Source organism: Mchenga conophoros, linkage group LG3 (genome assembly GCF_057382185.1).
Source record: "Mchenga conophoros isolate Kocher_MC1m ecotype Shallow Benthic linkage group LG3, M_conophoros_male_GT1.1, whole genome shotgun sequence".
NCBI classification, from domain to species: Eukaryota; Metazoa; Chordata; class Actinopteri; order Cichliformes; family Cichlidae; genus Mchenga; species Mchenga conophoros.
Genome location: NC_140528.1, coordinates 34623540 through 34694925, shown reverse-complemented (window position 1 = coordinate 34694925; position 71386 = coordinate 34623540). Strand labels below are relative to the sequence as shown.

The window sequence follows — 71386 nt, the reverse complement described above, 5'->3', positions numbered from 1 at the left end:
TAGGGGGTCATATGATTGTTGGGTTTTTTTCTTTTTTCTCTGAATTTGTTATTGTAGAGTCTACTTTACAATATAAAGCACCTTGATGTGACTTATTTTGGTGCTATATATGTAAAATTGAATTGAGATGAATTGAACTGAATTCATGGCTGTTACAGTTATTAAACAGTAGAAGTAGAAACAGGACATAAACCGTACAATGTTTTGTTGTCCCCCCTGACCTCCTCACTTTCTTCTCTATCATTTGTGTAAGTCAGCAGAGGTTGCTGTCAGATGAAACAGAACTATGGATCCTAATAAACTGCACACAGACAAAGCCTGTGCAGTGACGTCCACAGAAGGACAGTGTCTAAAGTGTTGAAAGAGACGCTACAAATCAAAACAAGAGACTAGAGCCTATCAGGAAAACTAGTGAGTGGACCTCTGATTAAAGAATTTCTACCAAACTACAACTGCAGCTGAACAAATGAGCTGTTGGTGGAACTTTACACTCTGAAATATTGAAAGATTCAAAGGATGAGACAGCTCAGCACAGCATGTTATTAACTTCACACATGAAGTGGTTCAGTCCAGTCAGTCTTCAGTTTTGCAGTCACCGTCCACATCCTGCTTCTTTGACTGGTCGTCACGGTAACTCTGGACTTTCCTCCAACGAATCCTGAAGTCTGTCAGTCCTTCTGACAGCATGAGGCCTGACAGCTGGACAAAATGTGCAGATGATGAAAAACATGAAGCATAGTTTGAACTTGTGTCAAGTTTGTGTTGGTGACTGAACTGCTGACCTGCTGTGAAACCTGCTGCTGGATCTCTGTGCTGTGCATGTCTGCCTCTGACTGAAGCTTCATTTTCACCACTGTTTGCTTTGTCACTGCTAAAAATGAACCACATATAACAACACAAACATTAGTGTTTTACATGATGACAGGATCTTACAGTGTTTGCATTCTGGACCTCACCTCTGAAACAGAAAAGATAGTGTCTGACACCACAGTTGGCATCATTCAATTGCCCCAACATTAAATCCATTGCTCCACAGTATTGAACTGAACCGGAGTTTTCAGGCTGACCAGACCTCCAGTTAGTGAATGTGGAGGTGGTGTTGTCAGACCAGAAGGCCCAGGGATCCCTGTAGAGGCCAATCCACACATACTGAGCCCCTGATCCATTCAAAGTGAGCGTGATGTTGGATTTCTCCTCTTTGCTTCTTATACTGGTCAGGTCTGTGTGGTATGTCCTGCAGTACGACTGAGCCGCTGACCAGGAGCGGCTCTCCATCACTAAGATGTAACTTGTATTTTTGGCTGTGAAATTTAAAAAAAAAGGATTAATTTTGAAACACACAGACTATGAATCTCATAAATTAGTAGGACAACTATGCCAACAAATCTTTTTCCTACCATTGTAACACAGGAAAGGGTAAGAAGCTCCACAGGGTCTATCATTCATCTGTGTTTGTCCCTGAAGAGCCACACAGTATTCCTTTGCATTTACACAGTCTGGTTGGCCGTTAGCCCAGATCAAAAACTCATGTGTGCTGCCAACATAAAAAAGTTTTCCCTCCATGGACCACTTCCAGCTGTAACGATCATCATAGAGCCCTATCCAAGCCCAAGCATTGATCCTTGGTGAAATTGAGAAAAGCAGTTGGTTGATGTTGCTGTTGTAGATGGTGACCAAGTCAGTGAAGTGTTCTCTGCAGTAACTCTGAGCTTCAGTCCAGGTCTTCAGCTGGTTCACAAAGTGGTATTCTCTGGAGTGGGGAGGAAGAGTGGAAAGTCCTCCTGAGAAAAATAAAAAGTTTTTATTGTGGAAACTGGGCTGTTAGACGAATCACTGAAAAAGACTGAAAAATTTAAACCCTTTAAATAGTTATACTGTTCTTTGAGTTTAAATGGAGAAAACTATAACACACAAAAGAAAGTCCTGCTGGTGAATGAGCAATATTTTTTAATTCTGTTTATTTTTCTTTTCTTTTTATTCAAACTGCAATAACTATGTGTAGCGCAATCATGTACAATTAATATTATTAATAGTATTAATAATGTTACAAAATTTTTATAACATAACCTAAATAGAATGAGTATAACAGAGTAACTTTTTCTGTTTAGCAAAACTCAATAGTTTTTTCTTTACTTTTGTAATCTTTTTAATTACACAAAAGTCAAATAACTGGATATTAAAATCTCAAAAAACATGTCAGACTGTCAGGGTCCTGGGCCTGAGCGACCAAGGATCCATGGGCAGTCATGGACTTGTGTTATTTTATGTATTTTTGGTGTTGCTGCCCCTCTTCTCCCTCTTTGCGCACGTGTGTGTGTGTATATGTGTTTCTGCGGGCACCTTCAGGCCTGGTGGGTGTGGCCCTGCTGGCGAACTGGCCACACCCGAAGCCACACACCTGCTGCTGATCAGGCCTCGTCGGGGGAGCTACCTAAGAGAGTCTTGGAGCTCCCACCGACGCGGGATCATTGCGTGAGACTTCCCGTCAGTTCTCCAGCTGGTCTGTTTGTGAGTGTGAACTTACCAAGTGTAATTAAGGGTGCTAACTACTGCCTCTATTTTCCCAGGAGGATTGCTGGATGAGAGGGCAGCAGGCACAGTCTACACGGGCACAAGGGAGCAGACACATGGAGCACAAACACTGGGAGAAGACACGGAGTGGAAGTCGGGGAAAGCACGGGGATTTATTGTTCTTATTTCCACACACTTTAAATAAACGCACTGTTTATACACAGAGCACTGCGCCTGGGTCCTCCTTCCCCACATCCCCACGGTCTGCCACGCCAAACCGTGACACAGACAAAATGTAAAAATCTTAACGTAGCTGATTACCCAGTTGCACAGATTGCTGCTTAATTTAAAACCTTAAGTAGATTTCATCAGTTCAACAGTATCGTCACGGTCCTGGGTCACTAAGCCAGTCTTTTGGATTTGTTGCATTATTATTATTATTATTATTCTGTGACTTCATGGTTTTTGATTACTTTTGTTTTGGTTTCTGTGTTAGCGCTCTAGTCCTTTTTTGCTTTGTTAATTCCTAGTTCCTAGATTTTGTTCTGGTGCCCCCATGTTTAGTGTCGGTTTAGTTCTGTCCTCGTGTTTGTGTTGTTCCCCAGTCAGTAATGTCTCATGTTGCTCCTGTCTCTGTACTCTGTTCAGTGTCTAGTGTGGGTCTCTGTCAGTCGTGTACTTCCTGTTTTATTTTGACAGTTCTGCTCTACGTTCAGCCTCTGTTCCCCATCTCCTCTGTGTAATTAGTACCAGCTGTGTTTCCCTTCTGTCTCCCATTTCCTGATTACTAAGTCATGTATTTTAGTCCTCTTTCATACCCTGCTTGTTGCTGTGTCATCCCTTTTGCTGTGTGCTTCCCTGTGTGTCTCTCCATGAGTTTAGTTCATATTATCTCAGTATCATTTTTTTATTGTTTTTCTTTTGAGTCAGCAATAAAGCTGCTTTTGAGTACTTGTTTTCCTGTTTTTTCCTCGTTTTAAATCGGTATCGGTCCGATGCTGAACCAAATTACTGGATCGGATATCGGAGAGTAATAAAAAATGCAATCCTAAACAGGGATGCAACGAAACCAATTTTTTCAAACCGATACGATACCGATACTTGGATCTGAGTACTTGCCGATACAGAGTACATAAACCGATACTTCTACCACACACACACACACACACACACACACACACACACACACACACACACACACACACACACAAATACAATTAATTGGAAGAGAGGTTTTATTATATTCCATGCCGATAAAAAATTAAATCTTAATAAAAATGACCACAAAAAATTTTCAAGTGGAAAATAAGCACTTCTGTTAAATTATTGCAGAGTCTCCACATTGTAATTTTACAAAATATCACTGAACTATTGGCACTGTCTCGAGCTTTCAGAATAATAAATAAACACTTCTGTTTGGAATAAAATAAATACAAATAAGGTTTGAGAATAAAATAAACTTTTAAATTATTGCAGAGTGTCCATATTGTAAACAAACAAACAAAATAACGAAAGTATTTGGCATTGACGAACAAACTCCTCATCAGTCCACTGTGCCGTTAAACTGAGGACTGACATCGCGCACACACTGCTTGTCTTTACCTCTTCAGAAAGTTTTGGCACCACTATCTCCCTGATGTATGGGCGGTTGGGAATTTCATATGGCATCTCGAGTATGCTGAGAAGATGGTGCAATCCTATGTTTTCCACGACCGGCATTGGCTGGTCATCCAGAGCGATAAAATGAGTCAGAGCCTCTGCTATTTAAACTGCCCGTGGATTTTCTCTTGACATTTTTCATCACTTTTCCAAAACCTGAGTTAAAGTTGGCTGTTCCAGTCCACACTGCTGACATTTTGTTTAGTCTAGCTACAGCAGCCTCCAGTTTCTCTTTTTTATCTGGAGTCGTCAGTCTCACTCCCCTAACCCTGTGCCTGTTTAGCGCGGGATGTCCCCCTAGTGGCCAATCTAAAAAACTACAACAGAAATGACAAGCCACCCTCTGATTAATGAAATAAGTTGGTATCGGTTAACTTTTACGAGTATGAGTACACACACATTTTACAGTATCGGCCCAGATACCCGATACCAGTATCGGTGCTTCCCTAATCCTAAATACAAACTTAACAATGTGGTATATGTAGTGTATAGTGTATGCTGTACAGTGCAGCGAGGAATGCTCAGACCTCTACATTGGAGAGACCAAACAGCCACTTCACAAGCGCATGGCACAACACAGAAGAGCCACCTCCACCGGACAAGACTCAGCAGTCCATCTGCATCTTTCGAGGATGCCAATGTTCACATTTTGGACAGAAAGAACAGATGGTTTGAAAGAGGAGTAAAAGAAGCCATTTATGTCCACTGTGAGCGACCATCTTTGAACAGAGGCGGTGGCTTACGACACCAACTCTCTGCCATCTATAATCCAGTTTTGAGATCCCTTCCCAGACGCCTTAACGCCCACTCACATCCTGGGCCATCTGACCTCAGGACATCACATCATAGGGTGGGGCCAGGTTTCACAATGAGCTCACCTGAAACCCTGGTTGATTGTGACCCACACCCAGTTTCACACCTTGACTCATGTGATTAGGTAGATGATCATCAGGGGGTCCTTTTGTCCCTCTGTGGGGGGAAACTCCCACTAGGTTTATATCTGGGACTCTCCACCATTTGACCTTAGAACTGAAGAAGCTTCTCGGGTGACAGGTGAAACGTCTTCAAGCAACTTAAAGAAGTCCAGACGCTTTTCTTTACAAGCTCTTTAGACAGATTGTTGATTGAGCATTTTTATACACCGAGTGTTGTTCTTCCTTCAGCCCAAAGATCAAAGAATTGGGATATTTAACAGAACATTTCAAGTTTCTACACATCAATACAACCGTTATAGCCCATTTTTAAAAAATATGTATGCATTAAGTGCATAGTAACTACATAAATTGCAAAAAAAAGAATAATAAACTACAAAAAAACTGAAAATAATTTTTGTTTTGTTTTTTACATATATTTCTACTTAGAGAAATTTAAGAGGTTTATCCCTCAAAACTGTAAATACCAAAAAGTTGCACAAAATAGTTTCCCACCACAGGAAATTTATTTTGAGTGCCTTCATAGACTTATTTTTGAAATACACCAATTTATGATATTGGTACCGGACATAAAAAAGTGGTATCATGCCATCTCTAGTTGTAACCAATGACAAGCCTCTTGTTTACAGTCACTCATGGATCAATCCCATGAACTCTCCACTGGCAAGCATATATGAACTGAGTAGGACCTAGTGTGTACCATTTCTACAGTTCTGTGACACAGAAATGGAAGGTCAGCATCATGGAAGAGGGGTGAGGATGCGGGGGGAACAAAACAGGGGAAGACGCCACATACATAGGCAGATTCCTAATGAAATTGGGGCAACACTTGTTGTCCATGTTGTCAATCGCGGCCTCAAAGTGGATGAGGCTTGTCGGAGGGCGCAACCAAATGTTGGAAGAACCACTGTGAATTCAATCATTCAAACATTTCATAGGCAGAACAGGTATGTATAGTATGGGACAGTAATCCAACATCTCATAATATCTCATGTTTAGTGTGCATTACTGTAGTTTTACTGTAATTTGCACCACAAAGGATTGAAAGACAGGCTCACAGAGGTGGAAGACAGCCCCCTTTTACCCCGCAGTAAGAGGAAACTATTTGTGCAATGGTGATTGCAAACAATGCAATAAAGTTGAAAGAAATTCAAAGCGCTGTCATAGAGGATAACGGTGTATTTGGTAATATTGGATCTGTGTCAATTGCAATAATGGACAGAGTGCTCAAGAGAAAAGTAATGTGCATGAAACAATTGTACAAAGTGCCATTTGAACGGAAAAGTTAAAGAGTGAAGGAGATCGGTCACCAGTATGTACAGGTAAAACATGTCTCGTATACTCTAATGTTTAGCACTGTAAACTCTTTTACTTTGTGTAGTTTCATGTAGTAGACTAGCAATTCTGTTTCCATATTCACAGAACATGCAAAATGCATTATGTTACACTGGATAGGGAACCACTGCACACATTCATATATGTTGATGAGGCGGGTTTCAATCTGGCCAAAGGCAGAAGGCGTGGAAGAAATCGCTTTGGACAGACAGCAACCACTGATGTCCCAGGTTGGCACGGAGGGAATGTTACAATATGTGCAGCCAACTCAGACAATGGCATCCTCACCCATATTCCCCTTTTGTTCCATATAAACACAACATCTCCTGACTTTTCAGACACTCTTTACAGGGACATAGTCCCTGAGAATGAGAGTGGTGGAGGCCAACTCAACATGAATGTTGTTGTGTAGGATAATGTCCGTTTTCACCACTCACATCTGGTCATAAAGTGGTTTGCAGCACATGACACAATGCTGGTTTAACTTCTCCCTCCCTGCTCCCCATTCCTTAATCCAAAAGAGGAGATTTTCTCTGCCTGGAGGTGGAAGGCCCTGCTAGCAGCCATGGATGCAGCATGAGACGACATTACAGAGTCATGCAGAGGGTGGATTCGCCACTCCAGGAGATACTTTCCTCGTTGCATCACAAGGGATGATATCCGTTGTGATGTAGATGAAATTATGTGGCCAGACAGACAGGAATGTCTGGATGTGCCACAAAACCCTGGAACTGAGGAAGCTTCTTAGATGAGAGGTGAAGTGCCTTCAAGCAACTTAAAGAAGTGCAGACGCTTTTCTTTCCAAGCTCCTTTAATAAGTTAAGTATCATTTCCTGTAACTGGAGCTATATCAGCACATGAACTGTGTAAAGATGAATGATGAATTAATAAGAACCCCTGTTTCGTTCACTGGTAAGTCATTTGAGGAACTTTTTCCACTATAGTTTTGAAGTGCAACATCACTCTCAACCCAACTGTATATATATAAAACCCTATTTATTGGACATTACTTTTTAAAACTGGTTTGTATATTTGTACATTTCTCTTTTCTTTGCTTTAACCATCTTGTGACTCTTATCTAACAATTGCATTTTTTTAAATCTTTACTGTGACCGAAAATTTCCTCACTAGCTTTTTATTAGAGAAATGCATTTAAAGCATTGAAAAGCTAAATAAAGAAAAGTCAGTTGAGTCTTTTTAAAGATTGCAGTTGATACATGCTTCATTTTAATGCTCCAGTAAATTCATTATTTTTTTTTTCATGAATTGTTTTTAAAATCATTATGCCATGTTTCAAAACAGAAGTAAAAACAACGACATCAAAAACTATTTGTTAAACTTTGTGCATAATGTTAATGCAAGAACCTGAGAGCAATTGATAAAAGACAAGGACATTTTACTTTTACTCGAGTTCCTTTGCTCAGAAAAGTCTTTTATGTTTGTGGTCAAATTGACCCCAGGAATCGAAACCTTTCAAAGATGACCTCCATATAATAGAAATAAATAAGTCAAACTTAATTATATTTTTAAGTAGCAGATTACTACTAAGTTGATCAGAAATAATACATTAAACTAAGTCAAATAAAAGAAAATGTTAGATGAACTTAATTTAATTTAGCAGCACTATTTTCTTTTAATTACACTTACAATTCCTAATTTATTTAATATCAATACCAATGTATGTACATTCATTATCTGCAGCCAGTTCTTTCCCTTTACAGTCATAGTCCCTATATTTAAAATCCTTACTCTTACACACCACACTGCCTTTACCTCTCTCTATTTACACATATTTCCCTGTCCTCCTCCTTTGTCTAAGCCCAGCAGTTTGTAATGGCGCTGCTATTAGCAAGTGTTAACTCAGGGCACATCCAGTATGGAAATTCAATTCTTATCCACATTTGATTTGGCAGTGATTTGACGTCAGGTGTCGATAATGATGCAACTCTCAGCATTTTATCTGGGCTTGGGACAAACTATAGGTTTACGCTGGCTTGTTGTTAATAACAGTAATAATAAGAATGAGGAGGAAAAGAAGTGAAGAGAAAAAATATTTATTCCCAAAGCTGTAGAATTGCCACGAATCAACAGCCAAAGCTTAAAAATCTATTTGGTTCAATAGATATCATTATAAACAACAACAAAACAACAAAATATTAACAAAGGAAGATAATTTTACATTAATGCAGGTGTTGTGGTAGGAGGAGATAAAGATTTTCTGACTGTTCTTGTGGTTGATGTGTTAATAAAAAAAAAACTGTACATGTAATCTGATTACCCAAATGTCATCAGTCTGTCTCTGTGTGTTTATAGGCTACATTTCAAATGTTTAAGATATTAATATTACTGACCTGAGAGCAGCAGGATGAGCAGTAAACAGGTTTCTTCCATTTTTCTGTATAATAGATACTCATCATGATTATTATTGTACTGTAATTATTATCAAGTGTTTATCATTTAAGGTTTCTCTTCTCCAGTCTAATAAGTATATAGTTTATATGCATATCCAAAATAATTCTATTCAATGATTTTTAAATATTTCAAAACTATCATGTCTTAAAAACGGTTTAAATCATCATTTCTAAGTTTTAGAATAATGGATATAATATAAACATATCCAAGAATATAACTTTAGGATTAATGATGCATAACTTACCTGACAGCTTATCTTCTCCTCTGTTGACTGAAGCTGACTTTTAAGAAAGTCTTTGTTTGTTCTTTTCATATATTTTACTGTCAAATGAGGAAAGCAGAAGGGAGTGACCTCTCTGTAGAAACACACTTTTATCTAAACTATTATTGTATGTTCTGAGCTCTGACCACTTTATTGATTATCCCCTTAGCTTCTCTAATTGGAGATCTTACGAAAAATTGTTAAACATGAAAATGTTTCAATTTAATGCTTCAAACTGAATACTGTATATGTAAATGTTTGATATCTTCAAGTGGGCCTATCTGTAATTTTCAGAAAGGTAACACGTGGACATGCAGGTATGTTCTATAAAACCTTTGAGGCAACAAGTTTTCTGAGTCTATGCAGTCATGAAACGTTTTTGCAGTGGCACCAAAGTGTTACACTTTTATTTAACATGTTTCAAGGCATTTTATAATGCTCATGTTTCAAAGACGTTTATTGACAATAAAACAACTACATGCAGCTGGAAGTGGTGTCACTCCCAAAACTAAATATTATGGTATTTTTGGCCATGTGACCATACCTGTGCTTTTTAAAACCAGGAATTCTGTAAATGACGTACCTCAGTGATTAAAGAAACATACGCAAGGTTACGCTAAAATGATTCTGCTTCACCAACATGCAAACCATTAGGAAAATCAAGCTGTTAAATATGAAAAAAAGCAAATATGCTCAGACGTCATTCTCGGAACAGACATAGTTGTTAGGAGGAACAAGTGGGGAAGGATTATGGAGTCTGTGTCTCCATGATTCAGTTTGTTAGTGAACCTAAGGGATGGGAATGCTTAGGCCTCTAAATCCTAACCAGTCGCTGGCTTTAGACAGGAAACAACATCTGTAAAACCTGAAAAACTGAAAGCAGCGACTCTGTGCTTTTCAGTAAGATTTGGGTGAACCATATACTTATTTTGATTTTGAATTTTTCATCTTTAAACTATGAAAGGGGAAATGTACTGACATCATTGATAGTCACCTGCTAGTCTCGTTCTGTCCCATCATTAATTTTATGGAAACATGCAAGTAAGAAAAGTCGCAGAACATTTGAAGCTGTTGCTTTGTTTCCTGTTTTGGTGCATTAATGGCCTGATCATGTTGAGTACTCAGGTAAGGGCAACAGAGAATGGAGTTGATAATCCACAGGAGGACAGGAATCTAGGGAAGAATTTCCAGTCATTTTTCCAGGAGATTCACCTGGAGACCGACGAGAAGGCCGAGAAACTAACAGAGCAGGATGCAAGAAAATGGAGTAAGAAACAGGGAGCTTGATCATGATCACGAAGGTGAAAAGAATCAGAGGCACGAGCTGGTGACTGGAAAAAGAAATGGTTGTTAGGATTGAACCAGGAAAATTTGCCCCAAAGGGGGAGCAGCAAGGGAAAGATGGTCCACCTTATTACTTATTAGTACTACATGGGTAAGATTAAAGCTTTAATAATCGAAGCAACTCAACATGACTGCTCTTGTAAACTGGCACCATATAAATGTATTTAATTCATTTACTGGTTTGATAGTTTCTAGAGCCTCAGTTATAGACATGTGGGGGTCATACCATTACTTCCTGTACTTCTTGTTCTTCTTTACACTGAAGATAGTTCTTAATGACTTTGGCTTTGGGTTTTGGGTTGTTGTCCTGCTGCTGAATACATTTGGTGCCAATAAACAATCATTTATATATTTATATTCTTTCTTTACAACAATTTTTTTAAACCTGCCTAAAATGTTTAATAATAATAATGGATTGGATTCATATAGCGCGAGGATCTCTATGGGGAACTGGTCGTTCACGCTGAAGTCCGTTCCTTTTAATTCCCTGCCGCGGCTTTTCACTTGTTCCTTTTGTTTGAAGTGGCTGAATTTGGCCACAATAGGTCTCCTGGTCGCAGCCTGCATGGGGCCGAGGCGATGTACCCTATCGAAGATATATGTATTTTTTTTGTCTGCTTATTTAGTTGGTTTTTGGTTTTTTGCCCTTTATCCTCATCCCTCGTCTCCGCTGTTTTTTCCCCCTCTTCCTTTCTCCCTTTTCTTTTCCTCATTCATGTCCCGTATCTAGCAAGTGAAGATGAAAAAAATAAATAAAATAAACAATAAAAGGTCAATCAAATAGACCACTACGGCAAGGCTGGGATGGTCAATTTGGTAAAGTAAATCCGTTGGGCATCTTTCCTCACCTTTGGACAATAATTCTGATGGCAAAAGAAACAAACGAGACAGGCAAAAAAAGAAAGGATTTATATAGTTCTTTTCAAGGCACCCAAAGCGCTTTACAATGCCACTATTCATTCACTCTCGCATTCACACACTGGTGGAGGCAGCTACAGTTGTAGCCACAGCTGCCCTGGGGCAGACTGACAGAAGTGCAATAATGTAGGTTTAAATATAAATATAAATATTAATACAAAAGGACAAGTATGTGTGCAAACATGTGTTGTGGTGTACAAAAGTGACAGGATGCACTGAGGTGATTAATTCTCTTCCACATGTGTGGACTTGACCCAAAAGGATAAATTAAAGAGTCTAATAGCAGCTGGAAGGAACGACCTCCTGTAACATTCCCTCAGACAGCGAGGTGGAAGGAATCTGCAGTTGAAACTGCTCTTCAGATTGTCCAGTGTGTTATGGAGTGGGTGGGAGGCATTGTCCATGATTACCAGCATTCTGTCACTGATCACCTCCTCCAGGGTGCTGAGCTTTATGCAGACAACAGACTCAGCCTTCCTGATGAGCTTGTTCTTTCTGTTTGCGTCCTTTGCTTTGATGCTTGCACCCCAGCACGCCACAGCGAAGAAGACGGTGCTCACAACAGCAGATAAAACATATAGAGCAGCCTGAAATCAGTTTTCATTACCCACTGAAGGAGTCTCAACTCACTAAGTGTCTGACTACAAAACTGTGGCATTTATCACAGTGCATGTTTTACACCTGAAATACTGAGCTCTTTGCTGGTTGCACATCATGAGTCTAACTCATTATTCATCAACTTCAAAAATACAAAAGATGATGTTTAACCTGAGATTCTTGCGTTTCTGGCAAAATAAATTTATATTTAAATGTTGATTCAGGATTTAATGAACCAACATCACATTATTTAAACTAAAATTTAATAGGTGAAATTGATTTTTTAAACTCACCCCTACCTACAAGGCTTTAAATGGTCTGACACCTTCATATCTCCCTTACCTTTTCCACCTCTATGTTTCACTCCATGCTCTGTGATCTCAGGATACTGGCCTTCTGAAAGTTCCTAAAACCAGAACAAAACTATTGAAGCGTCCCTTTTCTTTTAATGCCCCGTCTTTGTGGAACAACCTCCCTCAAAATATTAGGCAGACATGCTCCGTGGAGGTTTTCAAAGCTAAATTAAAACCCCACTTGTTCATCCTATCCGACGTGTCTTTATTCCATGCCTAAAGTTTTTACTGGTTCTGTTTGTTGTTGTTTTTTTTTGTTTTTTTTATCTGTTTTTAAACTGTATTGTTTTTATTTATTTATCCTCTTTACCTTCAAATAGCTGTTCAGCACTCTGAAAGCATTTGATAATACAATTATTATTTGTATTGCAAATGTGGAAGACATGAAGAAGTATCCCATGCTATAATGTTTAACTCCCACCACTGGATTTTTGCATAATGAAGGATTTGTTTAACCTGAGAAATCAGTGGCTGAAAGTCTAAGCCTCTGAATCTACAAACACATGAAGTTTTGGTAGAGTTTTCCACATCTTAACATCCCACTGTTGGTCTCTCATTAATCCCCTGTAGCACTATAATGATTTCATGAGTAATTGACTGATAATCCAAATGAACATCTACATAGTCTCCAACCTGTGACATTGTTGAAGGACTGTGGCTGTGATGCATTACAGCTCAGTGAATAATACATATATCATCTCTAAGGCAGTTATATGTGTATTGTTTATGACTTCTCATGTCCATATGGAATATGTTTTCTACTCTTTGATATCGCTGCTCTCCATCAGTGGCCTGTTCTTTCTCTGTTACTCTCCTATAGCCACCATCAGCATTGTGTGTCCATCACTGGTAACTCACTGGTGTCATAATCCAACCAATGTAGGATTATGCATTTGTATTGGGAGAGGTAAGTAGTCAGTTACTGCAATCTACTAAAACCTAGGTGATGTCATTTAAGTCAACTAGCTAACATATTTGCCATTTTCACCTTGTGTGTTAGTTTTCAATAAACAATAGCTTTTCTATTACTTGTAGCACACAAAAACATGTGTAACGCGGTTAAAGGACCAGGGCACCTGACTGCAGCCTCATAGACAATGAGCTATCAGAATAAGATTCGCCTATGGAGCCTGAGGGTGTGAATAAAACACAGGAAACAAAAGTAGAGCTCAAAATATATATATTATGTTTGTTATGAAAAGTGTATAGACGGATGTACAAAAGCAATAAAAACATATGCATATATATCACAAACAAAAATAATGTTGACAATACAAAACAGCTTATTAGGTTCCAAAAGGAGGTGGGATGAGGTGTAGTCCAGTATGTGATTTAGTTTAGTTCCATGGACCTGTGATAGGTCATGTGTCAACAGTTTGATTCAGTCCATAGGTTCACAATTCCTACCGCAACGTAGCGGTGGTCGGGTGGCTCGCCATCTCGCGCCGATCAGGGCGTTGATCGCGGGAGAGAAAAAAAAAAACACACACAACCAAAAAAAAAAAAAACAAAAAACCCTGACCTAAACAAGGTCAAAAACATAAATTATCATTCACAAAAGAAAATGAAACAGCATTCTACTGCTGTGACAAAATAAATACATAAATAACAAAGACAAGTAATTAATGCCATGTTTCATACAATAATCAACAAACCATCATTTCTTATAATGAATTTCATTCAACATACTATTATAGAAAAACATTCTCATGGGTCCCATCAAAGTACAGTATATCAGCCATAAAGCTAATAACCATTATCCAAAGTTAATCAAATATATTTACAAAACTCCTTTAATCACAGGTGTTTGCGCAACAGATTCAATAATCTAAATGAAATTTTACTCAATACAAAATCTCATAGGCCGTTTTGGCATTTCATCAGAAAAGTAACAAAAAACATCCAAAACGGACAAAACTACAAAAATCAAATCACTCGTTCAACTCTAGATACGTTAAGCCAACATTCGGCCATAATGGAATAAAAATAAAAACAACAATATTCAATAAATAAAACTAGTAATTGCACTTACTGTCGCTAGCCTAGCATTAGCTTACCGGCGTTTTAGGATGTGCAATCGCGGCTCCGCATTTACATTAATTGTGACAAAACAAAACAAACAAATAACTCACCGTTGAGTCGATTGTGAGGTAGTGTAAAGATGAATGAATCGGCTGGGTTATTGCACGCTGTCAACTGGTCTGTAGTGTAAAATTTGTCGATATCTGACAAATACGCCAACCACAGGGACAACAGCAGCCAGAGGAGCAGGGACATGCAACTGATTGACCCGGAACTTATATAGGATTCATTCCCGCCACAATAAAGGGACTGGCGGAAGTGGGGTCAGAAGTTACCGTGGTTACACATGACTTAAACCACAGAAAACATGAAAACCCTTTAATATATAACATTGAAGAAAGCTGAAAGCTACAAAAACAAAAATAGAAAAAAATGACAACAAAGGAGAAAATACAAGTTAAAAACTAAGATCACAACAGTAACTATGGCAACACCAGCACAAACGTTACCCACCAACTGCTCTGCTTACTACAGTTAGGTCTCTGTGACTTTGTCTGCTCCTCCAAAGTACCAGACAAGTTAAAGTGTCAGATACGAGGACATCCAGCATGCTTTGCAGCTGCACTCCATTGAAAACGATGATCCACATTTATATCAGGTAAGGTTTGGGACTGTTATGGTCTCATTGATAGCTGTTAATTGTTCAATCAGTTGTTTAATTCTTTCTCTCTTCCACAGCATGTCTTTATCCCATTTTCATTCTCTCACCCCAACCGGTCGCAGCATGAGGCTCCGCCCCTCCCTGAGCCTGGTTCTACCGGAGGTTTCTTATTGTTAAAAGGGAGTTTTTCCTTCCCACTGTCGCCAAAGTGCTTGCTCATAGGGGGTCATATGTTTGTTGGGTTTTTTTTCTCTGAATTTATTATTGTAGGGTCTACCTTACAATATAAAGCACCTTGAGGTGACTGCTGTTGTGTTTTGGTGCTATATAAGTAAAATTTAATTGACTTGAATTGAATTGAACTGAATTCATGGCTGTTACAGTTATTAAACAGTAGAAGTAGAAACAGGACATAAACAGTACAATGTTTTGTTCTCCCCCCTGACCTCCTCAAGCAGATCTCTGGCTCTCCTCACTTTCTTCTCCATCATTTGTGTAAGTCAGCAGAGGCTGCTGTCAGATGAAACAGAACTATGGATCCTAATAAACTACACACAGACAAAGCCTGTGCAGTGACGTCCACAGAAGGACAGTGCTGAAAGTGTTGAAAGACACAGTGAAAAACAAAACAAGGGACTAGAGCCTATCAGGAAAACTAGTGAGTGGACCTCTGATTAAAGAATTTCTACCAAACTACAACTGCAGCTGAACAAATGAGCTGTTGGTGGAACTTTACACTCTGAAATATTGAAAGATTTAAAGGATGAGACAGCTCAGCACAGCATGTTATTAACTTCACACATGAAGTGGTTCAGTCCAGTCAGACTTCAGTTTTGCAGCTACCGTCCACATCCTGCTTCTTTGACTACGCAAGATTCGAGACAGCGAACACCATGAGACCGGACAGTGTGCGCAGGAGTGTCTGAGGAGGATGTGTGGAAGTGCTTCAGGAAGGTGAACACACGCAAAGCTACTGGTCCGGACGGGATTCCCGGCCGCGTCCTCAAGTCATGCGCGGCTCAGCTGGCTGGAGTGTTCACGCACATCTTCAACCTTTCCCTCTCTCTGTCTGTAGTCCCAGCCTGCTTCAAAATGGCCACCATCGTCCCTGTACCCAAATCCTCCACCATCTCCTCATTGAACGACTGGCGACCTGTAGCCCTGAACCCCATCCACAGCAAATGCTTCGAAAAGCTGATCAGGGACTACATCTGTTCTGCACTACCCGACTCACTGGACCCTCTACAGTTCGCATACCGCCACAACAGGTCCACTGATGACGCCATAGCCCTGACACTACATACTGCCCTGTCACACCTGGAGAAGAGAGACACGTATGTGAGAATGCTGTTTGTAGATTACAGCTCAGCATTCAATACCATCGTTCCCTCGAAGCTGGACAGGAAACTGCAGGATCTAGGACTGAGCAGCTCCCTCTGCAGCTGGATCCTTAGCTTCCTGTCTGACAGACGCCAAGTGGTCAGACTGGGCAGCATCATCTCATCCCCCGTCACACTGAACACTGGTGCTCCACAGGGGTGTGTACTGAGCCCTCTCCTATACTCACTCTACACCTACGACTGCACGGTGTTACCTCTGAACAGTTTCTCCCGGTTCGTAGATTCCTCAGGCCTCCAGAAAGAACACCGGGGACTCAGTAGTCAATTCACAACACTTTTATTAATCTACACTCATTGATCACACTTATCGATTACACCTTCTAGAAGGGAGATGTACAGGACCCCGGAATTCCTCTGCAGATCTCAACTCCTTTGTCTGTTACATGCAGTTTTGTATCAGTGACCCCCTTCTAAACCCTCTACAAGGTGCCATAAAACTAAGTACTATGTTTACCTACTTTCACTTGTGTGTGTGCGAGCCTGTGAATGCCTACATGTGCGCGTTCCTGCGTGTCTATGCGAGTGCTCGTGTGTGACTGTGTACACATAGCTGTGTGTATGTGTGAGTGCACATGAGTGAGTGTACGTGTGGATGTGTGTGCGTGACAGTTAAAACACTGTGGGGGTAGGTGACTCCCTAGAGGTCATAAAAGTCCATCTCCCTTCCAGATCACAGTTATCCAATTACAATGTTGAGACCCCCACCCAAAACATCCGCTGGGGAATTTCCACTTAGCATTAACTCCTCTCTGTTTTACTTTCACAGTACAAGTGGGGGAGGGGTCTCCTACAATCTACTCCAAAGTTCGTGACACTATCAGGCCTTTACTTTTGAGGGCAGTGTCAGTGTCTCCACAATAATTCTAGATTCTATGTTAACACATTTCTAAACTCTAAAATAAGCTAAACATTTCTACAACGGCCACTAACAACTCCAACATCATCGTGAGCTGGAAGCATGTAAATATAATAATAGCCACTGCAGCCAAGAAGAGAGCCTGACGAGCCCAGTTGTAAGTAAGCTATTAAGACTCAACTGTGCACTGTGTTATTTTTTTCCTCCGGAAAAAATTTGTTCCGTTGGAGCAGCCTTTCAACGCCTGTCTCTGTCTCTGACAAGCAAAATTGACCCAGACAACAAAGTAAAGCTATTTTTTGACTACCAGCCCGACACAAACCCGACGTATTAGCCAGAGGTCGCTTTACTACGGTTCGGAGCCGCAGACCTTTAGTAATTGTAATAACTTAAACAGCAATAGTACATTCATGTAGTTGTAAAAAGCATGATAATATATTAAGTAATCCAATGTATTCAGAACATGTTACTCTCATTGAGTAACGTAATGGAATACGTTGCAAAATACATTTTGGGGCATGTATTCTGTAATCTGTAGTGGAATACGTTTTAAAAGTAACCTTCCCAACACCACCAACAGCATCACTGAAGTGACACTTTAATGTACTGCTGATGTACATTAAATCTTTACGATAGAAAAACAGGTTCTCTCGTTAACAGATGTTTGTGCTGTCACTTGTCATTAAAATGGACGGAGCCTGGGTTCAAGCTTCCTCTCCTTCCTTCCTCTTTATTAATTACCAAATATGATAATCTCTTGCTCTAACCATCTTCTTCTATCTATCTAAAGGTTTTATTGCCTCCAGCGCTGTGGAAGGTCAAACACAGTCAGTGCTGTATGAGTCATCTGAAGTGAATTTCACTCTAAAGTGATTTCCATGCATTTTGTTCATAATCTCTCTGTGGTTTTTCTTTTCTTTTACTTTTTTTGGGGGGGAGGGGGTTGCTTTCACTCAATCAAAGATACATGATTACACATTCATACAATAAGCAAGGCTTCTATAAAAATTACACCCAGTGTAAGAAAAACATTAACATGTTCCTGTTCTTTGATGATCATATTACATTTGTCATATTTGAAAACACATAAGATACTTGGAAAAGTGTTCACAAAACACTTTAAGAGAACTTACACACCTTTACTTTTTCCACAGTGCCTGTATGAGCCACGGTATCCAGTGCTGTACACAATGAAGATGAAACTGGCATGGTTCAGGGTCAACTGACTCAGTATTTTGAGTATAGTATAGTGTTGGGTCTTCAGTGTGTCAGCCTGTCATTCCCCCTGTGTTAAAGTCTCCCTCTCCTTTGTTTATCCCAGTTGCGTCTTTGTGTCTTGTCTCCATTTTCTGTCCTCCTTGCGTTTCATTCCATGTTTTCCCAGCCCGTCACGTGTGATGGGAAATTCGACTTAGCCCTCACATTTAGATTTATGTGGTTAGAATTTCACTGTATGTTTTTTGTGTAACCTTTTCATGCTTAGATAAGGTATGTGTATGTGTCAGTATGACCTCGTGAAATAAAAAACAGCTTAGCTAGGCCTAACAATGTTTCACTTTGTTATCTGCTAGCCGCTTTGCTCAGAAGGATGAAGCTCAGAGCCAGCGCCAGGTGCTGCCCTGGGAAAAGATAGTGGGAGTCTGTTCAGCAACAGCGGGGGTTGGACAAAAGACTGTTGTAACTGAAAGATACACAGAGTTTGTGCGATGTTATAAAAGGTGTACTGCGATGCCCCAGGTCAGAGTGCTAATAACTTAGACCTGTGATGTTTTGATGTGTGTATCCCTTTTCCTGCGCACAGTAATAAATAGCTTGACCACAGCCAACAATCATATGACCCCCTATGAGCAAGCACTTTGGCGACAGTGGGAAGGAAAAACTCCCTTTTAACAGGAAGAAACCTTCGGCAGAACCAGACTCAGGGAGGGGCGGGGCCATCTGCTGCGACCGGTTGGGGTGAGAGAAGGAAGACAGGATAAAGACATGCTGTGGAAGAGAGACAGAGGTTAATAACAGATATGATTCAATGCAGAGAGGTCTGTTAATACATAGTGAGTGAGAAAGGTGACTGGAAAGGAAAAACTCAATGCATCATGGGAATCCCCCGGCAGCCTATGTCTATTGCAGCATAACTAAGGGAGGATCCAGGGTCACCTGGTCCAGCCCTAACTATATGCTTTAGCAAAAAGGAAAGTTTGAAGCCTAATCTTAAAAGTAGAGATAGTGTCTGTCTCCTGAATCCAAACTGGAAGCTGGTTCCACAGAAGAGGGGCCTGGAAACTGAAGGCTCTCCCTCCCATTCTACTTTTAAATACTCTAGGAACAACAAGTAGGCCTGCAGAGCGAGAGTGAAGTGCTCTAATAGGCTGATATGGTACTACAAGGTCATTAAGATAAGACTGATTATTTAAGACCTTGTATGTGAGGAGCAGGATTTTGAATTCAATTCTGGATTTAACAGGAAGCCAATGAAGGGAAGCCAAAACAGGAGAAATATGCTCTCTCTTTCTAGTCCCTGTCAGTACTCTTGCTGCAGCATTTTGGATTAGCTGAAGGCTTTTCAGGGAGTTTTTTGGACATCCTGATAATAAAGAATTACAGTCGTCCAGCCTGGAAGTAATAAATGCATGAACTAGTTTTTCAGCGTCACTCTGAGACAGGATATTTCTAATTTTAGAGATGTTGCGCAAATGGAAGAAAGCAGTCTTACATATTTGTTTAATATGTGCGTTGAAGGACATGTCCTGGTCAAAAATGGGAGGAAGTAGCACCAGACGGTATGTTTGCAAGATGGCAGCTGTTGATCTAACTCTCTCTTGAAGAGAGAGTCTTGTGGTTGTCACAATGGAGAGTAATTCTTCAGATTAGCAGTAGGTGGATCACAGCTTCCCGATTTCAATTAAAGTCAAAAACACAAAAATCACAGGAGAGCACAGAGAGTGCACTGTGGTCACGCCAGAATCGAATCCATCAAAGTTACATGGTTTATTAAAATAATCAAATTACAGCATTTAGATTTATGTTACACTACTTAACTGCTTAAGCCCACTTACGATGAAAATGTAAAAAAAATCTTGTTCATGACCTGTGTAGTATGTTAACACTATTGGAAGTAAAATTAACTTGAACTCCAATTTTGAAAACACAACTTTCTTTCTTTTTAAAGCTGACTTGTATTATGAGTATGAGTCTGCGGTCTGGGAGAGAGTCCTGTAACTCTCTGTCTGAAAAATACAGTAAATAATGTCCAATGTTGAGCAATTAATTATATAGTTACTTCTTAAAAAACGTTACTGAGTTATGCAAACAACAAAGTTTTTTGCAGCTGTTTATCTAAAAATAGAGCCAAGTCGTTTTTTTTAAAATAAACATTTCAAACTATTTACAGAACAATCAGCTGCTCTGCATGAAATCTGATGCCACACAAATTATTTGTGCCACTCCAAAAAATTATTTCTGTCCACTATGAAATAAAGGAGAACAACAGCCTAATACCTGCAGGCCTGACAACAGGAGACGTATCACTGCTGTAACCCCTGTAACATTCAGCAGTCGCCTCATTCTTCTGACACGCACAACAAAACTATATTGACTACACTACACACTAACTACACAAGATTTGCGCTAAATGTTGCAAATCTCTCACATCTCAGAACAACGCTATCATTCCTAAAACTTCAGTTTCTTAACAACTAGATGCCACGTTGCCATATCATTTTTGATTGGTCGACATGGTACATTTTTCCACCAATAGGAAAGGGTGGGGGGGTTTTTGGTTCTGTTTTTGCTCACAGGCGGAGGGTGCTTTTGAGCGCTTTCCTCATAAAACACCGTTTTTACCGTTTCTTTCCGCAGTAAATATAAACAAAGACAGTATTCAGGAAGAAACCCAAACATTGCATATATTTTTATCACAACTCTGGTTTTACGTGGCCTATCAACACAATTTAAAAACTGGTATAAAGTCCACACTGTTTCCGTCAATTGCTCACATCTCCAATGGTTGTACACGTTGTCATTAACTCACTTCACTCCACATCAGCCACACTGCTTTGCTAGCTAAAACACCGGTGTCGGCACATAAGGACACTGTCAGCTGCTGTGTCCTAAAACGTCGGCTGCATCCTCCGCAGGCCGCATTTGAAAGCCGATTATGTCACAGCCATGCGACGAAGGCTGTCCCAATTCATCGACTCCTTCAAATGCGGCCGACAAATGCGTCCTTCATTTCCCCGAATTTGAAGGATGGGTTGGGTGTGTCCTTCGTGGCCCACCATATCCCAGAATTCATAGCGCGGCCCAGCCAAATTTCAGCTGCCAACAACTGCTACTAAGTTTTAAAATTAGTCTTATTAATCTTTCTGGGTCACAAAATAAACTTTTAACATATTTTCAGGCGAGAAAGTATCTGTGTAAACATCAAATATCTGCTTGGTTTATCAAGACATCGCATATTTGCAAAAGTGCGCCGACATTTTCGGAGATGTCTGTTACCCACCCGCTCGATAGCAAGCCGGGGGGGGGGGGTTCAATGGTCACTCCAGCCGGCGAGAGCAGTGGACTCCCGGCTTCATCATTTTCAGACCCCCGCTTTCGCTACTCAGGTTAAACATGATATATAAGTCACTTAAAAATTTAATTGTTTGCCTATTTTCTGTGTTTTATTTGTTCCGGAGTAAATCGGTTTGGCTGAGATCGAAGTTATTAGATTATCAGATTAAATAAAACTTTATTAATCCATCGGGTGGGTTCCTCCGGGATTTTCACACAGCTGAATAAACGTCAAACAGAAAACTGATTAAACCGAAGTGTGAGATGGTCGATAATTTACGCCAGTGTCCTGTTATATTTTAGATAGCAAGGAGCAGATGGCCGTGTTTATTAAACTCAACCGAGACAGCGGTGACGCAAATCTGAAGGCTAGACCGTCCCATTTCACAGCGTCGCACTTCCGGCCTTCTCTGTCTTTGAAGAACCCGGCCCACGTAGAGCGCGAAGGCCGGGTCCTCTGAAGGATGCAGCTGACGTTTTGGGACACAGCTATAGCCTGTCAGCTACGTTGATTAGCTGCGTATATACGAATGTGAATCGCTTCATTGGCTGGACTATGGGATAAGGTGGCATCGTTCTAATCCCATACGGGAGCAGCCAGTAGTGATGTGCGATACCACTGATTTCCTTTCCGATCCTATACCAAGTGTAAGAGCCAATTAAAGGTTAATTTTATTGGTACTGGTAAAATGATTAGAGGAGAAATATATATGTTTGATGTTAAGAATATAATTCTAGTTGATTTTAAAATACTGTTTGTTAAATGTATAGAATAGAGAAGTGCAACATTCTAAAGCGCTTTTTAGTATTTTGAGCTTCCGGCGCACTGTAGTTACGTAGTTGAGGAGTTGGATAAGCTGGAAGCGACACAGTTTTTTGACCGAGTCTTGCCATGTAAACTAAAAGTGTCAATAAACATATTGTTTGCAAGAAGGATACTTGGACTTGCTCGCGTTTCAATGCATGTTGCCGGACTGACTCCTAACGGCGGTACAGAAGAGTGAAATAGGGACGGAGTGCCGCCGCTACACCAAGTAATATTCATGGTGGTATCGACGATACTGATCCGATACCGATTTGGATGCACACAAACGGTGAGAGAGAGTCCAGCGTTGAAACACTCTCATTTCTAACAGTCCAAGTGGTACTACAGCGATCATAGATGAAATCAAGCCCAACAAGCTTCATATCGTCTGGAAACGCAGTCTGCGTTCCAGCTGAAACTGAGCGAGGGAGCGATGAAATGCAGCCACTCTGTGCTCTGACAAACGTGCGCGGCTGGAAAGCGAGCATATTTCCAAACCGAGAAAAGTAATCTGCTCCCTTGGGATTACCCTCCTCCCCCTTTTGCGAGTGTGGACGCTTCAAATAAATTAGCGAGCTCTTTTGAAAGTTCACAGAGAATCTGATCAGAATCAGAATACTTTATTGATCCCTAGGGGAAATTATTATTTTTTTTACTGTGCTCCATTAAATACAAGTCAGAAAATAAAGAATACGTAAGAAAACAGAGTTAATCTAAGAGAAAAAGCAGGAGCGACTGCAACAGGCTGCATGCTGGTTGGCACATGCGCACTGAACCCCAGTGTCTGAATATGTGACAGAACCAGTGACAGCTGTGTCTCCGCCTGCTCTCTGGAGCAAGCTACAAGAGCCCAGTCATCTAGGTAGGCTAAGATGCGGATGCCTGTCTCTCTCAGGGGTGCTAGCGCTGCCTTGGTACATATCGTAAAGGTGAGGAGCGAGCGACAGCCTGAACGGCAGCACTAGGTATTCGTAGGCTACGCCCTCGAATGCAAACCTCAGAAACTGCCTGTGTTTCGGGTGTATAGCTACATGAAAATAAGCATCTGCAAGATCGATTGTTGCAAACCAATCTCCCGGGCTGACCGCATTCAAGAGCTGTCTGAGTGTTAGCATCATGAACCTGTACGTTCGTAGATACGTGTTCAAGACTCGCAGGTCGAGGACGGGACGATGCCCTGCCCCTTTTTTCGGAACAACAAAATAACGGCTGTACCAACCTTTGTCTGTCTCCGAAGCGGGGACCACTCGTATTGCTCTTTTCTGCAATAGCGCCTTTATTTCCTCTCTGAGTATCATGGCCACCTCGGTGTTGAAAGTCGTCTTTACGACTCTTTGGAAACGAGGTGGATTGACCTGGAACTGCAACCAGTGACCCATGGCAATGGTTTGCAGCACACACGGAGAGGGTGCGCGAGTGCACCACTGAGGGAAGTGAGCAGCGTGCCGGCTGACCTGCAGCACCGTCGGCGGGGCGTTGTCTCCCCCCAGTGTGTCTGCAGGGGACAGCATCACCTGCCTGACCTAACTCATTCTGCCTGCAGACTGAGCATTTGTGACTGTTTGAGAATAAACAACACTCTTTATCGATTGTAACATGGAAACATGTTGTCATGCGCCGTGCCGCGCGTGCACAAAAGGATCCAGACGCAGACTCAGCGCTAACAGAAAAAGACACTTTATTATAATAACGAAAGGCGACCAACTAGGGAGCAAAACGAGGAACTAAAAACCCGGGGAAACAATGACATGAGGAAGCCGGGATCGGGACCATGAGAGGCTGCAATAGAAAGGGGAGAGGATTACTAGAGAGTCGGGAAGTGGGGAAAACACATCAGGACTGAGTCAGAGTAGGGGGGCTTACGATAGAGCAGGACAGTGGGAGCTCGGGAGGGAAGTGTGGCAGTCCGTGAGCAGGAAGTCCGTGGGAATAGCGAATGGGCCAGATGATGCACCGAGTGATCCAGTTGAGCCGGAGGACAGGCAGGTGGCAGACGCCGGACGCCGGGTCGAAACCTGGACACAAGTAGGCGGATTAAACACAGTTCCAACCAGAAGTGAACGCACGCTTTCGTGGAAGTCTAGTTACCACTGTGAGGTGAGTAACGGACTGGCGTGGAGCATCCGTCAGCGCCGGGTCAAGTAGCTCTTCATGTAACCACCGCGATGGAGAGCAGGTTTATGGCCCAGCCCGGGGGTGTGGCTACCCGAGCATCATGCATTCCACAGGCACAGGACCACGGACCATGACAGTGGCCCCCCCTCAAGGGTCGCCCCTAGGCGACCGACCGGACTGCGGCCTGCAGAGAGAAGCACGGAAGTCAGCGACGAGGGACGGATCCAGAATGAAGGAACGCGGAACCCAGAGGCGGTACTCAGGACCGTACCCCTCCCAGTCCACTAGGAACTGCCACCCCCGCCCACGCCGGCGCTCAGCCATGATCCGCCGGACCGTATAGGCCGGGTGACCGGCGATAAGCCGGGCGGGAGGAGGGGACTCGGACGGAGGGCACAACGGGCTGCGGCGGACAGGTTTGACCTGGGAAACGTGGAACGTGGGATGTATGCGCCAGGAAACAGGGAGCTTGAGCCGAACTGCCGCTGAGTTAACAACCGCATCAACTTCATACGGGCCGATGAAGCGGGGGGCCAGTTTTCGGGATGTCACGTGCAGCGAAACGTTTTTGGCAGCTAGCCAGACCCTCTGCCCCGACCGATATTCGGGGGGTGGGGGTTCGACAGCGGTTGGCATGGCGTGTGTGCTGTTCCTTCGTCCGCAGGAGAGCTTGGCGGACCCTGAGCCAGACCCGCTGGCAGCGCCGGAGATGATGCCGTGCAGAGGGGACTGCAAGATCGAGTTCATTTTCAGGGAAAAGTGGAGGCTGGTAACCGAGGGAAGCTTCGAACGGGGACAAACCAGTGGCAGACGAGGTAAGTGAGTTATGTGCGTATTCCACCCAGGGTAGATAGGTGACTCAGGAGGTGGGGTTTTGGGACGCTACGCAGCGTAGCGCAGCCTCAAGCTCCTGGTTAAGCCGCTCAGTCTGGCCATTAGATTGCGGATGGAAACCCGAGCTTAAACTAACTCTTGCGTCCAGAATGGAACAAAAGGTCCTCCATACTTGTGAAGTAAACTGCGGGCCTCGGTCTGAGACGATGTCAAGGGGAATACCATGGAGCCGGAACACGTTCTCAATTAGGGCTTGGGCTGTGTCAGAGGCGGAGGGTAGTTTTGTTAGCGGGACGAAGTGAGCGGCTTTGGAGAACCGGTCGATGATGGTGAGGATGACGCTCTTTCCCGAGGAACGAGGAAGACACGTAACGAAATCTAATGAAATATGAGACCAAGGCCGGTGAGGAGTGCTGAGCGGGTGGAGCAGGCCCGCTGGGTGCTTAGTGGATAGTTTATTGCGGGCGCAAACAGCGCAGGCAGCCACGTACTCCCTCGCATCTTTTCTTAAAGTCTTCCACCAGAAATATCGTTTGAGGAGATCAATGGTTCTACTCACGCCAGGGTGACATGAAAATCGTGCAGTGTGGATCCAATGAATTACCGCTCCACGGGCGGCAGCGGGGACAAAACGCCATCCAGGCGGTCCGGTACCTGGGTCATGGTCGCCCGGGAGGACCTGGCGGATAACCTCCTCAACATCCCAGGAGAGGGCGCCCACCACACAGGTTGGGGGGAGAATGGTGGTTGGTGACGATGTTTCCGTGTCTGGGGAGTACTGACGGGAGAGCGCATCTGGCTTGACATTCCGTGAACCTGGGCGATACGAGAGAGTGAAGTTAAAGCGGGTAAAAAACAGAGACCAGCGGGCTTGTCGGGAGTTTAACCTTTTAGCAGTCCTCAGAAAAATCAGATTCTTATGGTTCGTCCATATGAGAAAAGGCTCCCTCCAGCCAGTGGCGCCACTCCTCCAAAGCAAGTTTTATGGCCAAGAGCTCCCTATTGCCTACGTCACGATTTCTTTCAGTAGGAGTGAGCCGGCGAGAGAAGTAGGCGCACGGCTGGAGCTTACCTTGAGGCCCAGACCACTGAGAGAGAACAGCCTCGACTCTCATGTCGGACGCGTCCACCTCAACGATGAATTGTTTGGTGGTGTCGGGGTGGAGTAGAATGGGTGCCGAAGTAAACAATTCTTTTAATTTAGTGAATGCTGTGTGGGCCTCTGGGGGCCAGGTGAAAGTTACCTTAGAAGAAGTGAGGCGAGTGAGGGGCGCGGCGACGTGGCTGTAGTTTCGGATGAAGCGTCGGTAGAAGTTTGCAAACCTGAGAAAGCCTTGAAGCTTCTTCCGCGAATCCGGGACTGGCCACTCCAGAACTGCCTTGATCTTAGCTGGGTCCGTCTTCACCTGCCCTCCTGCTAAGATATAGCCCAAAAAGGAAACTGATGAGGCTTGGAAGTCGCATTTCTCTGCTTTGGCAAACAGTCTGTTCTCCAGTAACCGTTGCAGGACGCTCCGGACGTGAATGCGATGCTCCTCCATGGTCCTGGAAAAAACGAGGATGTCATCCAAGTATACAAAAACAAACACGTTCAGGAAGTCTCGGAGCACACTAGAGTTTGAAAAACTGCAGGGGCATTTGTTAAGCCGAATGGCATAACCAAATACTCAAAGTGGCCCAGTGGTGTGTTAAAAGCGGTCTTCCACTCATCCCCCTCCCTTATCCGGACCAGATGGTACGCGTTTCGCAGATCCAGTTTCGTGAAAACGGTGGCTTCCTGGAGAGATCCAAAGGCAGAGTTAATCAGCGGAAGAGGGTATTTGTTCTTTACAGTGATGTCATTTAAGCCCCGGTAATCAATGGTAATCAACCGTCCTTTTTCCCCACGAAGAAGAAGCCTGCAGTTACAGGGGAAGAAGAGGGTCGAATAATACTGGCCGCGAGTGATAATTGGATATAGTTTTCCATCGACACCCTCTCAAAGCGAGACAGGTTGTACAACCGGCTGGAGGGCAGCGGGGCACCAGGTAGCAGGTCAATGGCGCAGTCATAGGGGCGGTGAGGTGGCAGAGAGCAAGCCTTGTCCTTGTTAAACACTTCCTGTAAGTCATGGTACTCGGGTGGGATGGAGGAAAGGTCATGTGCTTGTGTAACAAGTGGGGTCAGGTTAGCTGGTGCAGCAGGAACTGCTGATCTCAGGCAATTAGCTAGGCAGAACAAACTCCAACTGGCGATCTTGCTCCCTGCCCAATCAATGTGGGGATTATGTCTTTGCAGCCACGGGTAACCTAACACGAGCGCGGTGTCGGGAGACGGGAAGGTAAAGAATGAAAGTGATTCGTTATGATTCCTGGAAGTGATTACTTTCACAGGCGCAGTCTGATGGGTGATGTAAGCAAACACTTGTTTATTCAGCGCTGACGCAGGGAGGGGAGGTTCCAACAGAGTGAGTGGTACTTCCAGCTCTTTAGCCAGCTTCTCATCTATGAGATTTTGCTCCGCCCCAGAATCCACTAATGCGCTGCATGTAACAGTCTTTTTGTTGGTTACTATGGCAACGGACACAACTAATCGGGGTCTAATAGCATTTAATGGGCTGCCCACCCGTATCCCCGAACCTACCGGTGAGCTGGTCCATTTGGGCGAACCGGGCAGCTGGCGATGCGGTGTCCCGGCTTCCCACAGTATAAGCAGTCCCCGGCCCGAAAACGGCGTTCCCTTTCCTCCGGCGAGAGCCGAGAGCGCCCGATCTGCATCGGCTCCGGCGGAGACAGTGAGCGAGCGCACGCCGCTGGAGAGCTAAATGGGGGCAGGGGGGGGTGACACGCGAAGTTCTGGGTACAATACGGGTTTCGGTGGCTTGGACTGCCGTTCAGCCTCTCTCTCCCGTAGACGCTTATCAATTCTACGGGCGAGTGACACCAAATCCTTGAATGATTTAGCTGCCTCGTGAAACGCGAGCTGATCTTTCATCTGATCGTTCAGGGAGCGTAGGAAAATGCCCCTTAGGGCCGAATCGGGCCAGCCAACAGCGGCTGCCACTGTGCGAAACTCCACTAAATACTCCGCAACACTACACCGGCCCTGGCAGAGCGCCACTAGCTTTTGAGCAGCATCATCCTCGGAAACTGGCGGGGAGAAAGTTGCTTTGAATTCTTCGAGGAAGTCATCGAAGTCGCAACTCTGTATCGAGTTAAAAGATACATAGGCTTCAGCCCACGCCAACGCCCTTCCACCCAGCAGTCCCACAAAGTGGGAAATCTTGGCCGCGTCAGTGGGGAAGGCGAGTGGCGAGCGACTGAAGAAAAGGGTACACTGAAAAAGGAAACCCCACACTGGTCCAATTCGCCGTGGAAACACAACGTCACACAACGGTATGCCGGGGTCGGGCTGTTTAGCGTGCATTTCTCCCCGTTTCCCGCTAAGCTCTTGATACTGATCCTGAAGTAAGAGAAGCAACTGATCGTGTTGGCCGAGCATGGCACCCTGCTTATTAATAGCTGAACGTATTGGGTCTGCTGGATCCATTCTGGCCAGTCCGTACTGTCATGCGCCGCGCCGCGCGTGCACAAAAGGATCCAGTCGCAGACTCAGTGCTAACAGAAAAAGACACTTTATTATAATAACGAAAGGCGACCCGGGAAAACTAGGGAGCAAAACGAGGAACTAAAAACCCGGGGAAAAAAATGACACGAGGAAGCCGGGATCGGGACCGTGGGAGGCTGCAATAGAAAGGGGAGAGGATTAGTAGGGAGCCGGGAAGCGGGGAAAACACATCAGGACTGAGTCAGAGTAGGGGGGCTTACGATAGAGCAGGACAGTGGGAGCTCGGGAGGGAAGTGTGGCAGTCCGTGAGCAGGAAGTCCGTGGGAATAGCGAATGGGCCAGATGATGCACCGAGTGATCCAGTTGAGCCGGAGGACAGGCAGGTGGCAGACGCCGGATGCTGGGTCGAAACCTGGACACAAGTAGGCGGATTAAACACAGTTCCAACCAGAAGTGAACGCACGCTTTCGGGGAAGTCTAGTTACTACTGTGAGGTGAGTAACGGACTGGCGTGGAGCATCCGTCAGCGCCGGGTTAAGTAGCTCTTCATGTAATCACCGCGATGGAGAGCAGATGTGTCGGTGATGGCCCAGCCCGGGGGTGTGGCTACCCGAGCATCACACATTTCGCAGGCACAGGACCACGGACCATGACACATGTACATTCATACATTTTGTTGGAGGCACCTTTTCTGGGACACAACAATGAAAAACAGCGGGAACACTCGATGTGGTCACCTGAACATTTAGCACACCTGAACAGAGGGTTACCTGAGGCATTTTGTGTGCAGATGTTTTGTGCTTGGGAGACATTGTTAGGAAAGTGCAACACCTTCTGGGGCTGACAACCTGAACAGAACTTAAGCGGCACCTCTTGTGCGGCAACAGAGGGGTAAAAACAGCGTCTCCCTGCTGCTAGACCCCCTCTCCACTCTAAGCCACAGCTAGGAGGGCTGAAGCTTCTTCCTCCTGGACGTCAGGTCCCGCCGGGGGCCCGAGGGTGGGCCTTTGCTCCAGGCTGACTGGCGTGGAGCTCGGGCCGGAGGATGTGCTCTCGCTGGTGGCACACCCACTTCAGCAGTGGGCGCTGGTCTCTTGCCAGTCATTAGAGGAGTGGCGGGCCTGTGAGAGCTGGCTGCGGGCTTGGGCTGACGTCTGGGGATGATGTCGCGCAGAGCTTCCATCTGCTGAAGCCCGTCAGCGCTCCTGCATGGTTCCGGCTCGTCATCGGCTAACCCGTCAACATATTCCATGTGGTCAGCCCAGCTAATTGCAGGGACATCGACCGGAAAATCCTCGTCTTTGGACTCAGAGAAAGCTGGGGCTCCAGACTCGGAAAGGTGAGGGTCTTGCCTTGCGACAGCCGAGCGTCCCAGCACTTTTTCCACAAATGTCACCCGTCTTTCCAGGGTCGAGCGCCGGAACTGGCGACAAAACGCACAGGCTTCGGGCTCCGTCAACGCTCTCCGAGCATTGACGATCCCCAGGCAGACAGGGCAGGCATTGTGCTAGTTGCTGTCGTGCAAAGAGAAAGGGCATCCCTGAGGACAGGGGCGATCAGAAGATTTCTGCTTTGCTCGCTTCGGTTTGAAGTCCATAACAAAACACAAAGCAAAACACTGCACGGGAAAAACTTGAAATAAGCGCTCCACGGGCAGCCTACACACCAACTGCGCGGTGGAGGCTAACACCAACAGGGGCAGTTAAGCAAAGTTCAAGTCTGCAGACAACGGAGCTAACTAGCAGCAGTTAGCTAGCCCAACTCAGCAGAGGTGTTCTCGGCGAGTTGAAGAGCGTAAGAACTGAGGGATGACTGTGATGACAGTGGCTATATGTGTCATCACACGTCATCTGCCTTAAAGGCGTGAATAAAGGTTTCTTCAGCCAGGACACGTGAAGGAGCGTGATATCCCATATATATTAGAGATGGCACGATACCACTTTTTATGTCCGATACCGATATCATAAATTTGGATATCTGCTTCCAATACCGATATGAATCCGATGTAGTGTTTTTTAATCAACAAAACTGTTTTTTTAAATATCTTGCTGCATTTTGTATAAGTTGTATAAGTTTAAAACAACAACACTACACTAAAGCTATTCTGTTATACCTGTATGCAAAAAAAAATATTTCATAGTTCAGCAATACTGATCAATCTAATAAACTTAAACCATCCTCCCTATTCTGGTATTTTAAAGAGTACTTAACGTAAATATTAAGCAACCTAACTAATAGGGTTCCAACTCCCAGCAACAACAAAAATAAATAAATAAAAAATAGGGAACCACCCCTCACGCTCCACCTCATGATGCTTAATCGACCTAATCAACCTTAAATTGATGCAGTCTGGAAAAAAAATGCACAGAAATCAATTATTTTACAAGAAATATTAAATAGATTCAACATCTTTCTTCAACAAAATTGCAGACTGCACAGATGGTACCTTCCCAAAGGAAAAAGTACTATAGCTTACTAGGGTATATATATTAGACTTAATAGTTACTATATACAGTAATTGACTTCTATTCATTTTACATCAAATTAAAACTTTGGGTGTCAGATAATTATTTATTAAAAGCTCGACATTTTAAACGAGAATAAGAAATAAAAGTATGTCTTTGTGCCCCCTTTTCCCTGTTAATATCTATCGGCCCCCCTGGCTAAACTTTGCTAGATCCGCCCCTGCACAGTTACCAGCGTCAGCTATGTAGAAAAAGATCCTGGTGTAGAAAGTAATATTAAATACATTCTAACAACAGCTTATCAAGCTTAAACGTGCTGCTGTTTTTTATCCACTGGTTTCCTCTTTCTGGTGCAAAGTGGACCAAAAACCAACAAGAGAGACGGACAGCCGATCAGCTGATCATTAAGCAGTTTCATGATTGAAGTAGCAGCAAGAAGAGGTAGTGCTTGTTAAGCTTAACGCAGGAATGCTTTACAAACATTCAGAGATGGACTTACACACTTGCTTTACTTCTCTCAGGGATGATTTTGTCGGAGATGAAATGGCGGTTTGCTAACGAAGCTCCAAAACTATCCAGACCACCGACAGGCCACAGCCGCTCTATCACGTGATGCATACTGCTCCGACCTGCTAACATTCTGAGGCGAGTTACGGCGTGTTGCAAGTTTTGTGAGGTGCTTTCATGATATTTAATGGATCGGATTACATTTTTTATTTTTCTCTGATATCCGATCCAGTAATTTAGGTCAGTATCGGACCGATATCGATACGTAATATCGGATCGGTCCATCTCTAATATTTATGTGTTATACCGAGTGAATCGACTGAAAGGTAACTGTCTGAACAAAGCTTTGTTATGTTACTTTTGCACTATGATGCACATGTTGTTATTACATGACTTAATAGAACTCCAGATATTCCAAATATTCCTTCATCACATCTTCTTTAATGTTAATATTTCATGTTTAATAGTAACAAACAACATTTCTGACTAAAATAATCAATGAATGAATGAAAGTGTGTTTCAGAGAATAAAGAGGAGGACTTAAAATCAAAGGATGAATTCCATCTAGAAGTGTTGTTTGTATCAGACAGAATTTGATGTTGGTGTTGGTCTGATGGAAAAGTAGCTGCTGTTACATTAACTCGGGCATGGGGAAACTCCAGGCCTTGAGGGCCGGTGTCCTGTAGGTTTTAGATGTGTCCTTGATCCAATACAGCTGATTTACATGGCTAAATTACCTCCTCACCATGTCTTGAAGTTCTCCAGAGTAAATCCAACTGTGTTTGTGTGACTGCATTACACTCCCACTGCTGTGGAACCTGAACAATAACCAGAACAAAGTCTGAAATAAAAACTGCCAAGCAGCTGCACCACTGAGTCACAGTTTATTTTCTACGCTTAAGAAAAGGTTTCGTTTCTGATCTGCAACAAACGTCTGCACTCTGCTGTCACACTCACGCTGAATGATGTTCCGGCCTCTATGTCACTGAAATGCTACAAACCAGGAAACAGGATGTTGTTCTTCTTCAGTGCAGAGAGACGCACAGACGATCAGACTGAACTCAGACCAAACTAGCAGCTTCCTCTGAGTGAGTCCAGCTACAGGAGAGAAAAGTGGAAAACTCCAACACTGCTGCTTCAAGCTGCTGACGCTCCACACACTGAATGTGAGTTTGAGCAAAAACACGACTCAAAGTAAGTTTCAGTGAAGGTGGTAGAGGAGGGAGGGGAGCCAGGACTGACTGTACTTCCTGTCTGCTGCTTTCAGCTTCACTCACAGACTCAATGGCTTCCAGATCAGAGGAGGATCTCTGCTGTCCGGTCTGTCAGGAGGTCTTCAGAGATCCTGTTCTTCTGTCATGTAGCCACAGCTTCTGTGAAGACTGTCTGAAGAGACAGTGGAAAGAGACACCAACACGCGAGTGTCCAGTTTGTAAGAGAAGATCTTCACGGTCAAAACCACCTTCAAACCTGGCTTTAAGGAACCTGTGTGAGTCGTTCTTACAGGAGAGAGATCAGAGAGCTTCAGAGGCTCTCTGCAGTCTGCACTCTGAGAAACTCAAACTCTTCTGTCTGGACCATCAGCAGCCAGTGTGTCACATCTGCAGAGACTCAGAAAAACACACCAATCACAGAGTCAGACCCATTGATGAAGCTGCACAACAACACAAGAAGGAACTTCAGGAAACTCTGGAGCCCTTAAAGAAGAAGTTAAAGGTTTGTGAAGAAGTTCAAGTGAAGTTTGATCAAACAGCAGAACACATTAAGGTCCAGGCCCGACACACAGAGAGGCAGATTAAGGAGCAGTTTAAGAAGCTTCACCAGTTTCTAGCAGAGGAAGAGGAGGCCAGGCTGGCTGCACTGAGGGAGGAAGAGGAGCAGAAGAGTGGGATGATGAAGGAGAAGATGGAGGCTCTGAGCAGAGAGATAGCAGCTCTTTCAGACACAGTCAGAGCCACAGAGGAGGAGCTGAGAGCTGAAGACGTCTCATTCCTGCACAACTACAAGGCTGCAGTGGAAAGAGTCCAGCGCTGCCCCCTGCTGGATGATCCACAGCTGCCCTCAGGAGCTCTGATAGACCAGGCCAAACACCTGGGCAACCTGACCTTCAACATCTGGAACAACATGAAGGACATGGTCTCCTACACTCCTCTCATTCTGGACCCAAACACTGCTCATCCAAAACTCATCCTGTCTGAAGATCTGACCAGTGTGAGACGAGGAGATGAACAGCAGCTTCCTGATAATCCAGAGAGGTTTGATTATTCCTGCTGTGTCCTGGGCTCTGAGGGCTTTAACTCAGGGACTCACAGCTGGGATGTCGAGGTTGGAGACAGTACATGGTGGGCTCTGGGGGTGCTAGCAGAGTCTGTGCAGAGGAAGGGATACATTGAGTCTGGATTATGGAGATTATGGTTTTCTACAGGTAAATACTCAGCACGCTCACCATCATGTGAAACTGCTCTCTCAGTAGAGAAGAAGCTCCAGAGGATCAGAGTGAATCTGGACTGGAACAGAGGAAAGCTGTCGTTCTCTGATCCTGATACTAACACACACATACACACCTTCACACACACTTTCACTCACAGGATGTTTCCAATCATTAACACTGGTGATAAAGTGAAGGTGTTGCCGTTGAAGGTGTCAGTGTCAGTGCAGCAGATGAGTTGAGGATGATGATGTTTCTAATGTTGTTTCCTGTCAGTGAGTTGAAGCTGTTAAACTGCAGCTGTCCTCCTGCTGCCTCGTTGTTCCAAAGCTCTTTGTTTCTCTTTTAGTTCTCACTGTTTCTTTCTGTTTCTGCTGTCCACCTTTTCACATGGAAAATCATTTCACTGTTTCTCACTGAATGACTCCCCAAACTAGATTTGAAATTCTATCAAGTTTCTAATCATTACCAGTGTTGGGAAGGTTACTTTTAAAATGTATTCCATTATAGAATACAGAATGCATGCCCCAAAATGTATCCGGTTGTTCAGTCTGACGTCACTAGCCGTGTCTGGGCCTAAACTCCGCTGCAGGTCCATATATCAAACGATCACTATGGCATTACTGAGAGTTGAAAAACTGTCTTAAGTCTTTCATCTTTAATAAAATGATCAGCGTTCTGCTCTACCAGGTGTAACAATTGAGTTTAACATCCAGGCATCCATGAAAACGGAATTTATGACATTTAACGGAGTTAGAAGTTAGCAGGGAGTTAGCTCGCTAGCTTCTATCTAAATACAATATAGCATGTCCTGACTGCGGGGTTTTGGAAACAAATTAAAACGTACAGCTCTGTTATCACTTCCAGCATAAATGAAGACAGAAAATTAAACAGCAGTGACGTTTTTAGAGTTACTGAAGTTGGGCTAGCTGGTATATAATGATGTGCTACATGACCGCTAGCAACACAGCTATGTTAGCATAATATAAACAAGCTAACTTTTTTTCCACTCGATAAAAGTTAACGTGAGTGTTCTCGGTGGTCAGGAACAAATGTAATCGCTGTAAAAGGACCAAACTTCAGCCAGGAGAACAACTGAGATAATCCATCCACAATACGAGGTTAGTCATTCATATACTGCTGCATGGGCTGGGCTGTAGTTACATCCTAAGGTTTTAAAAACTGAGCTTAAATAAATGATTAGTGGTAATAAAAGCCGAGGGAGGTCAACAGTGATCACTGACTGTTTTATGAGCTTTTTGAGATCAAATAGAAGAAAATACATAACATTAAACATGTTAACAACACAAAAGCCATATTAAACGCAGACTACTTTAGGCCCGGAAGTAGGATTCATCGCGTCATCACTGAACAACCGGATTCTGTAACGTATTCCGTTATGTTACTCAATGACAGTAACGTATTCTGAATACTTTGGATTACTTAATATATTATCATGCTTTTTACAACAACGTGAATGTACTATTGCTGTGTGATTTATTACTATTACTGAAGGTCCGCGACTCTGAACTGTAGTAAAGGGACCTCTGACTAATACGGCGGGGTCCCTGTCGGCTCGTAGCCGAAAAATAGCTTTACTTTGTTGTGTGGGTCAACTTTTCTTGCGAGAGACAGAGAGAGGCGTTGAAAGGCTGCTCCAACGGAACTTATTGTTTTCGGAGGAAAACACGAACACGGTGTACAGTCGAGTCTTAATAGCTTACTTACAACTGGGCTCGTCAGGCACTCTTCTTGGCTGAAGTGGTTATTATTATATTTACATGCTTCCAGCTCCCATTTTTCCTCGAGGACAACTCGTACCTTTCCACTCCCCTTTTTCTCCCTCCTCGAGCTCACAGACCCATAATGTGTATGGCAGTCCATTCTCCCTGCAGCACTGACTACACTGCCCATGATGCTACATTCTTTAGAGCTATGCTTGTAGCATTCTGCCTGTTAGCTTAGCACAACAACAACAACAACGAAAAGGCGCTCTCTCACCCAGGAAACACACAGTCGCAGAGAGAGAGAGAGAGAGAGAGAGAGAGAGCGTCGTAACCATGGCAACCGTAACGCTGCCGCCTGGAACAACAGAACGTAGCTGTCAAACAAAACCCAAACAGTCCTGACCCGCGACAAAATGAAACAGGAAAGTACCGCAGTGTAATCCATTTATTTCAACAAAGTAACTGTATTCTGAATACCAGCTTTTTAAACGGTAACTGTAACGGAATACAGTTACTCATATTTTGTATTTTAAATACATAACGGCGGTACATGTATTCCGTTACTCCCCAACACTGATCATTACAAGTGATTCATGTTTCTATTTGATGTGTAAATGGAGATGATTTAGTTTGCTGGGATATGGACTGACATGTGTTGAATGGGAGGAGCAGTTTGTTGTTGTCTTCTTGTCTGTTTATGACAACAATAAATATGTTGTTGAAACAATGATTCATGTTTAACTCCATATATGAAATGTTTCTGCTCTTTGAATTCTGTTTGATTAAAGACTTTCTTCATGACACAAATGAGATTTCAGTGTATTAATAGAACTAAATAAGCTCAGAGTTGAAAGGCTGGAGTATTATGTACGTGCTTCACTGTCAGGATCTTCAGGGGGATTCAAAGGGAAACATCAAACTGCTGTAATGAGATAAACTAGTTGGGCTGAACACACTTATCTGTAGTTTGTCTCCATCCAGGATCATCAGAATATAATGAACATGTGTGAAGAGCCACAAAATGCTGCTGCCCTCTCAGCATGATGAGCTCCAGCCTTTGTTAGCAGGACAACAGGAAACATGAGACAACTTTCAGAGACAGTAACCAACTGTGGCCACAAGATGGCAGCAGCTGATCTGAGATCCTTTATTGGACAGAAGGACTCTGCTCTGTGACGTCATCAGAGAGACGGCCTTCACTCTGATAGAGCTGACGTCATGTCTGCCCTGCGATGATGAAAGCTGATAAACACATTGTTATTGATCCATGAAATCACCTCTGTCCTCTCAAGTGTAGCTGTTTACAGAGCTGAAGAAGTCCTTCATCATCAAAACAGACAAACATGTATTTCCTGTATTAAGTGACGTCATCCTCACTCTGACCTCTTACATACATTCTGTTCAGTTTTCCTGCTGCAGCAAAAAATGCTGCTGTTTGTCGATTCATTTCATTTATCTAAACTTTCAGCCACTAATTTTGCAGATTAAACAAACAGTTTCATTTAGTATGAACAAATCCTAATTTATAACAATAATAATGACAATAATAATGATAGTTTTATAAAGCACTTTCAATGTAGCAGTAGTAGTAAGTAATAAGGTAATAACTTCTTAAAGATCTAATCAAGACATTATTAAATGAACAACAAGAAACTTGTTTAGAGTGTGAATGTTACACAGAAAGCATTTAAACAAAAAATAAAACTGAACAAGGTATGTTATATAAAGTGTTGTGAAGGCTGAGATAGAAAAGAACCAGCCCAGTTAAAACATTCTTAAGTAACAACCTGAGTAGAAGGTGGAGAAGTAACAGCTGTGGTTTTCAAAAGATGATTATTTCCTGGTGTCACAGAAGAAAAAGGCTAAGCAGCTGAATCTTGGACCTTTAAATCTAATAGTGTCATAGTCCTGGCTGGCCTGGAGTGTTCTTCCTTCTTTCTGTCTCTCTCCACCTCTTCACTCTTTCTATCTTTTTACTCTCAGGTGAAGTTGTGAACCATCTTTCTCTTGTTGGTCACACATGGCTCTTACAAGCTAGGTCCCTAACTTTTGCTAGCTGTTGAAGTTGTGGTATATCAGTGGTTAGAAATGCTATTATTGCTTTAGGGTTAGTTTAACACAAAGTCAGGACTGACCCAGGACCATTGCTGTGAGTCACACTACGCAGGGTAAAGGCCCTTTCACAGCGGACGTAGCATGCACTGCGCTCACCACTAAGAGCTGAGGATCCAAATTTTGTAGTGCTGGCTACGCTCTATGCTCTGTCATTTCTTTGTGTGGCAGCTCTGTGTGTACTAGATATGCCTGAATCTTGTTTTTGGAGTTTTACATTTGGGATTGACATGAACCATCAGCTGAAAGGAAGAAAAAATTGGGTAACAAAAACCAAAACAAAAAAACAATTGGGTCGTACTGGCAAGTTGAAACTCACACACAGCCAGGCAATTTGATTGTGGAGTTTTACAGGTAGGGTTTTGCTTTGTATATTTAATCAGGCCTTAAGAAAACAAAATGTAACTTCTTTTTATCTATAGATGCACAAACATAAAACCTTCAGACATTTTGGTTTGCAAGGTTAAAAAAGTTCACAACAACGCATTTGATTTACAAGTACAAAATATTTTTTACCATAACAAAGCCTGTTATTTCCTGGAAAAATGACTCAACATTCTTCCTTGGATTTCTGTGCTTCTGTGGATGATCAGCTCAATTCTCTGCTGCCCTTACCTGCCCAAACCCCGTGAAAGTTGATTAAAACACTCAAAAACAGGTGATCATCACTTTTATATGTTTAAGTGCATAGTGTGGATGATATCATAAGGCCTTGAGGCAATCAGATGTAAAACACAGTATTTATGATTTTTAAGTTGTAATGATTTCACCCGAACGCGACGGAAAGGTTCGAGAATTCAAATTCAATATGTGGTTCATTTTTTGTTACAGAAGCAGGAATTTTTTTGTCCTGCATGTGGAGAAATCTGCTGTTAAATCAGAACACATGAACACATCTGTACAGGACAGGCTGCATTCAAACCCATATTACTGTGTATCATGTGTCACTGTGTATAGCGCTTTATGACTGACTGTCTACGAAAACACTTTGCATGTTCTCCCCGTCTCCTCTGGTACTCCAGCTTCCTCCCACAGTCCAACGACTTGCACTTAGTGGGGATACGTTAACTGATCAATCTACATTGCCCATAGGCGTGAATGAAGAAGTAAATGTGAGTACGCAATGTTGTCTGACGCTGTGTGTTAGTATTAACCCCGATTCTTTTGTCTCCATGATAGAACAGAGAAAACTGACTCAGTGTGTTAAAGCATTTCTATTTCTTTTTATTCAATCATCTTCTGGAAGAGAGACACCCCTGCACAGCCCAAACGCCAGTTGCAGGATCTCTAACATTACAAGCTCAACATGTGTCTTATATGGTGTTATTTCTGTACTTTACACGTCACGCAGTTTCGATACCAACATTGCTTATATGGCAAAGGTCCTCTTTTCTGCGGCTTATCTATTAATATGCCTGTGCACTAAAACTTCCTGTGCAGCTTGTAATAACTTGCAATAACTCTACAAAAAACATGCAGTTTCCTGTCAGCCTGTGACCTAGTCTCAAAGCTGGCCTTCTTTTATACATAAAACAATCTAATGAGCGGATACGCATTAAAAATATTTCTCTATTTCTTAGCAACAGACTGGCGACCTGTCCAGGGTGTACCACGCCTCTCGCCCTATGACAGCTGGGATAGGCTCCAGCGACCTCCACTACCCTGAAGAGGATAAGAGGAAGCAAACAGATAGATGGAACATATTTATTTATCATTTTTTGTATTTTTTGTCTTTTAACTTCGACTTAGTCTCAGTATACAGGGAGTGCAGAATTATTAGGCAAGTTGTATTTTTGAGGAATAATTTTATTATTGAACAACAACCATGTTCTCAATGAACCCAAAAAACTCATTAATATCAAAGCTGAATGTTTTTGGAAGTAGTTTTTAGTTTGTTTTTAGTTTTAGCTATTTTAGGGGGATATCTGTGTGCAGGTGACTATTACTGTGCATAATTATTAGGCAACTTAACAAAAAACAAATATATACCCATTCAATTATTTATTTTTACCAGTGAAACCAATATAACATCTCCACATTCACAAATATACATTTCTGACATTCAAAAACAAAACAAAAACAAATCAGCGACCAATATAGCCACCAAACGTAAAAATAATCTTAATTCAAACCAATATAGAAATTATCTATTAGATTACATTAGTCTTGATACAGCCTCTGCCACCACATCAGATCAATTGCTCTGGGCTCCTTTGATCAGCTCCATCACCTAGTGGGGGTGGGGGTCATAGTTTGGTCCCGCCTTCACTGTTGTGATTGGTGTGGGGGTAGGGACAGGCTTAGGGCATCGGGGGGTTCCCCGGAGGCATCTTCCTTGGAGGGCTCAACCTGGGGTAGCAGTCATGGCCTATTAAGGGCTCTGTTGGCTCTTAGGTGACGGTTTCCTCGTGGCTGCGTGCAGCGGGGCTAGGGGACGGTCTGTGCTGACTGACGTGGGTTACTGACCTGGTAGCCTGGCTGCCCCGTGGTGGGTCCGTACGGGCGTGGGGTTGTGGGGGTGCTCCGTCTTCGGGCCGGGCATCCCCCCCCCCCACCCCCTGTCCCCTTCTGGCTGCCTGTGCCTCAGTTTTATCTCACAACTTAGACATTCACATTACTCACACCATCCCTCTTCTCAGCTGTTTTTTTCCCTCTTTCTTTCTCCCTTCTTTTCTTTTCCTCATTCAAGTCTGTCCAGTATTTAACAAGTGAAGATGAAAAATAAAATAAACAATAAAAGTTGAATCAAATAGACCATTACGGCAAGGCTGGGATGGTCCATTTGGTAAAGTAAATCCGTTGGGCATCTTTCTTTGCCTTTAGACAATAATTCTGATGGCAAAAGAGCCAAACGGGACAGGCAAAAAAAAAAAGAAAAAAAAAACCAACTTTCCCATGCGCCCAGGTCAAGTACGGGCGCCTAAGGGATTAAGTGTTAAGTTAAGACACCCTTAGGTTAACCTAAGGGTGTCCCTTTGGGCAGGGCCCTCAGCCAGAGCCCTGCCCGAACCCTGGCCTGTACTTTTTCAAGGTTTAATGCAAATGTATGGGACATTTATTTATTCTTCAGTGCACATTTGCATTCTAACATGCAGAGCTGGGTGATGGCTACACAAGCTCATTGCTGGAGTGCATGTGTGAAATTCATCTGCAAAGATAATGACAGCTTTATTTTATTTGATTATAGATGTTCTTCGATATATTTCTGTGATGTTAGTCGATATTAAAAAAAGGAAAAGAGAGAGATGAAACTTGTGTTTCTTTTCATATTAATCACACTCAATCATATCAGCTTTCCGTAACAACTTTCATGATTTTTATTTTATCTGGTAATTAACGTCACCCTGTGTGGAAAAAGTGACTCTTATTCTACTGGGATTATGTATTATTCATCGAGTGTATTACATCACTGTGTATGTCAGTTTATAATTTAGAGTCAATGAAGTCTTCTCCCAGGTCAATCATCATTCTCACTGCGCTCAGGATCAAAGTGTCAACATCGTCATTCAGTTCTGTTTCTTCACTGTAGTTCTTCACAGGAAGGATGAAGTTAAGCGGGATCCCCAGTTTTGAGCTCAGATCTCCCATCTGGTTTTTACAGAAACAAATGAATTACTGTAAGATCTGAGTTCAGGTTTGCAATGTTTCATTTACCCAGCCAGTATTGTTGTAATGTTAATTTTTTCCAGCCAAAATTCACCTTTCTCTTCACGAGCTTGCTTTTGTACACATTCTTCAGGTCCTTCTCAGTTTCAGGACAGGCCTCATCAAATTTGGTAAGAACAGCTAACTGGGGAATACCTGCAATATGAGATATTTTCTGATAAGTCTGGGGTTAACTTGACAAGAACTTTGACTATGCATACAATATGAACAAATACCACTCAAAAGCCTGTGAATCATTCAGTGAAATGTCTTCCAGCAGAGACCGTCCATATTTAACCAGGTATAGTTATAAAACTTCTCTTATCAGATGTTTTAAGACAAACAAGTCTAATGCAGAACTTCAGCTGTGTTTTTCATGCACATGTATTTGTTTTCTTTTACAAGTAAAGTGTTAGAATAAATAGCCAAGATGTTCTTTAAATGCACTGTAAGTCTGTTACACACTTAATCCCCTCTTACCCAAGTCGCTGGCTGCCTCTCTGATGATTTTCATCTTCTGTAACACTGAGCTGTTAATTTCTGTTGCGTTACCAGTGTGGACACAAACCAGAACATGAACTCTGTCCTCTGGAGAAGGTGAAGGGTTGTAGCCAGAATCAGAAGTGGACAATGGAGAAGCAGGGTTTAACTGCAATATGTTACAAAGATCCAGTGAACCCACACTCATTGTATAGTATAACAAGAATCTCATTAACAACATGAATGAAAGAAGACTGTGCAAATCTGTATTTTTTTAAAAAAAAAACCTTCAATAAATTAATCAATATATGATTTACTTTTTCTCTCACAAAATAACTTGAAGAAAATTTGAGAGTTTTACTTAAAGAATAAACAAAGTTCACAGTTTGATGATTGTACCTTATAACCCTCCTTCACATGTCCCATCATGGCCAGTTTGATGTCTTCCACTCTCACTCCTCGTCCACTCCCATCTTCCAAACCCATCAGGTCATTGAAGACAAATGGGTAAAACTGCCCTGTGTCTTTCTTAATGTTGTGGGTTTCATACTGAATGACAAAAGTTTACAAACAACTTGGAAGGAGATACGATTTGTTTTGAACATGATGTAAAAGTTTTAATTACTTATTAAATCTTTGACATGGTGTGTAGGCTAATATTTTACCATATGTTACAGTTTCACTTGTTAAATTTCCATGCCTGGTTCCTGTAAAATGGGGTTAAAAAAGTTTAATACATTGTAGATGTAGTTTTAACATGACTGATGAGGTTAAAACATTCTAACAGCTCTGTGAGGCTGCTTTTTAAACACAGCTGTTCAATCAGGAAAATGCTAGTTATGGGATGTTTTCTGTGACGTTTGATAATGCCTGTTATCAGAAAAGCATGATAACATTTTCTGAATGGGACATAAGGGATAGTAAAAATCGTCAGTTTTCCAATGCAAGTTAAATTTTGACCTCATGATGGAGCTATATGAAAAAAGTTAGATGATTACGGAAGCCACAGTAATTCATCCTGAGGAAAAACTGCATGTTTGAACTACATTTTTGTATATTACATTTTTAACAAGAGCATTAACATCCAGTGTAAGATCAAAGAATGCTTAAGGCGCTTCAGTAGACCCAGCGAAAGACACATTATTAACTTAAAATGCACGTATAGAAATTGTGTATGAGATGTGGCTAACAATAATAGGGCTGTGGTTGGCTGAGCAATGTTTGCAACATCTGATAAGCTTTTCTGTTCATGTGAGAAAATCAAACATCTCTTTTGCATTTTTCATAAAATAAAATGGTCGGTGAAGGGAACCCTTTTTTTAAATTACTTATTAGTACAGCCTTCCAAATGTATTGCAGTAGTTAGAGTTAAACAGAAGAAAATTGGTCTAAGTCAGCAACTGATATTCTCAGTCCTGTTCACAAGACTGGAAACTGTAGATTTACCCCCAAGATACTTGTCTCCACGGAGTTTTCAAAGCTGAAAATTGAATTGAAAAGCATTTTAGAACGTAAAAAAGATGAACTCTATTTGTAAACAGGAGAAATCAGTTTTGTTCAAAATAATCTGCAAATAACAGTAACCAATGTTCTAAAATGAAACTTACTAGGAGAAGGTGGAGGTGCTAGAAAATAAAAACAAACAACATGAAACACGCATTAGACAGGTATGTGCAAATTAATTGTAGAATTTATGTTGTTAAATTTATGATATAACTTACTAGGAAGACGTGGTGGAGCTGGAGATGCTACAAAGTAAAACATAGAGAAAGTAAAATACAATTTCAGTTTCCATTAATATTTCTGATTTTTTTGCAGTGGGAATATAACTGTGCAACAAAGACTAAAATTGCATTCTAATATGCAGCTCTTGCCTTATTCTGCAACAGAGAACAATTTCTTCACTATATACTACTTACGTGTAGGAGAAGAAGAGCCACCTCCCATTGCTAAAACTGAAGAAGTAAAGATAAAGTTAATATCAATCAATAACACACAAATATTTCAATGATCAGGTGCCCACACCCGAAAAAAGAAAAAGTTTATAAAATAATTATAAAGTTAAACTAAATGAGTTTAAAGCTTAAACGTAAAACCACAGTCGTTGCACAAATGTTGCCTTCTACAATAAATTCATTAAGGGAAGGAGGGAAAAATGCAACATTTTAGAGAGTAAGACTTAAAGTGTAGTGGCAATGATTTTACAGCATATGGTCTGCAGACTGAACTTTCCACTCACTAGTGTGGGATTTCCAAACTCCTGAGCAATTAGAAAAGTAAGAAAACACAATAAAAATGAACTGGTATGAATCACTAAGGCTCATTTTTAACCTGATAACATACATGGTAAAGAATTCTTACCTGTATTGTGATGCAGCTGCAGAGGCAAAGATCAAGTGAAACTGTTGAATGGAACAAAGTCGGTCTTATATAGACTGATCAGATCTTATACTTTCACTTTCTTAATGACAAAGTGAAAGTATAAAAAGGTACTTCCCAGGTACTTCCCAGAGTCCCTTCTGGGAAGTATCTTACCTGATGTTTTTCTTTCCTGCTACTTTTTGATGCAAACCTCATCTGACCTTTCTCTTACTTAACTTTTGCAATAATTAAAAAAGATAAAACTGAAATATGTATTTAGCTTTTAAAAAGTGAAACTGAAACTGAGTGATGAGACAAAATGATGAGATGTGAATCACAAGATTTTCCTCTTTAATAATAATAGATGATCCCCGTGGGTAAATTACTTTCTTTGAATTTGTTAGGGGCAGCCACTAAGCAGGTGACCGGGGAGCAATGTGTAGGGATGGTGCCTTGCTCAGGGGTATCTCAGCATAGCAGTTAAGTGGATTTGAACCACCGACCACTCTACCTACTGAGCTATCCCTGCCACCTTTGCATTCTTTATAAGTGTTTGCAGGCTATAATTTATCATTACTGATGAACAAAGCAAATAAAAAAATGCTTGTTCACATTATTTATATTTAGTCTTTTTATTGTTTTATCTCTGCAACCAGCAGACTGCTCACTTATTATTTTTCTGCAAAAAGTTGTCAGGTGCTAAAACATAAAGCTCAGGGGAATTAAGAGGATTTCCAAGACACAGGGGGTTGATTTCTTATAAACCACATGCTTTATCATAAAATAATACAGAAAGTGAAAGTGGGCAGGCTACTGTATAAAAGACCAAGTGCTCTCTTTGAGTAGTTTCACTGCATCCTCCTCGCTGCAGCAGTCACAGCAGCAGCACAAGGTAGGAAACCAGACTGATGTTGTTTTATATGTTTTGGTATTTTAATTTCATTTTCCCCTGTCTGGTTGGTTTTGTTTTCTAGTTTGTCTGATGTTTGAGAACATGGGTTACACAGAACAGCTTCTCACTTTTCTTATTTTTTTTATATTTTTGGTTACACTATTAAACCTGATTGTTTAGACTGATGATCTGTCCAAAGTGTAGCCCCTTGTAAAGTATGTTAGGATACACTTAACATAGTGGAGTTTGACATCTGTTACCTGTTGCTTCTGAGTTTTGTCTTTTTTTCCTTCAGGTCTTCAGATTTGATCATGGACCCTAAGAGTAAGGGACAAATTGTTTAATGGCAATATCTAACGGAGTCACTGCAGTGCTTTCATGTTGCTGTTGATGGCATTGATATAATTCTAATGATGATAATAATCATAATACCTGATTTTAATAATAGTGCTGAAACATTATTAATGTGCTCACGTTATGCCTGCTATGCAGAGTCAGTAATATTATTTCACATTTAAATCCCTCACTCTCAACTGTTTCAGACATTATGTTTCTATACACAACACCAGGGGTACCCAGGTCCAGTCCTCGAGAGCCACTGTCCTGCAGCTTTTAGATGCATCCCTACTCCAACACAGCTGAATCAAATGGTCTGATTACGTCTTCAGCATGGCTTCAAGTTTGGCAAAGGCCCGGTAATAAGCCATTCATTTGATTCCAGTGTGTCGGGACAAGGATGCATTTAAAAGCAGCAGTAGCTCTCGAGGACTGGGCATCCCTGAACTACACACACAATCATAGCACAGGATGGAAAAGGCCATACAAATCTCAGCTAACTGATCTTTTCTTTACTTTGTGTGAAATATAATGCAAGTCAAAATAATATAACAATTTTTAACAACACTCTTTGATTTGTTAAATATTTTTTCCTCAGATTCACCTTCAGCTGCTCCAACGCCACAAGTACAGGTTAGCAAACCTCCTTGGTCACTCACATCACAACTAACATAAAACATACACACGCAGAACTCACTTTATAACAGGAGCTATCATGATGGAGCTAAGAAAAACACTTTTTCATTAACTTTAAGAGCAATGTGCAGTACTCTGGCCACAAAAATACAAGGTTAGATAATGGCATGATTTTTGGGTAACACTTTATAATAACTACAATGAGCTATCAAAAATTATTAAGTTATTATAAATTACATAAATCATCATTTTTGTAATCGCACAGTTGTAAATGCTTGCAATGTATGTAATGTAAATGTCTTTAGTGAGTTCACATATAACAATATTTTTGACACAAGTGTTTTCATACTTAATTACTGAATTATGGATTCAACAGAAAGTACAAACCAGTTATTTATAAGCTGTTAATGGTTCATGGCAGCATTCGCAAAGTCTAAGTACATAATTAACATTACATATAAACACAGTATGTAGATGCACATGTATACATACAATATTAATAGAGGTTTTATAAATAATTGTTAATTATTGCCATTCATGGTACAGTTGTTAAGTATTTTATGTGACCTCATCTAAAAGGAGGACTATCTATGATTATAATGATTATAATATGAAGCATTTACACATGAAAATAAAAGACAAGGTGGACATTTAGAATCAAAGCAAGTTTCTGCTATCTTTAAAATACAAAAAGAAAATAGACAAAGTACAAAGTTATGCGGTACATACAGGACGGAAAAATAATAAATATGAAGTTTACAGAAAACAGTAATGAAAGTTGGACGAGAGTTCAAACAATCAGAAATCACAAAGTTTTTCACAGCGCATCAAGAGCAGGTATTTATGTCAAAAACAAGAGTGCCAATTATATTGCATATGTATGTATGTTGACAGAATGCTGGCAATCATGAACAATGAACCCCCCATAACACACTGCACAATCTAAAGAGAAGTTTCAGCAACAGGTTCCTTCAACCTTGCTGTCTGAGGGAATGTTGCAGGAGGTTGTTCCTTCGTTATTAATGTTCTTTGGTCAGGTCCACACATGTGAAACGGAATTATTAAACCTCAGTGCACAGGGTGCATTTTTGTACTCCATGACATATATTTGTAGACGTACTTGTCCTTTTATATTTATATACATGTTTATATTTATATTTATACCTATATCTCTAGATTTATCTATTTATCTTAATCTCCAAAAGTTGACTCTGTTCATCTGGACGTAGCGTTTTGTAGGAGAAACATTTCCGCACTCATCCAAGTGACTTCTTCAGTCTCAGCTTCAGTCTCAGCTGACTGCAAGTTTCCCCAAACCTTATAACCAGTATGTCTGTGAAGGTTCTCAGTCATCCAGGCCATCGTAGACTAAGGAGCTTGGAAAGAAAAGCGTCTGGACTTCTTGAGTTGCTTGAGTTGCAGAAAAGAAGATCAGACACCAGCGAGGGAGGATAAGAAGGACAGACGCAACAACATTGTCATTCCCTATGTAGCCGGTGTATCAGAGAAACTCAGGAGAGTTTTCTCCAAACACGACATCCCAGTGTACTTCAGACCCAGCAACACACTCAGACAGAAACTGGTTCACCCGAAAGGCAAAACTCCTAAACCCAAACTGAACAATGTGGTGTACGCTGTACAGTGCAGCGAGGAATGCCCAGACCTCTACATCGGAGAAACCAAACAGCCACTTCACAAGCGCATGGCACAACATAGAAGAGCCACCTCCACAGGACAAGACTCAGCAGTCCATCTGCATCTTAAGGCTAAAGGACACTCTTTCGAGGATGCCAATGTTCACATTTTGGACAGAGAGGACAGATGGTTTGAAAGAGGAGTGAAAGAAGCCATCTATGTCCACTGTGAGCGACCATCTTTGAACAGAGGCGGGGGTTTACGACACCAACTCTCTGCCATCTATAATCCAGTTTTGAGATCCCTTCCCAGACGCCTTAACGCCCACTCACATCCTGGGCAATCTGACCTCAGGAAATCACATGATAGGGTGGGGCCAGGTTTCACAATGAACACACCCGAAACTCTGGCTGATTGGGACCCACGCCCAGTTTCCCACCTTGGCTCAGGTGATTAAGTAGAAGATCATCAGGGGGTCCTTTGTCCCCCTTTGGGGAAGGGGGGGGGGGAACTCCCACTAGGTTTGGTGCCAACAAAACGCTTGGACACTGCTAGCGCCCACAGAAACGCAAAGCAGGAGATGAAGCATCGCTGAATATGTTTCCAAACCAACTTCATTCTAAGCCAAAGACTATAAATATGAAGAAGCATATCTTCCCTTTGGTTTCACCTGCACAATTGCCGAGGTAGGTCTCCCTGCAGGATTGGTTTTCCCTTCGTCGGGAGCAGCGCTGGGCTCTTCAAATCATGGACAAACAGGATCCCACATTCTTGATATTTAGTTCACAAACACTTCTCATAATGACTAACTACTCCTGACATGTTGGAGATGTTAACTCTTTATACAGTAAAGTTACAGTGGGATACAAATAATATCAGGCTGATCCTGCCACGATTTGTTCCCCCGGTTCAAATCACGGACAAACAGTATCCTACAGTTGTTTATGTTTTTAAGCCCATTTTACACAGAGAGGCATTTTTTGAAAAATATATTGATAGCAATGTTGAATATTATTACACAGGGAAAAAACAACTACATGTAAAATAATTACACCATAACGCCTCTGACTTTCTAAATGGAGGCACAGTAACTGCGTGTGTGTAAGCATGTAAAACCTGAAGATAGTGACAAAATACTGTTAATCTGACTATCTGCCATTCTGCAATTAATCTCATGTAAACAATAACGTGGCGCACAGCGTGACGTGAAAAAATGCTCATACCTGTGACGTTGCGTGACGAACTCTGTATTCCTCGTCCACACGTAAATGCAAAAAACAGGAGTTTTAATTAGTATTCACTTCATTAAAAACAACAAAAATAAAGCTGTCATTCCTTTAAGTGAGTCAAAGCAGCAAATCAACAGTAGTTTGATTTGTAAATAAATCAATTTGTCTGCAATTTCTTCCAGAAGCTGCACAAACACATTAACAATCTTCCAGAAGAATACAGGGAGGGTATGTACCAACTAATTAAAGGGTATTTCTTCTTCGACTTCTTAAACCGTATTGCCATTTCTAAATAAAATTATGCAAAGTTTTCTTCTCTGCCACATGCCCTATTGGTCAGTATGTTCTGAATCATTTCATGCCATATATTAATCTGCTCATTTTGTCGTGTAACTGTCACACTGTAAGAATTTGTTAATGAATTTCTGACACAGAAAACCTTCGCTTTCCAAAGCTCCATCAGTAATGCCTCCTGGTATACCTTGGACAAACAATTGGAAACGAAAACTAAATACTTTTCTACTTTTCAGCTGAAGCAGCTAAAAACCATTCACAGTGAAGCAGCCTGAAACTCTCATTTATCTTTTCAGCTGCTAAAACATTGTTGGTGGCCTATCAAAAACGCCATGAGGATGATAAAATCAACAAATTCTTCAAATGCTTCGTTGATTTCGTGACACACCCTCATACAGGTATGTGCATAAATACCTGTATGAATTATATAAATTTCACCTTTTCATTATACAATTTCAGGCCAAAATGGTATGATAAAATAGCATTTATCAGATTTCTTATATCTTTAATAAAAGAGAGCTACTAAAATGATTTCATTTGTTTTTTGATAAATACATTTAAATATTCTTGTAAATGCAGTGGTTATACATTTACCCTCTGAACTTGTTTAGATGACTTTCATAAATATTCTCTACATGACACTGAAAGTTGTACAAAATAATTAAATAATTGGTAGATTAACGGTGCTTCCAGAGTATTTTCCATGGGAGGGACAAAGAAGAGTTTCAACCTCTTGCCAATTCCCCCTTTTTTAACAAATCACACCACATTGTGTACCACAGTATGCATTACTTCATTACACGGTAAATACAACCTCGTTTCTTATCAAGAAGACAAAATTTGCCATCTGAGTGAGCGTCCAATCAAAGTAAAAAAAAGTTTTAAAGCTTTTCTGTTAAGTTTTTCCTCTTTTCAAAATGTGTGCAGATGCAGTAAAGTTCTACAGTTACTGTACAGCTGAGACCTTCGGGGCAGACAAAGATGTGCTGTACCAAGTAAATTTGTCTCAACAGCTACTGGTGGAGAGCATAGACCTACAGGAATGCAACACTGTCATTGTTTTCTGCCCAATCAACTCTCGTGTTCGGTCAGATGTGGAGGCAGCCATGGCTAAAGCACCAGGTATCATAAAGCTTGGTCACAATAATATAAAGTATGTTCAGTTTTTTATAGTTTTATAGTTTCTCTTTTACTTTACTCACTATCAATATACATATGAATATTTTAATTCAGTTTTCAAGATAATCATGGAAACATCTTTTCTTATGGTTTCAGCCCTCTAACCATCCAAAACAGTAACAATGCAATGGCTTTTTATTTGATTATATTTATTTAGGGATGTTTCTGCTGTGTGCAGGTAATAAAGACATCATCCTGGTTGTGATGCACCATACCCGAAAGACAAACTACTCAACAAGTGGGACAGGATGGTCTCAGATATTTCCAAATGTAATCCTGCATGTTGATGTTCTCTTTCATGAGACTGAGAGAGGATTACTGAGATGTCAGAAGAATGCACAGGCAGTCTGTCAGATACAACAAGGATTACAGAAACACAATGATATTAGTGAACCAACCAACACTGTGGGAGCACAGGGTCCTTTGGCCCCGTCCCAAAGTGAGAGTTTGCCTGTTCCACAGAGGCAGGGACCTAATGTCCCACATAATCAAAATCCATGTTTGATTATGTAGTAAGACAGCTGGTGACACTGACAATGACAAAGACTGTTTAGCTGAGAATAGTTTTAGCTGAGATTTACACTTTGCATGAAAAAAGGATAAACCTAAATAGTCTAAATGAACAACATAATGCTTATTACAATGTTGAGTCTTTACAATATGAGATTTAATGTTACAATTAAATAAATGAAAATGCTCATACTGTTCATGTCAAAATGAAATAAAGTCTTGTGATGAGTCCTCAGTTTCCTTTGTGGTAACACTTTATTGTAGCATGCCTATTTTGCATTTGTATGCTGTCTATACAAAAGATTGCATGATGTACACAGCTCTAACAACTTAACAAATGGTCTTTGTATACAATATGTGTACGAAAACATGAATGATAATGAAACAAAAGTCTATATGAACATCAAGGAATCCATTAAATGTTATTGATTTTGTTTGTCAATAAATTCTTTGATGTTGAATTCAGGCCCAGGGCCCAAATTATTGTGATACAGAAAATTTAGCTTTTTCTTCCCAGTGTGCCTGAATGTCAAACCTTTTAAGATTTATATCTATAAATATATACAAAACACAAAAATATCCATGAATTTTTTCATTCAGGAGCATTTTGAAACTGAACCTGCCTGGATGCCATCTTGTCTGACTAAGCTGACAGACTACAAACTGAGGAAGGCGGAATCCCAGGAATGAACTAAAGAAACTCCAAACTCTGAAATTTTCAAGAGCCATTTCCTGCATTATCAGTCATTATGGATAATTTGTTTAAGGTGTTTACACTCATTTGTGAAGCTCTGTGAAATATTGTTTTTGTAAGTGTCACGGAAAAGACTTATGTAGGTTAAAAAGAAGGTTAATTGTTGGTTCCAGCAGTTAAAATGTTTTTGCTTGTACATTTCTGTGCACAATATTGTAAAGGTGTGTCTAATCTTGTGTATAATGTAGAGATAAGGGAAATATTTTACTGCTATTTTTCATAATCATTATCATTACCATTGCATTAATAATACAGTCTACAGTATAGATATTGCATTCAGATGTTTAAACATATTGGCACCCAATTAGCCTTTATTGCAGTTGCAGTTATAACCACTTTAAACTGTTGAGTTTAATTTATAATCCTAAATGCTTTTTATAATCTTAAATGTTTATATGCTGATTATGTTGGTTTGTATGGGAGAGGCCCAGACGTCAGTGTGAAAGACTAGGTTGCAGGCTGACAGGAAACGCATGCTTTTGCAGAGCGTGCTTGCGAAAGTGAAACTAAGAGAGAGTAAGTGTAACTTATTTTGAGGAGCTGTTTGGATGATGCTATTTGAATAATCAGGTTATTCATTATTATCTTTTATTCATTTATATCTTTTGATTAAGCTTTCAGTAGTGGCATTTAATTAAAGCAGTTACATACTTAGATTTATTATCAGGTGTGTTTCCCATATGAGAGTGGCCTCTGTCTGCTGAGAGGTGAGACAGTGCAGTTGAGGTCGTGACATACACACATGCAGAGTAGGTGAACTTAGGTCTAGGTAAGAGTTCAGACATATTTTGCTTGTAGCTGCATTTTGTGCTGGCATACGTGACAGTTTGTTGTAGGACGTGCTGCTGATGTTCCAGACAATAAGCGAGAGTCAGAAGATGAACAGGAAGCACCTGGCTTGTAGGCGAGGAGAATGTTCTTTTCAAACTGTGCCAAAAGTTGTCAATAGAACATTTGTGGTTTTGAGACTTATGCATATATTGTATCTGCTTTGACGCATGAGGGGGCGTCACAAATAATACCTTGATGATACAAAACAACTGCGGGTGTATTTTTGGGCGGAGATCTACAGCTGATGTTTTGCAGTGTACATCTCCCCACGTGTGTTCATTAAAAATCATCGTTTGACTTAAACCGGCCAGACCAGTATTGTTATTTGGATTCCTCCTGTATCCCTCCTCAATATTTGAACCTTAACAATAATAAATGTTTATCTAGTTGTCACCCTTTTTAACTGAGTAGTCCAAAATCAGTCAAATCCACAGTAATCTGTCATACAAAGTCAAGAAAAAAACAATATTTGAGAATCTACTCTCGTTGGGTTCAGTTAGGATCGTAAGGAGACTGGCAGTGGTAACTCAACTTAAAGAAGGAATATCCCTCCACTCAGAATGAGACACTGACAACAACTTAAAGGGAGAAAAGTGATTTGAGTGTATTCAACATTTAAATGCTCCAAAACATAGACATGAACAAAACATTTAGACCATTTCAACCATGTAAATCTCAACAATGTACAATATATCACTTAAAGTGTCCATAAATGTATCAGGTAGGCTGTCCATTTCAGTTCAGTGCACTTAGTATTCAGTGTTCTTAGTAAGTGTTAATTGTCTTTAGTCACAGTTTTGCTTTTTGATGCATCAGTTTTTTGTGTTAAGTAGAATCAGATCTGACCCAAAAAAAAGAAAAAAAGTAACAACATAAAGTGTCCTGAGATCTCAGAAAAAACGTTAATCCAAAAAAAAAAATTGCAAATCGTTGTATCCTACCACCCTCCAAGGAAACAGGTGGCCTTCAGATTGAGAACATCCTTTCTAGGCACCTCCACTGGCATCCAGTCCTTAGATGGCACCGCTCGGTCCTTGCAGCAGATTCCTACCACGTAAAAAAAACCAGCCTGCACACAACGTGCAGTGCAATCACTCACTTGTAAAATAAAACGTGTTTCTCTAGTGTTATCCCTTTTTTTTCCCCCCTCACACATCACACATCTATACAGTTCTTATTGGCCAATAACAATTTATCAACAACAAAAATACATTTCAATGCAAATCATGAAGCATGAAAAGTGTCTCCGTGGTGTGTTAGCTAAAACTTCACATGTAAGCGCATTAGCCCAGGGAGCACATGTGGGTACGCTAGCATACTTTCCACAGGCTAACACAGCTAAGCAATCGTTAGCAGGTTCTAAGACAAATATCACATTTCCGACAAGCATTGTATCCTGACTGGTTTTATGCCCAGAAACTAGACTATGAATCACAACTTAAACTGCAACTGTGAGACTCACAGGGATATTCTTCATAGAAACATTAATTCCGTAGCGCAACACGTTACAAGACTGAATATCCACACAGCTTTGCGCATCTAGCTCCGTGCAGGCGGATGCAGTGAAAGAAAGTCACCACGCACGCGCTATGGTGCATTCACGGTACATGGGAAAACTCAGCATTTAACAAAACAGTAAAACTTCAAATTAGGATAAAAAACAGAATACAATTGGCAATAAAATAACCATGAGTTACATTGTCACAAAGAACAAGGTTTTGTTGCACCACTATTATCACGAGGTTTGGGCGTGATAATATAGGCTGTGAGGCCCACTTTTAATAATCACGCTAAGGACTTCAGCGAGCTATCTGCAAAAGCCTGGTTAGTTTACCAACACTACAAGGTATTTGGCATAATTGTAGTGTAATATTGTGAAAATTTGTAATGTATGGTGTTCTAATTATTTTATGTTTATGTCTCCGTGAATCGCTACCTTATCGTGGTGGAGGGGTTTGTGTGTCCCAGGGATCCCAGGGGCTATGTTGTCTGGGGGCTTTTGCCCCCTGCTAGGGTTTCCCATGGGAAATTGGTCCTGGGTGAGGGACCAGACAAAGAGCGATTCAGAAGACCCTAATGAAGAGAACATCGAGGGAACAGTTTACCCTGCCCGGGATAGGGTTACCGGGGGCCCGCCCTGGAGTCAGGCCCGGGGAGGGTGCCCGAGGGCGAGCGTCTGGTGGCCGGGCCTTAGTCCATGGGGACCGGCCGGGCACAGCCCGAAGAGGAGACAAGGGCCCATCCTCCCGCAGGCCCACCACCCGCAGGAGTGCCATAGGGGTCGGGTGCATTGTGTGCCGGGTGGCGGCCAGGAGCAGAGGCCCTGGCGGACTGATCCCCGGCTGCCAAGACTGGCAATAGGGACATGGAATGTCACCTCTCTGGTGGGGAAGGAGCCTGAGTTAGTGTGTGAGGTTGAGAGGTACCAGCTAGATATAGTCGGGCTCACCTCTACGCATGGCTTGGGCTCTGGAACCAGTCTCCTGGAGAGGGGCTGGACTCTGTCTAAGTCTGGAGTTGCCCCTGGTGACAGACGGCGGGCTGGGGTGGGTATTTTAATATGCACTCGGCTTGCTGCCGGTATGTTGGGGTTTTTCCCGGTGGATGAGAGGGTTTGTTCCCTGCGCCTTAGGGTCGGGGAAAAGGTCCCGACTGTCATCTGCGCTTATGCGCCGAGTGGCAGTTCAGAGTACCCAGCCTTCTTAGAGTCCGTGGGCCGGGGGGGTGCTGGAAGGTGCTCCACCTTTAGACTCTGTTGTCCTGCTGGGAGACTTCAATGCTCACGTGGGTAACGACAGCGAGACCTGTAGGGGCGTGATTGGGAGGAGCGGCCTCCCTGATCTGAACCCGAGCGATGCTTTGTTATTGGACTTCTGTGCTAATCACAGTTTGGCCATAACGAACACCCTGTTCGAACACAAGAGTGTCCATAAGTGCACGTGGCACCAGGACACTCTAGGCCGCAGATCGATGATCGATTTTGTAATCGTATCACCAGACCTGCGACCACATGTTCTGGACACTCAGGTAAAGAGAGGGGCTGAGCTGTCAACTGATCACCACCTGGTGGTGAGTTGGATCAGGTGGCGGGCAGGACGCTGGACAGACCCGGTGCACCTAAACGCGTAGTGAGGGTGTGCTGGGAACGTCTAGCAGAGGCCCCATTCCACGAGATCTTCAACGCACACCTCCGGCAGAGCTTCAACAGCATTCCCAGGGAGACTGGGGACACTGAGTCCGAAAGGACTATGTTCAGTATCTCCATTGCTGAAGCTGCTGCATTGAGCTGCGGCCGCAAGGTGGCTGGTGCCTGCCGTGGTGGTAACCCCGAACCAAATGGTGGACACCAGAGGTGAAAGGAGCCACCAGGCTGAAGAAGGAGTCCTATCGGGCTTGGTTAGCCTGTGGGACTCCGGAGGCAGCCGACAGGTATCGACAGGCCAAGCGGAATGCAGCTGAGGCAGTGGCTGAAGCAAAAACTAGGGTGTGGGAGGAGTATGGAGAGGCCATGGAAAAAGACTTTCGGACTGCCTCGAAGAGATTCTGGCAAACCGTCAGGCGTCTCAGGAGGGGAAAGCGGTGCTCTACCTACACTGTGTATAGTGCTGGCAGAGCGCTGCTGACGTCAACTGAAAAATAGTCAGGAGGTGGAAGGAATACTTCAAGGACCTCCTGAATCCCACTGACACGTCTTCCGAGGAGGAAGCAGAGTCTGGGGATGAGTGGAATGATCTGCCAATTTCTAGGGGGCGAGGTCACTGAGGCAGTTAAACAACTCCTTGGTGGCAGAGCCCCTGGTGTTGATGAGGTCCGCCCCGAGTTCCTGAAGGCTCTGGACGTTGTAGGGCTATCCTGGTTGACACGCCTCTACAATGTTGCATGGAGATCAGGGGCACACTCCTCAGCCTCCCTGGGAAAGTCTATGCCAGGGTGCTGGCATAGACTTTCCCAGATTTTCAAGATAAAACAGGACACATATTGAAACGCAAACCTGACACATGAACTTAACAAAAGACATCCAGGCATGAAACACATGAAGGGCAAGAGAGACTTAACAGAGGGGTTGAAAAGACAAGGGCAGACTAATAAGCAAATGAACAAAGAAAACCTAATGAGCTTAACCATACACTATGTGGGCGATCGTGGCTCAAGAGTTGGGAGTTCGCCTTGTAATCGGAAGGTTGCCGGTTCGAGCCTCGGCTTGGATAGTCTCAGTCGTTGTGTCCTTGGGCAAGACACTTCACCCGTTGCCTACTGGTGGTGGTCAGAGGGCCCGGTGGCGCCAGTGTCCGGCAGCCTCGCCTCTGTCAGTGCGCCCCAGGGTGGCTGTGGCTACAATGTAGCTTGCCATCACCAGTGTGTGAATGGGTGGATGACTGGATATGTAAAGCGCTTTGGGGTCCTTAGGGACTAGTAAAGCGCTATATAAATACAGGCCATTTACCATTTACTATAAACATCAAAATAAACTAAAACTCAAAACGCTGGGTCATAAGACCCAAGATCGTGACACTTTGAGGTGTGTGTGTGATCATCATCTGCAGCTTTGATCCACTGTGCTGTTGCTCTCTCTCCTTACATTCACATATAGGAGCTCAGGACAAACAAGGCAGGCAGTGCAGACATGACTTCAGATATATAAAAGTGAAGGCCGTCTCTCTGATGATGTCACAGAGCAGTCATTCTGTCCAATAAAGGATCTCAGATCAGCTGCTGCCATCTTGTGGCCACAGTTGGTTACTGTCTCTGAAAGTTGTCTCATGTTTCCTGTTGTCCTGCTAACAAAGGCTGGAGCTCATCATGCTGAGAGGGCAGCAGCATTTTGTGGCTCTTCACACATGTTCATTATATTCTGATGATCCTGGATGGAGACAAACTACAGATAAGTGTGTTCAGCCCAACTAGTTTATCTCATTACAGCAGTTTGATGTTTCCCTTTGAATCCCCCTGAAGATCCTGACAGTGAAGCACGTACATAATACTCCAGCCTTTCAACTCTGAGCTTATTTAGTTCTATTAATACACTGAAATCTCATTTGTGTCATGAAGAAAGTCTTTAATCAAACAGAATTCAAAGATCAGAAACATTTCATATATGGAGTTAAACATGAATCATTGTTTCAACAACATATTTATTGTTGTCATAAACAGACAAGAAGACAACAACAAACTGCTCCTCCCATTCAACACATGTCAGTCCATATCCCAGCAAACTAAATCATCTCCATTTACACATCAAATAGAAACATGAATCACTTGTAATGATTAGAAACTTGATAGAATTTCAAATCTAGTTTGGGGAGTCATTCAGTGAGAAACAGTGAAATGATTTTCCATGTGAGAAGGTGGACAGAAGAAACAGAAAGAAACAGTGAGAACTAAAAGAGAAACAAAGAGCTTTGGAACAACGAGGCAGCAGGAGGACAGCTGCAGTTTAACAGCTTCAACTCACTGACAGGAAACAACATTAGAAACATCATCATCCTCAACTCATCTGCTGCACTGACACTGACACCTTCAACGGCAACACCTTCACTGTATCATCAGTGTTAATGTATGGAAACATCCTGTGAGTGAAAGTGTGTGTGAAGGAATGTATGCGTGTGTTAGTATCAGGATCAGAGAACGACAGCTTTCCTCTGTTCCAGTCCAGATTCACTCTGATCCTCTGGAGCTTCTTCTCTACTGAGAGATCAGTGAGAGGAGCTGATGGCGAGTGTGTGTAGTACGTACCTAAACTGCACCCTATTACCCATAATCCAGACTGTATGTCTCCCTTCCTCTGCACAGACTCTGCTAACACACCGAGTCCCCACCATGTACTCTCTCCAACATCAACATCCCAGCTGTGAGTCCCTGAGTTAAAGCCCTCAGAGCCCAGAACTGAGAAGATTAATCCATTTAACCTCTCTGGATTATCAGGAAGCTGCTGCTTCTCTCCTTCTCTCACACTGGTCAGATCTTCAGACAGGATGAGGTTTGGATCAGCAGTGTTTGGGTCCAGAATGACAGGAGTGTAGGAGACCACGTCCTTCATGTTGTTCCAAATGTTGAAGGTCAGGTTGCCCAGGTGTTTGGCCTGGTCTATCAGAGCTCCTGAGGGCAGCTGTGGATCATCCAGCAGGAGGCAGCGCTGGACTCTTTCCACTGCAGCCTTGTAGTTGTGCAGGAATGAGACATCTTCAGCTCTCAGCTCCTCCTCTGTGGCTCTGACTGTGTCTGAAAGAGCTGCTATCTCTCTGCTCAGAGCCTCCATCTTCTCCTTCATCATCCCACTCTTCTGCTCCTCTTCCTCCCTCAGTGCAGCCAGCCTGGCCTCCTCTTCCTCTGCGAGAAACTGGTGAAGCTTCTTAAACTGCTCCTTAATCTGCCTCTCTGTGTGTCGGGCCTGGACCTTAATGTGTTCTGCTGTTTGATCAAACTTCACTTGAACTTCTTCACAAACCTTTAACTTCTTCTTTAAGGGCTCCAGAGTTTCCTGAAGTTCCTTCTTGTGTTGTTGTGCAGCTTCATCGATGGGTCTGAATCTGTGATTGGTGTGATTTTCTGAGTCTCTGCAGACGAGACACACTGGCTGCTGATGGTCCAGACAGTAGAGTCTGAGTTTCTCACAGTGCAGACTGCAGAGAGCCTCTGAAGCTCTCTGATCTCTCTCCTGTAAGAACGACTCACACAGGTTCTTTAAAGCTCGGTTTAAAGGTGGTTCATAAACTGATATTTCCTTACAAACTGGACACTCGTGTGTTGGTCTCTCTCTCCACCATCTCTTCAAACAGTGTTCACAGAAGCTGTGGCTACATGACAGAAGAACAGGATCTCTGAAGACCTCCTGACAGACCGGACAGCAGAGATCCACCTCTGATCTGGAAGCCATTGAGTCTGTGAGTGAAACTGAAAACAGCAGACAGGAAGTACAGTCAGTCCTGGCTCCCCTCCCTCCTCTACCACCTTCACTGAAACTTACTTTGAGTCGTGTTTTTGCTCAAACTCACATTCAGTGTGTGGAGCGTCAGCAGCTTGAAGCAGCAGTGTTGGAGTTTTCCACGTTTCTCTCCTGTAGCTGGACTCACTCAGAGGAAGCTGCTAGTTTGGTCTGAGCTCAGTATGATCGTCTGTGCGTCTCTCTGCACTGATGAAGAAGAACATCCTGTTTCCTGGTTTGTTGCATGTAAGTGACGTGAGGGATCGAGCTTCTTTCCACTTCCTGTTATAAATGTGTGAGTATGACAGCAGAGTGCAGATGTTCACTGCAAGTCAGGAAACAAAATCTTTTTTGAATCTCATACAATAAAGTGTGACTTAGCTGTTTGGCAGTTTTTATTTTAGACTGTTCTGGTTATTTGTCAGGTCCCCTTTAGTTGGAGTGTAGTGCTGTCACACAAATACAGGTGATGTTAAGGTGGATTTAATTTGTTGCAGATTTTGGGTCCTCTCACTGAAGTGCTAGCAGTTATTGTAACAGCATCAACATCAAATTCTGTCTGACACAAACAACGGCTCAAGATGGAGTTTAACCTTTGAGTTTAAGTCCTTGTCTTTATTCCCTCAATTTGACTTTCACTAATTCATAGACGATTTCAGTCAGAAATGTTGTTTATTACCGTTAAATAATATTAAAAATTCCTGCTGTGAATCGCTACCATATCGTGGTGGAGAGGTTTGTGTGTCCCAGGGATCCAAGAGGCTATTTTGTCCATGGGCTAGAGTTGCCCCTGGTGAGATGTGACGAGTTGGGGTGGGTATTCTAGTATCCCTCAGCTTGCTGCCTGTATATTTGGGTTTCTCCCAGTGGAGGGGAGGATTTGTTGCTTGCTCCTTCTGGTCGGGCGGGTCCTGACTGTCGTCTGCGCTTATGCGCCGAGTTGTGCTTCAGAGTACCCAGCTTTCTTGGAGTCCCTAGGCGGGACTCCAAGAAAGCTGGAGGCCACACATAATAGAGGACACACTCTTGACCTACTGATCTCCAAGGGCCTGAGCATTTCAAAGGTTACTGTGTCTGATGTGGGCGTGTCTGATCATTACTGTGTTTTCTTTGAAAGTAAAATCTCAGTCCACACAAATATATCAACAACAGTGATCACAAAACGGTGTATAATTGAACACAGTAGTGCAATTTTTAACCAGGTCTTCCCATTAACACCTGACCTGTCCAGAGGGTCAGTCAATGAGCTCGTCAATAGCTTCAATGCTAACATGTTAAATGTAATGGACACTATTGCTCCCATTAAGGTGAAGGTTATCTCTGGAAGGAAAAAGTCTCCATGGAGAAACTCCACACTGGTAAAAAATGAAAAAAGAGAGTGTAGGAAAGCTGAGCGCAGATGGAGAAAAACAAACCTCCAGGTTCACTATGACATCTATAAAGAGAAACTTCACAATTATAATTTACAACTGAGGAGTGCAAGGAGGTCCTACTTCTCTGACATCATCACTAAAAACAGCCATAATGCTCGGGTCTTATTTTCTACAGTTGACAGGCTAACAAACCCTTTTGTGTCAGTGGCAGCTGAACTTCATTCGACCATGGCCTGCAATGACTTTGCCAAATTCTTCACAGAAAAAATCCAAAAAATTAGACAAGCAATTGGTACATCAACAGCAGATCCAGGATATGTACTGTGTCCACCAAAAAACTGTTTAAACACCATGAAACAGTTTCACCCGATTAACAGCAAAGACCTGGAGGACATCTAAGGTCAACTGAACTCCTGCTCCTGCTGTTTAGATGTCCTGCCAACAAGTTTTTTCAAAAAGGTCTCAAAGACTTTAGAGTCAGACCTGTTACAGATCGTCAACTTTTCTTTATTATCAGGTGTGTTTCCAGAATCACTAAAAACTGCTGTAATAAAACCTATACTAAAAAAGGACAATCTTGACAAGACACAAATGAACAACTACAGGCCGATCTCAAATCTCCCATTTTTAAGTAAGATCATTGAAAAAGCAGTTTCTCAACAGCTCAGTTACTTCTTAAAACAGAATAACTACTACGATGCCTTCCAGTCAGGTTTTAGACAGAACCACAGCACTGAAACCGCTCTGACCAAAGTGTTTAATGACATATGTCTGAATACAGAACGTGAAAAAATGTCAGTCCTAGTTTTACTGGATCTCAATGCAGCATTTGATACAGTTGACCACAACATATTACTCAAACGACTAGAGAACTGGACAGGTCTTTCAGGAACTGTACTAAACTGGTTCAAGACATACTTAGAAAACAGGAAATACTTTGTATCAATAGGTAACTTCACATCCGAGCAGACAAGTATCACATGTGGAGTTCCCCAAGGTTCCATCTTGGGACCCCTTCTGTTTAACATTTACATGCTCCCACTGGCACAGATTATAAAGAACAACAAAATAAACTATCATAGCTATGCAGATGACACACAAATATATATCACAATGTCACCAGGAGACCAAGGCCCTGTACAGGCTCTTGGTAAATGCATTGAGGAAATCAATGACTGGTTGTGCCACAATTTTCTCCAGCTAAACAAAAACAAAACTGAGGTAATAGTCTTTGGCGCCAAAGAAAAACGATTACAGGTCACCAGAGAATTTCAATCTATACATCTAAAAACCACAAACCAGGCGAGAAATTTGGGTGTAGTGATGGATGCAGACCTAAACTTAGAAAAACACATTAAGACAATAACAAAGTCAGCTTACTATCACCTCAAGAATATTTCAAGGATAAAAGATCTGATGTCTCAACAGGACCTGGAAAAACTAGTCCATGCATTCATCTTTAGTAGGCTTGATTACTGTAACAGCATCTTTACAGGTCTACCTAAAAAATCAGTCAGACATCTACAGCTCATTCAGAACTCTGCTGCTCGAGTCCTCACTAAGACCAAAAAAGTGGACCACATCAGTCCAGCTCTGAGGTCTTTACACTGGCTGCCTGTCCGTCAGAGGATAGACTTTAAAGTTCTAATGCTGGCCTATAAAGCTCTGAATGGTTTAGGACCAAAATACATCAGTGACCTCCTGACCCAGTATGAACCTTCCAGATCCCTCAGGTCATCTGGATCCGGTCTTTTATCAGTTCCCAGAGTCAGAACCAGACACGGAGAAGCTGCATTCAGCTTTTATGCTCCTTATATCTGGAAGATGGCGGCGCGCACAGACGCAGCGGCCCGGAGCTCCTACACTTTTGCACTTTTGGTGGTACTGTGTATTATTTCACACAGTCTGGGGTTACTTCAATACAACAGAGATGATCTACTACAACTAAGCCGTGGAGATCTTCAACTAACATCCGAGTATCTCATCCCCCCGGAGATCGTTAAGCAACCCCCGGGGCTACCCGCAACAGCAAGCCGCAGGAAGGGACGTTGCGAGCGGAGGCAGAAGAGAGGCAAGCGGGGAGGCCTGTGGGCACGGCTAAAGACTAGTCCATTTAAACCACCACTCCCGATCATATTCCTCTCCAACGCCCGTTCAATCCGTTACAAACTGGATGAAATACGACTGCAGATCGCCACTCGACGGACTTTTAATAACTGTTCGTGCATGATTTTCACTGAAACCTGGCTGGACAGCGCCATTCCCGATGCGGCTATCGATCTAGCAGGCCGCACCGCCTATCGAGCCGACAGGTCTGCGGACTCGGGTAAGAAGACTGGCGGGGGGCTGTGCATCTATATTAACAACCTTTGGTGCACGAACGTCACGGTAACGGAAAAACTGTGCAGTACAGAGGTAGAACTGTTGGTGTTAAAGTGCCGTCCATTCTATCTCCCTCGGGAATTTTCTGCCGTTTACATCTGCGCTGTTTACATTCCACCAGATGCTAATGCTAAGCTAGCGTTAGCACAATTGAGCAGCAGCATCAATAACAGCCTGGTAGCACACCCGGACAGTGTCTTTATTGCGGCTGGGGATTTTAACCACGCGGACCTGAAATCTGTACTTCACAATTTCCACCGTAATGTGAAGTGTGCTACCAGAGGAGATGGAACGTTGGACCAGGTGTACACCAACATGGCGAATGCGTACAGAGCCCAGGCTTATCCCCACCTGGGTCTGTCAGACCATCTCTCCCTTCTGCTACACCCAATATACACACAAAAGATCAAGAGCACTGGGATTACAACCAAAACCGTGAGAACATGGCCGCAGGACGCTATTCCGATGCTTCAGGACTGTTTCCACTGCACAGACTGGGATGTATTCAAGGTGCAGGACACTGACAATCGTGTCGCATTGGACAGTTACACCTCCACTGTCTTGGACTACATCTGTTTCTGTGTGGACAATGTAACAACTTGGAAACGATTCCGTGTGTTCCCTAATAATCCACCCTGGATGACACACGGAGTTCAACAACTTATTCGAACAAGGAACAACGCTTTCAAATCCGGGGACCAGGAGGCATACAGTGCTGCCAGGGCCAACCTGAGAAGAGGCATCAAGACTGCCAAGCAGCAGCACAGGAGGCGTATCGAGGCCAGGTTTGAGAACAACACAAACCCAAGGCAGGTCTGGGAGGGCATCAGGGCTATCACGGACTACAAAAGAAGAACACCATCACCCTCAGCCGACAGTTCTACTCTGGCTGAGGATCTAAATCTCTTTTATGCCCGTTTTGACAGGGAGAACACCGACCCTGTCCTGTCCCCTCTCCCCTCAACCGACCCTGCTCCAGTCCTGAGCACTCATGAGCTGAGGCGTGTGTTCCGGAGCATTAACACCAGGAAGGCGGCCGGGCCGGATGGAGTGCTGGGCCGGGTGCTAAAAGACTGTGCTGCGGACCTGGCGGACGTCTTCACCTCTATATATAACACCTCGTTGTCCTGTTCACTGGTACCATCCTGTTTCAAAGCAGCAACCATCGTTCCCATCCCAAAACAGTCAAATGTCACATGTCTGAACGATTTCAGACCTGTGGCACTCACCCCCATTCCCGCCAAATGCCTGGAGAGACTGGTCATTAAACACATCAGAGCTGCTTTTCCACCATCCCTGGACTCGCACCAGTTTGCATACAGGGAGAACCGATCAACCGAGGATGCGATCGCCACAGTGCTGCACACATTACTGAAGCACTTGGAACACAGGAACACCTATGCACGGCTCCTCTTTGTAGACTACAGCTCGGCTTTTAATACCATCCGGCCATACAAACTCCGTCCCAAACTCCACCAACTGGGACTTAACTCCTCTCTGTGCAACTGGATTGTGGACTTCCTCACTAACCGTAGACAGAGTGTCAGAGTGGGTAAGAACACCTCTTCCACCCTTGTGGTCAACACCGGTGCCCCTCAGGGGTGTGTTCTGAGCCCTCTGCTACACACTCTCTTCACCCATGACTGTATTTCCTCCTGCGCGTCCAATCTCATTGTTAAGTTTGCAGATGACACTACAGTGCTCGGACTTATATCCAACAATGATGAGACAAACTATAGGACAGAGGTGCAACAACTAGAGTCATGGTGCCATGACAATAACTTGGTCTTAAACACCAAAAAGACCAAGGAGATCATTGTAGATTTCCGGAAGAGGGGCCATAACAACCATCTGCCTCTCTTCATTGGCAGTGAGGCGGTGGAGAGGGTGAGCAGTTTTAAATTCTTGGGGGTAACTGTGACCGAGGACCTGTCCTGGGGCAACCATATCACCTCAGTTGTACGGAAGGCCCAACAGCGCCTCTACTACCTGAGGAGACTGCGGAGCGCACACATTCCCAGATCTCTGATGTTGAACTTCTACAACTGTGCCATCAGCAGCGTTCTGACGTATGGATTTCTAGTGTGGTTCCCCAGCTGCACCAAGGCCGATCAGCAAGCACTCCAGCGGGTGGTGAAAGAAGCTGGCAGAATTATTGGAACAAGTCTGCCAGAGATCAGTAATATCTTCCCCACTCGCTGTCTGAGGAGGGTGCACAGTATCCTGCGGGACCAACATCACCCTGCGCGCCACCTTTTCCATCTGCTGCCCTCAGGGAGAAGGTACAGGTCTATACAGGCCAGAACATCCAGACTGGCCAACAGCCTGTATCCACAGGCTGTGAGGCTCCTGAACTCTCTGCCCCCCTCTCACGGACAATAACCATATCCAACTTCTTAATAGCAATGAACTGGTCTGCATTGGTGCATCATATCTTTATTCTCTTCCCCCTCCTGCCCCCCCCCCCCCTTTCTTAAATAGATAACTATCATATCTGATATCATATCTCACAGTACAATAATATTGAATGGGTTGCATTGTTGTATTTTGTCATGTTTCTCAGGTCTTTGTCTGAATTTCTACGAACATTATTGCTAAGGATTGTCTTATTGCATTGGAGTCACACTGGGTTAAATATGTACACTTGGGTTTTAAGGGGTATTTATTATTTTCTTCTTTTTTTTGGGTTGTATGGAAGCCCCAAACGCAATTTCATTGTTCTTGACAATGACAATAAATAAATAAATACTAAATAAAAATAAAAATACAAACTCCCAGAAAGCCTCAGATCAGCTGAAACACTCAGTTTATTTAAATCCAGGTTGAAGACTCACCTATTCTCAGCTGCATTTGAATAAAGCACCAAATCCACACTTTTAAGCTTAAATTTCAAAACTTACATTAACTACTGATTTTATCTACTGTTCTGATTTTATCTGTTTTGATTTTATATACTGTTTTGTTTGTTTGTTTGTTTGTTAAGTGGGTTAGAGCTCTGGGTAGCTCCCCAGCTGGGTCTAGACTGGGTCTAGAGAGTATTTTAAATTCAGGGAATTTAAAATAAAAAGTAGCTCGTCCACAGAAGGACTGGTAGCTCCCCTTACGATAAGGGTTCAGATCACGCGAACAGGTGTGAATGTGAATGTGTGTGTTTAGTTAGTTTGTTTGTTTGCTTGTTTTAATCAATTTTAAATCATGAGTTTTATTTGTTTTTGTTTCTAATGTCTCTGTAAAGCACTTTGAATCACCTTGTTGTTGAATTGTGCTATACAAATAAATTTGCCTTGCCTTGCCTTGCCTTGGAGTGCTGAAGGGCGCTCTGCCTGGGGACTCTTTTGTCCTACTGGGAGACTTCATGTGGGCAACGACAGTAAGATCTGGAGAGGCATTATTAGGAGGAATTGCCTCTCCAGATCGGAATTCGAGCAGTGTTTTGTTGTTGGACTACTGTACAAACCACAGATTGGCCAAAACAAACATAAGAGTGCCCATAAGGACACTCTATTTTCTGGACACTCGGGTAATGCGTGGTTTCCCTCCATAGGCTTCCTGTTAAATCCAGAATTGAATTCAAAATCCTGCTCCTCACATACAAGGTCTTAAATGATCAGGCCCCATCTTATCTTAATGACCTTGTAGTACCATATCACCCTATTAGAGCACTTCACTCTCGCTCTGCAGGCCTACTTGTTGTTCCTAGAGTATTTAAAAGTAGACTGGGAGGGAGAGCCTTCAGTTTTCAGGCCCCTCTTCTGTGGAACCAGCTTCCAGTTTGGATTCGGGAGACAGACACTATCTCTACTTTCAAGATTAGGCTTAAAACTTTCCTTTTTGCTAAAGCTTATAGTTAGGGCTGGACCAGGTGACCCTGAATCCTCCCTTAGTTATGCTGCAATAGACGTAGGCTGCCGGGGATTCCCATGATGCACTGGGTGATTCTTCTTCACTCACTATGTGTTAATAGACCTCTCTGCATTGATTCATATCTGTTTTTAACCTCTGTCTCTCTTCCACAGCATGTCTTTATCCTGTTTTCCTTCTCTCACCCCAACTGGTTACAGCAGATGGCTCCGCCCCTCCCTGAGCCTGGTTCTGCCGGAGGTTTCTTCCTGTTAAAAGGATTTTTTCCTTCCCACTGTCGCCAAAGTGCTTGCTCATAGGGGGGTCATATGATTGTTGGGCTTTTCTCTGTATCTACTGTACAATATAAAGCGCCTTGAGGTGACTTTTGTTGTGATTTTGGGCTATGTAAATAACATTGAATTGAATTGAATTGAATAAAGAGAGGGCCTGAGCTGTCAACTGATCATCACCTGGTGGGGAGTTGGATCAGGTGATCGAGGAGGACACTGGACAGACCTGGCGCACCTAAACCTATAGTAAGGATTTGCTGGGAGTTCCTAGGAGAGGCCCCAGTCCGCGAGATCTTCAACACACACCTCCACATACCTTCAGCAGCATTTCGAGGGAGACTGGGGACACTGAGTCTGAATGGTCCATGTTCAGCACCTCCATTGCCGAAGCTGCTGCACTGACCTACATCCACAAGGTGGTCGGTGCCTGCCGTGGTGGTCACCCCGAACCAAATGGTGGACACCAGAGGTGAAAGGAGCCACCAGGCTGAAGAAGGAGTCCTATCGGGCTTGGTTAGCCTGTGGGACTCCGGAGGCAGCCGACAGGTATCGACAGGCCAAGCGGAATGCAGCTCGGGCAGTGGTTGAAGCAAAAACTCGGGTGTGGGAGGAGTTCGGAGGGGCCATGGAAATGGAAATAGTTAATTTCTGTATTATATGATTTATTTATTACATTTTATGTGGAGTGAATAAATAAAAGTATATTTACCATGGGCCTTGGAGACAAAGCACGTACAAACTCCAAAACCTGTACAAACCCTGAAGCACTTAAAAACTCCAAAACACGTAAAAACTCGAAAACACGTAAAAACTGCGAAGCACGTACAAAACACAACAGAAGTACTCCAGGATGCTAGGCGCAGTGATGACCTTTTGTTACCTAGTGGCTACACAAGCCAGGAAGTACCAACGACCAGATTTGGTGTGTGGTAGTAGCAGGTAAATGAACATTTTCTTAAATTACACAAACAATACACATATGCTTTCAATTGTGTAATTTAAGTGATCTAGGTAGCTCTGTTTTGGAAGTTCAGTTAACCCTAGAAATGTGTTTTGGAGTTTGTACATGCTTTGTCTCTAGGGGCCACCACATATATTTATATATAAACATATATAAATAAAACCACTTTTTTTTTTACATTAGTAATTCCTTTTGTGCATAATTTTATGTTCTTGTTAATCATAAATTAATTGCAGCAACAAAACAACCTGAAGAGCCGGTTGGGAGCTGAAAGAGCCAGTTCTCTAAAAAGAGCTGGAAATCCCATCACTGGCACCTCATTTCTAAGGCCAAGCACCATATTCCGCATAATGACCTGGAAAAATGTATTCATGCACTCGTGACTTCCAGCTCTCTTACTACAGCTCTCTTTACATTGGCCTTTTCTCCTCCCTTCTCCTTAGACTGTAGACTCTCCAGAATGCTGTGGCACACCTTTTGACGGGGAGCGGGAAATTTTCTTCCATTATTCCTGTTCTTGCTGACTTGCACTGGCTGCCAGTTAAATACCGTATTCATTTTAAAATACTACTCTTCACGTACAAAATTATCAATAATTTGGCGCTGAGCTACCTCAATGAGTGTCTTTGATTACACACTCCTGTCAGAGCACTTAGATCTGCTACTCAACTTCTTCTGCAGCATCCTCATTCTCGGCTGAAGTCTCGGAGCGACCATGTGTTTGCTGTAGCTGCCCCAGTCTTATGGAACAATCTTCCTGTTGCGTCTGACTCTATGCCATTGTTTGAATCACGGATAAAGACTTATTTATTTAATATTGCTTTTCCACCTAGCTAATATTTGGTGTGCGTTGATACATTTTTATCCATTATGCTTTCTTAACTACTTCTATGTATTATGGTTGTCATGGTTTTATAATTGATACGTGCCAAATGCTTTCTCTTATCGCTCCCTTCTCCTTTTTCCTGTTGTCAAGCACCTTGGTATACCCTTGGGTTTTTTAGTGTGTTTTACAAAGAAAGTTTATTATTATTATTTGCGTTGGGTGAATGCTGAGTATTTGTATATGTGTGCACAGGGATGGAAATGCACATTTGTGTCTCTGTGTGCCTGTCTGTCTGTGTCCATATGTCAGGTCAGGTCTTAGACTCCACCTCTCTGGGAACATCTCAGGCCCTCCAAAGTATGGAAGTCTATCTCCCCTCATCACACTGCCTGCCGGTGGCTGATGCCCTCAGGCGTCAGTGTGTTGGTGGTTCTTGGTGTCCGGGGCTCAGGTATGTACCGGCTAACTGCCTGTGGCTGCTTGGCGAAGCCTGGCGCCCGGGGAGTGGGGGGGCCCTCAGGCCTCTGGGCCTGCAGCTCGGTTCACTTTGGCACAGGTGGCTGCCGGCAGAGCCCGTGGGCACACGACTGCAACCCCCTCTGGCCTCTGCTCCATGGCTGCTGTGGGACCCCTCATTTGGGGCTCTCCTCAGCTCTTCCCAGGAGGGTGGCACAGATGCCTCTCCGGTGGTCCTCCTCGGGCTCTCGCACTGTGGGGCCTGGATCTCCTCCATGCCTGCTTCATGCCCTGGGGGACGGGGCTATGGCTCCCCACACACTCCTCAAACAGAACGCTACATAGAGAAGCCTTTTGAATACAAGCACGCTGATCCACACAGGTGTGCACAGTTCATAGACACAAACTACACCTTTCTTGACTGCTACCTCAAAGCACAGTGTGCGGTGTCATCCCCTCGAAACTTTCCATGAAGCTTGTCGACCTTGGGCTGGGAACACCGATCTGCAGATGGATTCTAAACTTCCTCACAAACAGGCCCCAGGTGGTGAGAGTTGGTAAGCACACCTCATCACTCATCCTAAACACAGGTACGCCACAGGGTTGTGTGCTTAGCCCCCTCCTATATTCCCTGTTCACACACGACTGTGTTGCTAAACAAGAGTCCAACATCATCATCAAGTTTGCGGATGACACAACCATCATAGGCCTCATCACAGGCAATGATGAGACGGCCTATAGAGAGGAGGTGATGTACGCTGTACGAGTGGTGGCTGGAAAATAACCTGACTCTCAACATCAGCAAAACTAGAGAGATGATAGTGGAATACTGGAAACGACCAGTCAGAGAACACCAGCCCATCCACATCAACGGTGTCAAGGTCGAAAGGGTCAGCAGCTTCAAATTCCTTGGAGTCAACATCACCGAGACGTATCCTGGACCCTTGACACAGACACTGCTATCAGGAATGCTCGCCAGCGGCTTTACTTCCTGAGGAGGCTGAGGAAGTTTAGCATGAACGCCAACATCACCTCAAATTTTTCCAGGTGTGCAATTGAGAGCTTGCTGACGAGCTACATCACAGTTTGGTACGGAAGCTGCTCTGCCAGCAGCCGTAAATCACTACAGAGGGTGGCGAAGGCAGCAGAGCACATCACTGGCACGAGGCTTCCTGCCATTCAGGACATTTATTTCCAGC

At 42.9% G+C, this 71386-nt stretch overlaps 5 protein-coding genes across 6 annotated transcripts; 2 read left to right on the top strand and 3 right to left on the bottom strand.

The window, feature by feature from the left end:
- Window positions 1–240: 240 nt before the first annotated feature.
- Window positions 241–1785, bottom strand: LOC146578332 (putative C-type lectin domain family 20 member A; the record flags this gene model as incomplete). Its single annotated transcript, XM_085267804.1, has 4 exons — window positions 241–699; window positions 783–871; window positions 957–1301; window positions 1398–1785. Coding segments are annotated over 4 exons (948 nt in total), but the record flags the coding sequence as incomplete, so codon positions are not given.
- Window positions 1786–33197: 31412 nt separating this feature from the next.
- LOC146578331 (nuclear factor 7, ovary-like) lies at window positions 33198–36994 on the top strand. Its single transcript, XM_085258507.1, has 2 exons — window positions 33198–33251; window positions 33353–36994. The coding sequence occupies exon 2, from the start codon at window positions 33370–33372 to the stop codon at window positions 34753–34755; it is 1386 nt and encodes a 461-aa protein (XP_085114633.1). The 5' UTR covers window positions 33198–33251; window positions 33353–33369; the 3' UTR covers window positions 34756–36994.
- Window positions 36995–40918: 3924 nt separating this feature from the next.
- Window positions 40919–44880, bottom strand: LOC146578330 (interferon-induced protein 44-like). Of its 2 annotated transcripts, XM_085258671.1 has the most exons (8): window positions 44839–44880; window positions 44397–44432; window positions 44199–44216; window positions 44085–44102; window positions 42877–43957; window positions 42478–42646; window positions 42053–42153; window positions 40919–41940 (listed from the first exon to the last, which is right to left on the bottom strand). In XM_085258671.1, exons 5-8 carry the CDS (start codon window positions 42961–42963, stop codon window positions 41776–41778), a joined length of 522 nt encoding a protein of 173 aa, XP_085114797.1. In that variant the 5' UTR covers window positions 42964–43957; window positions 44085–44102; window positions 44199–44216; window positions 44397–44432; window positions 44839–44880; the 3' UTR covers window positions 40919–41775. The 2 variants fall into 2 exon arrangements, with proteins under 2 accessions (XP_085114797.1, XP_085114806.1); XM_085258680.1 differs by lacking the exon at window positions 44839–44880 and having other exon boundaries at window positions 44199–44225; window positions 44397–44813.
- An 821-nt stretch (window positions 44881–45701) lies between these two features.
- Window positions 45702–51943, top strand: LOC146578329 (uncharacterized). Its single transcript, XM_085258617.1, has 7 exons — window positions 45702–45730; window positions 46026–46054; window positions 46665–46699; window positions 49749–49794; window positions 50157–50258; window positions 50788–50982; window positions 51218–51943. The coding sequence occupies exons 2-7, from the start codon at window positions 46042–46044 to the stop codon at window positions 51550–51552; spliced, it is 726 nt and encodes a 241-aa protein (XP_085114743.1). The 5' UTR covers window positions 45702–45730; window positions 46026–46041; the 3' UTR covers window positions 51553–51943.
- A 6234-nt stretch (window positions 51944–58177) lies between these two features.
- On the bottom strand, window positions 58178–60690 carry LOC146578328 (nuclear factor 7, brain-like). Its single transcript, XM_085258493.1, has 2 exons — window positions 60127–60690; window positions 58178–60025 (listed from the first exon to the last, which is right to left on the bottom strand). Exon 2 carries the CDS (start codon window positions 60006–60008, stop codon window positions 58620–58622), a length of 1389 nt encoding a protein of 462 aa, XP_085114619.1. The 5' UTR covers window positions 60009–60025; window positions 60127–60690; the 3' UTR covers window positions 58178–58619.
- Window positions 60691–71386: the final 10696 nt, after the last annotated feature.

Bases quoted from the DNA above. Each gene is read 5' to 3' on its own strand.
- LOC146578331 (XM_085258507.1), top strand. From the start codon at position 33,370: ATGGCTTCCAGATCAGAGGAGGATCTCTGCTGTCCGGTCTGTCAGGAG.
- LOC146578328 (XM_085258493.1), bottom strand. From the start codon at position 60,008: ATGGCTTCCAGATCAGAGGTGGATCTCTGCTGTCCGGTCTGTCAGGAG.
- LOC146578329 (XM_085258617.1), top strand. The intron at 49,795-50,156 runs GTATGTACCAAC...TTATCTTTTCAG, and splicing joins TCCAGAAGAATACAGGGAGG to CTGCTAAAACATTGTTGGTG. The intron at 50,983-51,217 runs GTATCATAAAGC...TGCTGTGTGCAG, and splicing joins AGCCATGGCTAAAGCACCAG to GTAATAAAGACATCATCCTG.
- LOC146578330 (XM_085258671.1), bottom strand. From the start codon at position 42,963: ATGGGTTTGGAAGATGGGAGTGGACGAGGAGTGAGAGTGGAAGACATC. The intron at 42,647-42,876 runs GTACAATCATCA...AACATATTGCAG, and splicing joins ATGTGAAGGAGGGTTATAAG to TTAAACCCTGCTTCTCCATT. The intron at 42,154-42,477 runs GTAAGAGGGGAT...CTCATATTGCAG, and splicing joins AGAGGCAGCCAGCGACTTGG to GTATTCCCCAGTTAGCTGTT.